This window comes from Squalius cephalus (assembly GCF_949319135.1).
Source record: "Squalius cephalus genome assembly, chromosome: 24".
Taxonomy (NCBI): Eukaryota; Metazoa; Chordata; class Actinopteri; order Cypriniformes; family Leuciscidae; genus Squalius; species Squalius cephalus.
In genome coordinates, this window is record NC_137145.1 from 6623845 (window position 1) to 6695933 (window position 72089).

The following is a 72089-nucleotide window of genomic DNA, read 5'->3' on the forward strand; positions in this document are numbered from 1 at the left end:
TCCTCATAGCCCCATGCTGGGAGAACCAAGCTTGGTTCCCGGATCTAATACAGCTGGCAGACTCAGCCCCCTGGCCGATACCGGTGAAGAGAGACCTTCTCTCTCAAGCCCGCGGCTCGATATGGCATCCCCATCCAGAGCGCTGGTCTCTGCATGCGTGGAGCCTCAACGATTACACGCTGATCTGCCAGACGGGGTCATGAACACGATCATACAATCTAGAGCCCCCTCTACGAGGCGGCTCTACATGTCGAAATGGTCAGTGTTTAACAGATGGTGCACTGCTAAGGGGCTCAATCCACAGACATGTGGGGTATCGCGAATTCTGTGTTTCCTTCAAGAGCTACTGGACGCGGGCAGGTCCCCCTCCACGCTCAAAGTCTATGTTGCGGCCATTTCAGCGCTCTCTGTTTCAGAGCGGGGCCGCGCATTAGGAAGGAACGAGTTCGTCATCCGCTTCCTTAGGGGAGCCAGGAGGATGAACCCCCCGCGACCCCCCGCGGTTCCTATGTGGGATCTTTCTCTGGTCTTGGAGGCCCTGAGAGCGCATCCCTTCGAACCCTTGGAAACTGTGGATATGAAATACCTCACGCTCAAAACCGTTTTTCTGATAGCACTGTCTTCAGTCAAACGAGTGGGAGACCTTCACGCGTTATCTATTAACGCCGCGTGCCTCGAGTTCGGACCTAATGACTCCAAGGTCATTCTCAGACCGAGGCATGGGTACGTTCCCAAAATTTTGGGCACTCCCTTCAGAGCACAGGTCATTTCCCTCTCAGCCCTGCCAACGCATGGCAGCGAGGCCGATGGTAATCTCCTCTGCCCGGTCAGGGCGTTGAGGAACTACATTTCACGGTCCGCCGCTTTCAGGCGCTCGGATCAGCTCTTTGTTTCGTTTGGTGGGCGCACCAAGGGTCTCGCCGCCTCGAAACACAGCCTGTCCAGATGGATAGTGGACGCTATTGCTGTGGCTTATGCGTCTAAAGACCTGCAGTGCCCATTGGGCATTCGAGCTCACTCCACCAGAGGCATGGCCTCGTCGTGGGCGTGGTCCAGCGGGATTCCCATTCATGACATTTGTGCAGCGGCAGGCTGGGCCTCCCCCTCTACATTTGTTAGGTTTTACAACCTGGATGTTCCCGCCTTGCAGGCGAAAGTGTTATCAGTCTAAGTCTCGCGTATGCCGGCCCACTATCTGTGCGCGGGCTACGGTGTGTGATTTAGCTCTACTGGTTGAGCTGCACTATGCAGGGAATTGTCAGTTCGGACCGGCCGTGCCGCTCCAAACCCCCTAGTGTGTGCTTATGTACGGCGCTAGCCCTCTTTAGGCCGCCCGGCTCTCCGCTATCACGTTCCCCGGGCTCTCCCTGGGACTCATTCAGTGGATGCTGGGCGCGCACGGCGTTGACAAGGGCGTTCCCGTAGCGTAGCAACTACGCAATACGAGAGAACCTCTCGTAAGAGAACGTTTCGGTTACTCACGTAACCTCTGTTCTCTCTAGAAGAGGGAACGAGTATTGCGTAGCCCGCCGTGCTCGCGCCACGAGCTCATTTCGCTTCATGCGACAGAAACCAGAGAAGCAGCCTCCGAGCCCTGTTTATATACGCTAAGCCACACCCCCCTTTTCGCGGGCTGTGACGCAGTAAGCGCGCCAAGCGCGCTCATTGGTCGTGACGTCACGCCAAGGGCTCAGCGGTAGGCTGCTGCAGTTGCCGCAGGGCAGCCAATGGGCACGCTAGTAGCTCGCCCTAGGTCTGCAGGCTGCCGCACTGCGTTGACAAGATTATAAAAATTAAGGATAATTTTTGGCTTCAGTATCTCGAGAAAGAAAGGCTTTCCCGTAGCGTAGCAACTACGCAATACTCGTTCCCTCTTCTAGAGAGAACAGAGGTTACGTGAGTAACCGAAACGTTTTCCATATATATGTAAAACTTTTTTAAAAACACTGTTTAAAGTTAAAATGCAATTGTTTAGTATTTGTACATTTTACAGCGTTATCTGAAAAAAGTTACAATGTGGTCCTTCACATACAGATTTAAAACCTGTTAAAAACTAAAAAAGTCAACGTTAAATCATTTAAAACAAGTTATAGAATGTCTTTCACGAACGACTTTTAAAGATAGCCTACCAGAAAAAATGGAAAATTATGTTTTTAAGCAATGTTTCAAATGTGAGCATTTAACATATCAGACAACAACAGTTAAAAAATACGTAAAACGAATAGTTTTTAAGCAAAACCTTTTAACATTACAAATCACACTAAACTTTTGACATTAAACATGCAAAAGTAGTTAAAATATGTCTCAAACTATTTTTAAAAACATTAATACAACTCTTGCTTTACAAAAACTGGTATTACACTAAAACAAGGCACAATATTTAATATTTCATTTACCCCTAAAGTGGGCATAGTTATTTATTTATTTTTACAGACCTAAAATCATGATGCTTCAAAGTATGGATTGGAAGTAAATTACCAAAGACACAAACGACTTAAACATTTGTGTGTTGCAAAAGCAGAAGCCTATCTTCTTTAAATAAAGATTCACCTTTATTTATACTTTAATTTCTTTAAAACAATCTGGTGACCTGCATTATTTCTGTGATTACTTGATTAGTAATATTGCGAGAGGTTTCCTAACACGTATAAAAACTCAGATGTGTTTGTGACAAACACGTCATCTTCACTTAGAAGACTTTTTTTTTAAATGTATGACTGAACCCATTTTTCTTCTGAACAACTTACATTTCATATGAATTACCTGAGCCATTTAACAACCACAGGAAATGCATGTTGATTTCTAAGTTTCAGACATAATGCAAACATCCAATGTTCGAGAAAGCTAATATTGGTGTAATCTTTGTGAGATCTCACTCACAAACGCAAAACTTTGTGTCGGGTGATCCACACATAGCTTTACTAAAAGAAAATATTATGGAAGTCATTTTCAAACTGTGAGTGGGCTATGCTTCAACATGTAATTATACCATATTTTATATATTAATATCATGGTTCCATGTTGTTTTAATGTTTGTTTGTTTGTTATTAACTAATACCTTTTTTAACTAACACTTCAACATCCTGCACAAATTAAAGAAACGTATGAGCTAAGGATGTTCTCTGACCCCAAATAAACGGGTAATGGAGTGTTCACAATCTACAATATACAGTTAGATATTCTCCTACTTCGTATGCGTGTAAATAGTTGTGCTTATGGACTAACTTTAAAACATAATCTTTATACAGAATCACACGTGTCCAAAACATCCATGTAAGATTCAAAAGACCCAAACCTCTAAGAAAAGAGGCTTCAAAAACATAGTTTATTATAAATTCACAAAAGCATGCAAATGATGACCCTGTTTTACATTTTGTATGTTGGACCGTATGTTTTAGGTGAAGACTTTTCATTGAGAGCTGTCTATAGAAATAAATGACAATTAAGAATTTAAGTGATAGTCTTTCTGTTTGACTAAATTGATACTTCATTTAGTGCAACTTTTCCCTCTATGAATTACACAAAGTGCATGCTGTTTTACACTTAAACTATTACAACAGAATCACATCTGACTATTGCACTGAGAGAGGCATATTCATCCAAGCTCGAGGCTGTTAAACAAAGTTCCACACTTTGGTAAAACCTAAATTCTAGAGGTCAACTGGGTTAAAAGTAAATGCATCATGAGTCATTTAAAACAAATACAGAAAAGCCACTATAGTGATCAGTTTTAGCGTTTGAATTGACATTTTACATATTACACTGTTTACATCTTGTTTTTGTACTGTTTTTGCAAAAAGTGTATAGTCACAGAGCGTGGTCAAACATGTTCATATAGGAATGTATGAAAAACATGAACAAATATTGCATAAAGAGAATTAAATGACGGTCCTTCTAGTATGAGAGTGTTTAAGACTAAACAAATCATATTTATTTTAGAACATCTTTCTGCTATATACAAAACATTGACGTGAAAGTTGAGTATTACACTTTAAACTTGTCTAACTATTACACTTATTTTGTTATTATTACACAGTTATTTTGTGTGTGTCACTAAACAACATGGTTAAGCTAATGAATTACAGATGATACGTGGTATTTTTACGTGAAAGGAGGGAAAGGAATATTTAACATATAAAAATAAAAATATTTTAACCTATCGTCAATTTCAATTGTTAGATAAATCATCTAACAATCAACAGTTATATGTGAAACAATTAGAGTTGGTGTAAATTTGAACATCCAAAAACTGTTGTTACTTGGATGATAAATATCTTCACTTTATGATAGGAAAGTACGGACAGCGCCTTTGACCAATCCTCTACATATGGGGCACTTGCGCAGAGAAGGTGCACATTCTTTGCACACAACTAGGTGACCACAGGGGATGAAGACAATGTTCACTTCCTTATCCATGCAAACTTTGCATGTGCGCTCCTCTTGAAGTCTTCTTAACTGTTCCTCCATAGGCAAGTCTGTAAGATCTTGACTCGGGGATGCAGCTTCACTTGTCTGGGCCATCAGTTCTCTCAGCAGGCAGACATCATTCTTCTTGATCCAGTTGCGGAAGACCTCTGCTGCTGTATTTCCTTTCGACAGGACTAACTCAATGAGCTGCCCTGTCTGCTGCTTGACTGTAGTGCAGTTACGAATAATGTCATACTCTTTCTGTGAGATGATGTTCTCCTCTAGAAGATGGTCCATTAAGCTCTGCACGCTTTTTAGCTGCTGTGACATGGCAAGATGATGTTTCTTAAGAAAAGTAAGAAACTCACTTTCTCGCTCCTCCTCTCTCTTCTCATCTTCAGCACTTAGTAAATCAGACATCAACTCTTGAGCGGTTTTGTAATTTTCTCCACTTGCGAGAATTTTGCTTTGAACGGTTTGCTTCACCAGGCCGCGCTCAAATCCCATCTCTAAACCAGACTTCACCACAGGATTGTTCATCATCACTGCATCCTCTGAACGGTCTTCTCCAGGACCCAGGTGTACAACAGGTGGATCAACAAATTCTCTTGAGTTGCTGTCTCCATTAGTCAATAGCTGTTCAAATAGTCTTGGAAATCTTGCTTGAATCTGATGAACAAACTCTTGGCCCTTTTCTTCCAACAGGTATTCACATCTTGGAAACCACTTGGCATGTTCTACCCATGGATCATCACCAGGCTCCCAACATCTGAGTCCACCATCACAACAAAAGCACTTCACGTCATCACGACGACCAACATAGTAAAAACCAGCCTTAGCCAATTGGTCTGGTCGAACAGTTATTCTTGAGGGCCAGTAGACAAATGTGTGCAACCTTTCTTCACACTGTTGCATTGCCGCGTTAGATACATTGGAAAGTTCGGATGGAGTTACTGTAGCAAGAGTCCAATTCTGAAAGGTGTCAAGGAGTTCCTGTTCCCAACGCATGTCAGGACTGTGACAAGCCGGAGGTTGCTGGTGAGACATATCCTGGTGAGACATATCCAGGTTTAAGTAACCCACCCGCTCCTCCATTTGGCCTGAAACGGATGCCGTTGTGGTCGATGTTACGGGTGTCGCAGGGCTGTAGGATGGCTACGTTGCGAAGCAGGGAAAAGGCAGAGTGAGAGGACGACAGGTTTGTGGTGCGGGGTAAACTCTGGATTAAGACATAAAAATGTGAGCACAGGGCGTGTCCACTCAAGCCCCGCTCTCTGCTGGACATCCAATGACTAGTGTCTAGTCATCCATGACAGAACACATAATCTTTAATGAACTCCTGAACAGATAGAAGGTTGACGTAGGGTGGTATGTGCTTCCTCCCTTTATGATGCAGGAACCAATGCTAAGAACAAAATCGAATTTTGTTCAACACTACAAAATGTCCTTTCTTCTGTTCTGTTCTGTACACAGCGGGCCAATTAGTTGTATCATTTGAAAAATCACCACACATTTTTCAGAGACGCGATAAGCCTCGGTGGATCGTGGCACAGCACATTCAGGCGTGGTATGGAAATGGTTAGCACCTCGGGAATACAGTAATTAAAATACAGAAAACATTCCGCAACTCTTTACAAGGATCTCTGAAATATTTAATCTTTTAAATCATGTAGTATTTTTAATTATTCTAAATATTATTATTATGTATACTATTATAATACTATTTTTGTGAGCTCAGAAATTAACAAAACAGAAATGTTTGTAATTTTTTATTTATTTATTTATATTTCAACATTATACTTTCGAGTATACATTGAAGTAGTGAAAAAATGATAGACCGGCAAACCGGGGGTGTGTGTGCGAAGTCCTGAAATATTTATCAGGACAACAGCTCACCCAGTCCCGCTGGAGGGGTTGTCATCATGATGCCGTAAACAGCTGTATAGGATTACATATAATGCCACATTGAATCAGAAGTTTCGTCATGGAGAAGTTATGCATATGCCACCGGAGAGATGTCTATTTTACACCAAAATATTTATATATACACATATATTTTAAACATATGCATGGGTGAATTGTACGTCATAAGATCTGTAACAAGCATGTAGAAAGTAGTTAGGATGTATGTTTTTAAAAAAGTTTTACATATATATGGAAAACAAAACTTTTCTTTAATTAAAAACAAGTCGCTGATCTGTTACCCAATACATTGCTTCACTTTTTAAAAAGTTTAAAGCACATCGTTTTTAACGTTTTAACATTTTACAAATGTATTTTCAACTTATACAACGTTTTAATGCCTTTAAACACTATGTAATCGTGAAAGTACAACTTTTCTTCAAATGTATGTTAGAAAATAGAACTATTTGCTTGATATAATTTTAATACATGTTGTTTTAGATGTTTTAATTCTAGAACATGTTTGCAATTCAAACTTTTTTAACATTTTACAAATGTGTGTTTACCACCCTTTGTATTTTAGTGATAAACATTGTTTTAATGTCTTTTTTGTATGTGATTGTGAAAAGTACAACTTTAAATGTGGACCATGGGAATTTTCCCACATTGGAGGGCTCAGTCCAAAAGTGAGGTGGGTGTGGGGTGGGTGTTTGAGTGTACAGAGTTGTAAATTAAATATAATTTCTCCTGTGACATAGACGAAGCAAAGCATAGCAAATTTATTTATATAACACAATTTATACACTGGCAATTCAAAGTAGAAAGGATTAAATAATCACAAAAATGTATTCAGCCAATCGATGCTTTTCTTTGGGTATCCATTCGCTGCAGCCGTTAATCCTATTGGTGCGTATATCCATCAACAGATCCAAATTTGTCGCTCCATTTAAAAAACCTACGTGATTTTAGAAAAATCTGTTCCAACACAGGTAAACCTTCCATTGAAACATGAATTTTAAATCGTAGTAGGCTATTTTAAGTGCTCATCCTCAGAAATAGACCACGAACATTCGGGTACATCCATTCCAAAAAAGTATGTAAACGTAATCCACGAGAAGTCGGTTTCGTGTGGCCGTGGTTAATCCAGCCCACTCGCCAATAAAGAGATGCATATCCATTCCGTCATCTCTCCATACTCCTGTATAAAATAAAATCCAATTCCTTTCCGTAAAAAAACCCAAATTGGCTTCTCTATTGATTTAGTCATAAACATACGTAGCCTACACGCACGTCCTCCAGACAAGTGAAAAGTATTTCACTTGCGCTCCGCCGGCTCGAGGAGAAATCGCGTTAAACAAGGTCCATGTGCATCTTTTTTTTTCGCGGCGCTATAAGGTCGAATCCTCCATAGGTTGTCTCATCGTCTGACGTAGCCATAGTGTTCTACTTGAATAAAACCACAAGTAGCCTATCTCGGGTCATGTTTGCGCTCCTTTTTAAACACCTCATGTCATGTGACTGTGACGCTGTGGGAGGGGGATTCCCGTGAGTGATGTCATTTTAGGGATGTTCTTAAATCTAAAATAACCTCTCAGCTTTGAGAGGGGTGTGTTAGGGGGTGTGGTCTCTTTGAGCCGCAACACCGGTTTTCTATGGCCATTCAAGTCCGACCAAGGAGCTGCGCGGTCGCTTTTTGTATTTGGGAGCTCGAAGGGGGGCGTGGGAAATTCCCACGGTGACTTCTGAGGAAACACTTTTATATCTTTTAAACTCTGAGTCTTTAACAATTGGTTATGTAAAAACGTAAAGCTTTTTAAACTAGTTTTATGTAAAAGTTTTACAAATAGCCTACTGTATGGAAGTTAGATCTTTTTTTTTTTTTTTTTTTTTCTTATTTCACTGTTGTTTTAACGTTTAATATGTAATGAGTGTAATTAATGCACATATGTCTTCTTTAATGAAAACACTGTGATGTCACGTCACATCTGTGTCATCCGGAGGCCTCCAATGAGACATAAGTAAAAAGATCTAATACTGAATTAAAAACTAAATTAAATAAAACGTACAAAATTTAAAACAATGTTTTGATTAAGTATTTTTTCTTCTTGGCTTCACAGACCGGATTTCTCATTCATGTTTTGCTTTCCGAGCGCATGGATTCTTTTGTGAGACAGTGAAAGATATATATTTTAGCTAAAAACTAAACAAAAGTTTATAGTGAATTGTAATGTTTAAAAGTTTTGCTTAAAAACTATTCACTTCATGTATTATTTTTTAACTGTTGTTGTTTGATATGTCTGATATAATGTTCACGTTTAAAACATAATTTACAATTTTTCTGCTTAGTGAAAGACATTCTATAACTTGTTTTAAATGATTTAACGTTGACTTTTTGTTTTTAACAGTGTTTTAAAATCTGTATATGTAAGAAGACATTGTTTACATTTTTCTGATAGGCCTAACGTTTTAAATACTACCCTATACACCTTTGTATTTTAAAGGTCTGTATCATTTTATTAAAGTTAAAGTTATTTTATTATTAAAATTGTATGTGAAAGTGTCACATGTGTGTGGAAAATGTTTGCCTAGCGCTTACGTTTCACGGTTTAAAGTTAAAAGGACATAGTTTGAACAGAATCGTTATTTTTATTCCAAATACACATTCTCAAACAATAATCAGATTTCTCCATTGGGCTGTAGTGAATAAATCAGTAAATTAGTGAATATAACTCAACTAAAGCATGAATTAACTCTAACTTAACTAATAATTTTAACTATTAATTTGAACTAAAATCTAGCTATTAATTCTAGCTTTTTCAGATAGCGTTGTAAACGTACGAATACTAAACCGTTGTATTTTAACTTTATACATACATTGTTTTAAAAAAGTTTTTAAATGATTAGGTGAAACAAAACTCTTCTTTAATTAAAACAACTCACTGATCTGTTACTAGATACATAGGTGGCTTGGGAGGGGGTCTTGGTGTGGGAGGTGTCTAGGGGTGGGAGGTGTCTAGGGTGGGAGTGGTCTACCTGTGGCTACTGGGCAGATGTCACACAGGTCAGTCTAACTTTTGGGGTGTAACTGTTCGGACATGTTTCATTGAGCTCCCGGGATATTACTTTGGTGTTGGATTATTCTTTCGTGTTTTGGATATACCTTTTGGATACACATTGGATATACCTTTGATGTGGAATACACCATTGGATATATATTTTGCCTCTCATTCAACAAACGGATTTACAATAACGTAAGGCTATTTTTTAGATACTGTGATTTTTAACATGGTGTGGTTTTAATATTATGTGTTTGAGACACTTTTTAAAGATATTTTATGTTAAATGTAGCATTTTACACATAATGTGTGGGAGTTAAATGCTAACAAATCAACATTTTTAAAAAATGTGGGGAGGGGTGAGGGTGTTTGTAGGGAAGGGGATCATGGGAAAATTCCCACGGTCCGGAGCTGAACACTGATTTTTCAATGTTTTAACATTTATGTTTTAACATAAAATGTTGTTTTAGATGTTTTAATGCTAACTCATTTTTCACAACTCTTTTAGAGAAAAATGCAATTTTAACTTATTTCATTAATGTTTTAAAAGTGATGGACACTTCATGTAATGAAATTACATCTGCCTTCTTTAATAAATAAAAAACACTGATCTCATCCCTGATCATGTCTTTATTGTACATTTCTTAAAAAAGTTTTAATATATATTGTCATAATGTTATTTGTTAAACAATATGATGTTTAAACATTATTGTAACTGAATATATCTTTGGAGATAATGAGACTTTTCTACTTCTTTCAACAAGTGAAATTGTAAAAACGTAAGTCAGTTTTTAAATGTACGTATGTGTTTACGCATTTGATATGTTTTAATATTTGTTTAATGTTGTTTTAGATGTTTTAATTCTAACACATTTTGCTATCTTTAAGAAAATGCAATTTAAACTTTTAAAGATACTTTATGTAAAATGTAACATTTTATAAATAATGTGTGAAAGTTAACATTTTTAAAAAATGTGGGGAGGGGTAGGGGTGTTTGTAGGGAAGGGGATCATGGGAAAATTCCCACGGTCCGGAGCTGAACATTGATTTTTCAATGTTTTAACATTTATGTTTTAACATAAAATGCTGTTTTAGATGTTTTAATGCTAACACATTTTTTATATATCTTTAAGAAAATATACACTTTTAAAGATACTTTATGTAAAATGTAATGTCTTTAAGCACAATGTAATTGTGAAAGTACAACTTTTTCTTGTAATTGTGAATGTACAACTTTTCTTCAAATGTATTAGAAAATAGAACTATTTGCTCGGCATAATTTTAATACATGTTGTTTTAAATGTTTTAATGTGGATCGTGGGAAAATTTCCCACGGTTTATGTTTTAACATAAAATGTTGTTTTAGATGTTTTTCATTGACATTTTAAAGTTTTTAATGTGCAACTAATGTGTTTTACAAATGTGTGAGAACACATGTGTATTTTAACTTTTATACAACGTTTTATATTATTAAATATATTATTTAATATATCATTTAATTTATAATATCTCCCTGGTTCTGTTCACGCCCATATGGGAGGAGCAAGCGTGGGAAAATTCTCACGGTCACGTGACCTGTCCGGAGGTGGGAGGGAGGGGGTAGAAAGGGGCGGGGCTAGCGTGGGAATTTCCCACGGTCAAAAAGGGGGCGGGGCTTAAGGGCAATAAATCACTCAAAGTGACATATGTTGCCCTATAACCTCTCTCTGACATTAGGGTGAGTAGGCCTAAATGCTGTCAGAATTTTTAATTTTGGGGTAAAGTTGAACAACTTCTTTCAGGCAGAGAAGCATTAAACAGTAACCACTGACACAAAACACCACCAATCCAAAAAATAAAGTAAAATTGGAAAAATGCTAAGTTGATACAAGCCCAGAGGTCAAAATAACAAGCAAACTAATGAGCTTGTATTCATTTTCTCACACTTATGTGGTTAGTTTAGTTTAGTGAGCTCTACGGCCTAAAGGCCAGAAATCTGCTATTTTGTGCTGCCAGTAACAAGCACCTGTTAGGCAAACAACTGCTCTGATGAATAATAATGACATATAAAAACACTAAAACTAAATTAAACCACCATTTAGCAGCACCGTTTCTTTTTTATTTGCTCAGCTTCTGATACTTGATTTGTCGCAAGTGGTTTTATCACACATTTTGCCATTTGGTGTGATTATTTTCAGTCGTCTATGTTTTAATCAGTTTAAAGCTGCAATCCGTAACTTTTGGTGATCTAGCGGTTAATAAACAGAACTGTGTGTATCAACTTATCTCTGTGTATGACGATACAGGTACTTTGCTACTCCGCGGTACCAGTCTAAAATAGTCCAAATATAAACAATTTAATTGATTCAGGATAAGACAAAAACACGGTTTGGAAAATGGATTCATGATGTACTCGCTTATTATATAAATTTTGTAAATTTTGAACATAAAGTTACAGACTACAGCTTTATTTAGTGCATCTTAAATTATGGATGTTCACACTCCATGCAAAGTCAGCATGGAAGATGTGATAGTCTCTTTTCTGTACTATGGCACTGTACTATGGCACTATATTCTGTACTATGGTTATGTACTAAGCAGTGGAAACTGCTTCTCGAACAAGAAAAAAATGTAGGGTGGGATGTGATTTTGGCCTCGGAAATTGATTGGATTGTTGTTGCTATTGCTGTGATGTCATGTGAGTGAGAGGTTGCCCCGCCCTTGCGCCAGTAGAGAAGAGATGTAGTTGCTAGAGGGAGGGAGAAGTAATTTTGATTAAAGATTATGCCGGCAAATGATTTGTATGGAGTAGGGCTGGGCGATAAATCGATTTTATCGATTAACTCGAATGTGTAGTTTACGTCGACTTGTTTGAATGAAAATCGGTTTTCTCTTTAACATCCGCCGACGCTCCCCTCTGGGCTCCCGTAGTTCCGAACGGGCTCAGCGTTTGAGAACACAAACAACAGGGCAAATGAACAAGACCGCGGCAGCACAAGCACACCCGCCAAAAACACTTACAAACTGAATCCGCAGGGCTGCCAAATCTCATGAATTCACCGTGAGACTCAGGCAATTGTCACTTTTTTCATGCCACACATCCATTTTCTCACGCAGAGAAAAATCGCGAAGCAAAGAGGACACTGACACCGACCGACAAGACAGAGCAGGTTCCTTTTGATATGAAACAAATTCTCAGCTCTCAGATTCTGTCAATTTAATTACAAAATTCAAACAATAAACACCGTTTCGACGCTTGTAAATGTGACGTGACAGATCGCTGACAGATCTCAGTTCAAGCGGTACGTGAACCGATCATCTGTTACTCTTTACTATTAGTTAATAGTAAATAAACATGAATATAGGTAATTTGAAAGATACAGTTCAACTTACCGAGATGTACTAAAATCGATCGATCAGTGTTTTTCAACCGCGGAAAAAGGTCCATAAAACAGCTGGACAACAATCGTCACATAACGTTACATTTACCTCAGGAAAGCCATTTAACGTTAATGACCATAGCATAGTTGGACTTAAAAAAAATGCTAAATATTTTGTAATACGTTTTTTCCAAAATATGATAACTATATTACATTTTTTTTTTTTTTACATCCCCCAATCCCAAAACCAGCCATTTTATGTTATGTTACGTTATGTTATGTTACATTTTCACTGTTTACAAAGGCAGGGCCTGCCATCTTGTCTTTTTGGCTTGTTGTTTCTGATTGCACTTTAACCCCAAGGGGGAAATCCAGATCAAATAGCCTACTAGGCCATATCTAGGCCATATTGCCCAGCCCTAGTATGGAGGAATCATTTATAATAAATACTCCAATATTCCTTTAAAAAATTATTTTTTCAATTTGATTTCATGGTGACTTTAATGTTCTACATCTTCGCTGAACAGGTTTCCGACTCATCCTTATTAACAGTAAACGACCCACTGCTGTATAACATGCTTGTAATGAAGAGACAAACAAAACACTTGAAAAGGAGCCACACAGGCCTGACATTCAGGGAAATTTTATTATTATTATTATTTTTTTGTGTGGACATTCTGTATATCACAACTTAGCTTGAGGGGAAAACATTATGTGGCGCATGACGTCATTAGTGAGTGGCGTTAGCACAAGCTGAATTAATATCAGATTGGTCTGCTGCACTTTATCATAGGACGAGCTTCTGCTCGCACAAGATAATTTTAAATTAATAGCACACCATTTATGGCCTCCATCATATTCAGAACAGATTCCCTAATGTATACGAGGTTGCATTATTCCATTATATGAGAGTCGTCTAAATGGCTTGTAATCTTCTGGTATGTTTTTGTGTCATATTGCACATATTATTTCCCATTTGATGTTACTATAATATGTTTTAGTCTACTAAGATTAGTCTACTAAGATGTCGGGCTAAACAATCTTCAACAACATGTTCTCCACACGAATGAGATTTGTTTAAAAGGCAATGCTTGTACAGCTTTCAAACATGTTCCTAGAAGAAGACCGGCAGATGCGAGTACATTGTATGTATGCAGATATATTTATAGTAATTTTAAGTTGAAAGCAGGATGCTGATCACAGAGTCCGAGTGGACTCATGATTATTCCTGCCATTTAAATGAAATATTCAGAGTATAAATCAGTTGACATTTATCATCGTTATTGAATAATTGTGACTTTGGCCTTTAATTTAGATTTATGTTCAGGTTTCAGTGGCTTCCACATGTTCAAGCCAATTACCATCCTGCTGTCTGTCTGTTTGCTTGCATGGCATCAGCAGATGTGTGTCTTTTCTGGTTGTTAATGGCTTTTATTTGTCTTGTTGTTGTATAGAAGAACATTATTTTTTATGTTTTCTTTAGAAGGCATCAAAGGGTGATAGATAAATTTGATATATAAAAAACATGGCATCAGTTCTGTTGTAAGAAAATGTTTAAAGTGCACTTTTTATCTTTCCTCACAAAACACACATCCATTTTGCTTTTAGTGACCACAGCTCCCAGCTCCCAGCTCACTCCCTCACAACATAATTCCCTTTCTCATTACTACCACATCTATTTGTTACTTCACTTCATTCCCACGTTCCTCTTCTTTTCTTCCCTCTCTTCTGTGTTTGCCAGTTCGTTGCGTCACTGTTGAGATTCCGATTAAAGGTCTCTAAAAAGCATCGAAAACATTTCTGTGGATGCTGAAATCTTAATGATATTTAATGATCAGCCTTTTTCTTGTTGCTATGGGAAATGATAACATTCTAGTATGAGCGGAGAATAAAATGCATGTCTTTATATTTGCTCTGAATGCCACATGGGTTTTATTATGTTTCATTTGCTCAGCTTGACCATCAAAACAGATTATTTGTGAAATTGTACAGAGCATTTGTTTTCTCTGTGGAAGTATAGATCTGTCATCATTTATTCACCTTCATGCCGTTCCAAACCCCCATAACCTGCAAGTCTTTTGTTTAGGTTTGGAACAGCATGAAGATGAATAGGCCTAAATGATGCCAGCATTTGCATTTTTGAGGGAACTATGCCTTTAAGGGCAGATTCCCCTTTACGGTCACTTTGTCCAATGAGCGTGAGTGAAACTCTTCACCCTGTAAGGCATGATTCTCTTCCTCTAGTCAACAATGAGCAGTACAGCATACGGTGTACGTGCTTTCTTACACATTTTCAGATGCTGTTTTGTTGAAAAGACATTTTGACATGCTGAAAGGGTTAGTCTGTTTTTCCCAGTATGACTCTCCATTTCTGCCTGTTACATTAAACACAAGGTTATTCAGATGTATTAGTGGCAAAATGTTCTATCTAGTCTCACTCTAAGCTATTTTAAGCTGTTTCTAAGAGGAAATTTAAATAGAGGGGAACATGTTGAAACTGGCTATATAAGTACTTTTTAAATGCATGTTCCTGATGTTTTATGACCAGTTCATCCGTGTGTGTTGTCTCAAATCATATAAATGGGCTCTCATGTAGAGTCCCTTTATAGTGATTCAATAAATTCCTAATGGATAAAATCAAGTCCAGCTCTCTTTCTTTCTTTCTTTCTTTCTAAAGCACATTTAAAAACAACCATGGGTTGACCAAAGTGCTGTACATACAAATTTACAAAGGAATAAATAAAATACAACTACATAACATATTCTAGACTGACAACATCTGTTCAAGAAAATAGGATCTAAGCATAGATGTAAAAACAAAAAGAGATGGTGCTGTTCAGATGGCTATAGGGAGCTTGTTCCAGAGTGTTGGTCAAGCATAGAAAAAACTCAATCACCACGGTGTTTCAGTCTGGACCCAGGGATGGACAACATTCCTAAATGTCCTGATCTGAGTGGTCGCGAAGAGTTGTGTGAATGCACCAACTCAGCAAGATAGACTGGTGCAAGATTATGATTAACCATTTCAAGGATATCAAAATAGGAGTGATGTGCTGAAAACTTACGTGAGCTAGTCAGAAGCCTGGCCGCTGTAGATGACCGATTAATCCCATAATAGAGCGAATTGCAATAGTCTAAGTGGGAAGTGATGAATGCATGAATTACTTTTTCAAGATTTTTTTGAGATAAAAACGATTTAACTTTAACTATAGGCAACGAAGATGGAAAAAACACAACTTAACTACCACATTGATCAGCTTATCAAACTTAAGACCAGAATCAAATCGAAAGCCTAGGCCTACATTTTTTGTACACGGGGTGACCCCCTTGGGTTAGATAATCAAGGTCATAAATACTGGCATTAAAAGCATCACTAGGCCCAAACAGAATCACTTTAGTTTTGTCTTCATTTAATGTTAACCATAATTTAAATTCCGAGCTCAGAGCCCTCTCCCAGACAGCACGCCAAATACGCATAAATTACTACATCTGATTTCATGTATGTGTGAATGTGCTATTATTAGGGCTAAGATGGAGTCTAGAATATCAGCAGCCCTTTAAATCAACTGTGATTGAAGAGGAAAAACATAACTTTTTACTTTAAAGGGATAGTTCACCCAAAAATTTAAATTGTGTCTTTACTTACTCACCCTCATGTTGTTCCAAACCTGTATGAGTTTCTCTCTTCTGTTGAACACAAAAGAAGATATTTTGAAGAATGTTGGTAACCAGACAGTTGACCGTACCCATTGACTTCCATAGGGGAAAAAATACTATGGAAGTCAATGGGTGCCATCAACTGTCTGGTTACCAACATTCTTCAAAATATCTTCTTTTGTATATATATATATAGAGAGAGAGAGAGAGAGAGAGAGAGAGAGAGAGAGAGGTAGCTAACAGTTGGGGTGTGGTGCTTTGCTGCTTGTGCATCATAACAATAGATGTTCCCTGGGGGCAAGAAATGCCTTCTTCCATCATTCCACATACATCATTCATCTCAGCTCCTGCTTATTCCTTTACTCCTGAGTATATGGAAGTCTGAATGGATGATCAGAAGGTTTGTGCATTGAAGGGACAGTGAGAGAAGTCTTTTACTGTGAGCGCTCTTCACTTGAACTCTTCTTACCTGTTTTCCTGATGAACCTGCACACCTTGAGCTGCATCTGTGCTTGTTATCCTGCGTCTTTGTTGTGCAGGCATGTGCTTTATTCAAAGAACACTGCATCAATGAAATAGGCACATGCATGCAAAAATAGCAGGTGAAATTATATTATTTTTGACAGACTGAATTCAGGCAGTTAATAGAGGAGAAGTTACCACCTGTGCCCTATATCAGTCTCTGCTGAAGATTTAGAAGTATTGAAGGTTTTTTTATTCTGTTGTTGTTGTTGGTTATCAATTTACAGGAATATATTACCCAATATGTCATTATATTATATTATACAATTATTTATTTTATATTATATTATACATACGCATACAGTTGTGGTCAGAATTATTGGCACCTCTGGTAATATGATCAAAGATGGCTGTAAAAATTCAATCTTCATTGTTTATTCTTTTGATCTTTCATTCCTTTCATTTGATTTCATGGACCTTTCATTAAAGTAAAATAATTTAAAGTGGGGGGAAACTCACATTATGAAATAAATGATTTTCTCCAAAACACGTTGGCCACAATTATTGGCACCCCTAGAATTTTTGATGAGTAAAATATCTCTGAAATACACTCACCTAAAGGATTATTAGGAACACCATACTAATACTGTGTTTGACCCCCTTTCGCCTTCAGAACTGCCTTAATTCTACGTGGCATTGATTCAACAAGGTGCTGAAAGCATTCTTTAGAAATGTTGGCCCATATTGATAGGATTGCATCTTGCATTTGATGGAGATTTGTGGGATGCACATCCAGGGCACGAAGCTCCCGTTCCACCACATCCCAAAGATGCTCTATTGGGTTGAGATCTGGTGACTGTGGGGGCCATTTTAGTACAGTGAACTCATTGTCATGTTCAAGAAACCAATTTAAAAATGATTCGAGCTTTGTGACATGGTGCATTATCCATGTAACCATCCTCTGATGGCTACTTCCAGCAGGATAATGCACCATGTCACAAAGCTCGAATCATTTCAAATTGGTTTCTTGAACATGATTAGGAACACCTGTTAAATTTTTCATTAATGCAATTATCTAATCAACCAATCACATGGCAGTTGCTTCAATGGTAACAAGGCATGATGGATCCATGTTCTCATTCTGTTTACGCCAAATTCTGACTCTACCATCTGAATGTCTCAACAGAAATTGAGACTCATCAGACCAGGCAACTGTCTTCAACTGTCCAATTTTGGTGAGCTTGTGCAAATTGTAGCCTCTTTTTCCTATTTGTAGTGGAGGTGAGTGGTACCCGGTGGGGTCTTCTGCTGTTGTAGCCCATCCGCCTCAAGGTTGTGCGTGTTGTGGCTTCACAAATGCTTTGCTGCATACCTCGGTTGTAACGAGTGGTTATTTCAGTCAAAGTTGCTCTTCTATCAGCTTGAATCAGTCGGCCCTTTCTCCTCTGACCTCTAGCATCAACAAGGCATTTTCGCCCACAGGACTGCCGCATACTGGATGTTTTTCCCTTTTCACACCATTCTTTGTAAACCCTAGAAATGGTTGTGCGTGAAAATCCCAGTAACTGAGCAGATTGTGAAATACTCAGACCAGCACGTCTGGCACCAACAACCATGCCACGCTCAAAATTGCTTAAATCACCTTTCTTTCCCATTCTGACATTCAGTTTGGAGTTCAGGGGCCTCATTTATAAAAGTTGCGTACGCACAAAAGAAGGCGTACGCCGCTCTCTACGCAATAATTGGTATTTATAAAAAGCAAACTTGACGGGAAAATGTGCGGTCTTTCACGCACACTCTGACCCAGGCGTTCGCACAAAAACGGGTGAAATGAGAAATGGCGACACCGTCGGAAGTTGGAAGAAACACGTGAAAGTGTGTGAAACTGTAGACCGTTGTGTAAAATAAACGGCAATACTGCCTCTCATAAATAACATGAAGACTTCACAAAGCAAGTCTTACAATTAACAGCCTACACGAACACCCGTTTGATCGATCTGCAGTGTAAAACAAACAAAATCAAACGAAGATTAGAACAGAAATGCAAATTAACACATATTTGCTAAAAGAAAAGTGAAATATGTTCTGCAATAATATTGGCATGTTATGCAATTCATCATCATAACACATCTGTAGCTTGTCAGATGCAATCAAATGGATGGTAATAAAATGCCATGATGCCATCACAATGCGTAATGACGTGAGTGAAGTTACGTTTCTTGGTTTTCCTCTCTGTTTGCCATGATTTCGCAATCGATGAATATTAACTTGTGGGCGTTTCACGGACTATTTATGGGCAACTATGGGCGTGACATGAAGCCTCAAAAGCTGCGCTACATTTAGAATTGATTGTGATTTATTAAGGGAAAACTGCGTAGGATGTGCGTGCGCACGGTTTTATAAATCCGAATATTTCTGTGCGTACGCACGTCCTATGTTTCATCCGTACGCCACTTATGACGCAAATCATACGCAAAGTTTTATAAATGAGGCCCCAGGAGATTGTCTTGACCAGGACCACACCCCTAAATGCATTGAAGCAACTGCCATGTGATTGGTTGATTAGATAATTGCATTAATGAGAAATTGAACAGGTGTTCCTAATAATCCTTTAGGTGAGTGTATATATATTCCCATTAATATAAAAAAAGAAAAATTGCACACCAGGGTGACTCTCCTACGATCACAAATGGAGAATTGCAGAGAGTCTTGGGGTCAGAAAGCCTAAAAATATATGTAATCAAACATCATCACATGTTGTTTGGGAGAGTTTCAAGAGAAATCCCCCTCGCTCATCCAAAAATAAACTCCAGCATATTCAGTTGTCAGACACGACTGGATCTTAAAAAGGGACCTGGTTCTATGGTCAGATGAAACTAAAGAAAGAGCTTTTTGGCAGCAAACCCACCAGATGGGTTTAATGCAAACAGGGATAAAAAGTACCCCATACCCACGGTTAAATACACTGCTGGACCTTTAATGTTGTGGGCCTATTTTTTTGCTGGAGGTCCTGGACATCTTGTTCAGATACATGGTATTATGGATTCAAGCAAATACCAACAGACAATAAATTAGAAACTGACGGCATCTGCTAGAAATCTCATAATGGGCCGTGGTTGGATCTTCCAGCAGGACAACGATCCATAACACACATCAAAATCAACACAAAAATGTGTCACTGAGCACAAAATGAAGCTTCTGCCATGACCGTCCCAGTCCCCAGACCTGAACCCTATAGAAAATGAGTGGGGTGAACTGAACAGAAGAAGCACCAACATGAACTTGTGAATCTGAAGGATCTGGAGAGAATCTGCATGAGGTATGATCTCTGATCTCTTGTCAGGTGCTCTCCAAACTCATCAGGCATTATGGGAGAAAACTCAGAGCTGTTATCTTGGCAAAAGGAGGTTGCAAAAAGTATTTAATAACAGGGTGCCAATAATTATGGCCAACGTGTTTAGGAAAAAAACATTTATTTCATAATGTGATTTACCCTGCACTTTCAATTCTTTTACTGCAGTGAAAGGTTGTTCGGAAATGTTCGAATGAAAGATCAAAAGGATAAACAATGCAGATTTATTTTTACAGCCATCTTTGATCATATTTACCTGGGGTGCCAATAATTCTGACCACAACTGTACACGGCTCACTGAATGTAATAAAATCAGAATCATTTTTGCATTTCGATGGTTCCCTGTAGTTATCTGGTCACTTGCCTCTTTAAAAACATGTCCCGGACATGTGTTTACATTTACATTTATTCATTTAGCTGACGTTTTTATCCAAAGCGACTTACAATTGCTATATATGTCAGAGGTCGCACGCCTCTGGAGCAACTAGGGGTTAAGTGTCTTGCTCAGGGACACATTGGTGTCTCACAGTGGATTCGAACCCGGGTCTCTCACACCAAAGGCAGGTGTCTTATCCATTGCGCCACACCACCACCATGTGTTAATGTCGAGCCCTGATATCATATAGGCTATACTATTTTAATATTTATATATTTCCTCCATTTTATATATATTTGTATGTATGTATGTATATATAAATGCATTATGAAACAACACCATGTTTTCATGAGAATTGCATAAAACACTATTTTTCATGTTATTTTGAAGAGAGGCATATGGTGTAATTATCCAAAGATTAAGGCAAGGACAAATTAACGAATACAGCTGATGAGAATTATTACAACCTGAAGGGGGCATTAATGAACCATAAATGCATTTAATTTGACATATTTTGGAAAAATCTGTCAACTACATAGCCAATCTTTACTCGTTGGATTTGTTCTAGACAGACAGACAGACAGACTGTTGACAACTTTGATGTGCTGACTGAGTGCAGTGTATTGTGCGAGTGCAGTGCTGGTGCATCAGGAGTATGAATCAGTGATGACGAGAGCAGGGCTCTACTGTGATGAGGAAGCATTGTGCTGGAACCACCTGGCTGCTTCTCAGGAGCAATCACGCCTGTGGTTTGTACAGGCTTTTATGCCTGGGCTATATACTGTATGCATTTTACAGAAAGCGAGAGTAATTTACAAGAAGCTTTTTCCTCTCTAAAGCAAACATTAGGCTGCATAGGCCTTACTAAAGTGATGAGAGAGAGAGAGAGAGAGAGAGAGAGAGAGAGAGAGAGAGAGAGAGAGAGAGAGAGAGAGAGAGAGAGAGAGAGAGAGAGAGAGGCTTCTCTTTCAATATTTTATTAAATATCATGTCAGCTCAGACTAAATGTGTCTGTGAAATTGCCTAACTTATAGGAAGCTAAAAGGGCACCATGCCTTTTTCATGTTGTGTATAATCATAATTATACAAGCTGCTTTAGAATTGTAGTTTGAAGTTTTTTTTTAGTGGCATTGGTGTCAGGAAAGTTAAAAGAATAATGACTTTTTTTGTTTTTCTTTAACATATTTTTACGTGTTTTATCTCATTTGGTTTTATCAAAAATCTGTTTTGACCTCCCTTGCCTAATATGCTTAGTGTTGTGGTTAACTGCAAATTTGAGTTTTTTTGTTGTTGTTGTTTTTATTTTTTATTTTTTTTATGCATGTAGTTGTCTTTGGTCCTGTCCTGTGATTGTACTGTTTATTTGTCTGTAAAACTGAAAATACTATAATAAATATAATTAAAAAAAGAAAAAGAATAATGACTTTTTAAAGGATGCTCTTGATCTATCGCCTGATAATCACTTCCTATACAACGATTGGTGGTTCTCTACATGTTTATCACATAAACCGATCACATTGTGATGACGCACAAAAACAATAGCCTGCATGGCTTTCATGTCATTACCGGTGTGATTTTAGAGGTGTTGAACAAGGGGTGGTCGCACTGGTCAGCCGCATACAGTATGTCATTGAGATTGCCCAATATAAGGTTTGTCTATAATCTAAATGAATATTAATTAATAAGATCTGGTTAGTTCAAATTATTTGAAATGAAATTAATATTCAAGGATTGACTTGAAAGGTAGTGAACCTACTGTATGTATTGGACCCTAGTATAGGCTACATTACAAACAATAATATAAATGTTTTTTTTAATCACCCTCATTGGGGGCTGAGCTCCCCTAATATTGAAATCCTAGAATCGCCCCTGAATCTCATTTAATTGAAAATTAATTTATCGACCTCACATTTCATGTTTATTAAAGGGATAGTTCACTTTGAAATTAAATCTTGATATGTTTTAGCTTACCTCAAGGGCATCCAAAATGTAGGTGTCTTTATTTCTGCAGTAGTTTCAATTTTGATATTTTTAGGTCAAACCGTTCTTGTCTGTCAGTCATTTAATGCAGGTCTGTGGTCACCACCTCAAAGAGCATGCACAGAGTCCAAATTAAACAATTCCCCATCGTAAGTACACATTGATGGCCTAAGACACGAAACGAGCGGTTTGTGTGAGAAAACGAACAGTATTTATATCGTTTTTACCTCTTGTACACTTTCCGGCGCTTGTGCAGACTAAGCCAGAACGCGCGCACACGCCACACACCAGGAAGCGCGCGCGCCCTCAGATCACTTGGACGTGGTTGTGTAGAGGTAAAAACGATATAAATACTGTGCATGCTCTTTGAGGTGGTGACCATAGACCTGCATTATATGACTGACAGACAAGAACGGTTTGACTTAAAAATATCAAAATTGAAACTACTGCGGAAACAAAGACACCTACATCTTGGATGCCCTTGAGGTAAGCTAAAACATACCAAAATTTAATTTCAAAGTGAACCATCCCTTTAAACCTCATATTTCATCATAGCTTTATGCACTGAAAAAAACAATGAGTAAAATGTACTTAATTTTTCTTCTTTGCAAGTTTCTGTACGCAGATTTTATAAAGTAAATTTTCACATATACGTAGAATTAAGTAAAATCTACGTAACTAAGTTTTAAAAGGTTAAAAAACTAATATACAAATTATTAAAATGTAATTAAACTACTCAAATGGAATCCAGAAAAAATGAAATGGAAAACACAGGATTTGGTCAAAATTAAATGTATTTCATAATGCCCTAAACATTTAATTTTTGATAAAGTTTTAACAAATTGCTGTTAAATTGTATAAGTTTCATGATTTCAAATAATTAGACTTGTTTTTGGATTGATACAATTTATAATAAAAAAAAAAAAAAATGGAATTTGGAAAAATAATACAATAGAATTTGGGAATATAATAAAACGGATTTCAGGGCCCTGCTTCATACACAATAACAGTAACATTCAATGGATCATTTTTGAGAAGAACATGAACTCAACCTTATTAATTATTCATACCCCCAGTGCATGATGGGAACATTTTTATACAAGCTTGAATTGAGTACTAATATTGAACTTACTTTTTTATTTTTAATTCTTGCCTGAACTAATTATTTTAGTAGAATTTTTTTTTTTTTTTTAGTTGCCTATTTACTTCACCACAGAATCATTTTAATCAGTGTGTATCAAAAAAATTGAGCTATTGTTAAATAGTGTGTTTGTAATGTAACAAATAACGGTACGGTAAGCAGGTTGGCAAAAGTGGGTTTTCTAAATTCTTGACCTTATTCACTCTGTTAAGTTGCTGCAGCTGCTCAATGCGAATCCAGAGGGACGGCTTTATGGACTCTGCAAGATTTGAAAGCTGGTGCTATTTATTATGCTGTTTATATTTTCTTGTGATTCAACCATTGGCCTATTTTAGTAGCACTCATCTCTGGGAATGTCATATGATGCTGGAAGAGTAGCATATGCTAGCTCATGATTAATGCTAAAACTATATTTTTGGCTTTCTTTGTAGAGTGCATTCGTAATAAACTATTGCTTTGAAATTTCAGGGATCTAAACTTTATTATGCATGAGCATGACACAAATTAATTCAGTTTGGATAAAGTCATGGTACGTTTTTCACATTTGCAGTTCTTCTCATGTACACTTTCAGATGCTTTCTGCATACTGAGCAGTAGCCTGTATACTACCAATAATACAAACAAAAGTATGTGAAACAGTACCTTTCTATATTGTATAGTTCTTCTAAATCCTTTTATTTGATTTTTATAAATACAGTTATTTTGCATTTTTAATCAGAATTGTAATAAAAAAAAAATAATAATCAGCAAAGAAAAATCAATTAATCAAATCAATTTAATAAGTTAAACAAAAGATGTGAAAAACATGGCTGATTTTACTTACAGTTCATTCATAACACATAAAATGAAAAGTCATATAATGCACATATTGTGGGATATGGTATTTTGTTCAGTTCTGCATAATTTGCATAAAGAAAATCCCTATAATGCAAGCAGAAATAATATGAATATTGTGCCGTTTCAAACTTGTTCCTCCGGCAGATGTTTTTTCATTGGATTAGCATACTAGCCGGCTGTGCGTAAACCTCCAGAAGGTAAAAATGATCATTCAGCAAAAAAACATTATTTTTTATATTCGGGTCCTCATATTGATTGTCAATGGGATCAAGCTTGCATTCGCCTTCAGATTGGCAGATTTTTGCATCTCATTTTGAAATAACACCTCAGGATGCTCATTTCAGATGGATGTGTCACACAGCCTTGGAAAAGACTAAAGGCAGAAGTTGCAAATGATGTTCTGACCTTTTGTGAGATTGCAGTTAATTACAATGCTTCCACCATTTGAATATTTGTGGAGTTGAGCTTTGTCAAACTAATGCATTTGATGTTTTCCACAAGACAGTGACAAGCAGAGAGAACAGACTCAATTAAAATGACTCATTTCCCTTGTGATGGCGTTGATTTGAATTGATAAAAACATGTGAAGAAACAGCTTGTTATTCGAAAATCAAATATTTCCACGTAACTCTTCAAGATTGCTCCGTGAAAAACACTCCACGTGAAGACTTTGAACATAGATACATTTTTGTAAATATATTACAAAGTGCATGCATTTATTCATTCTGCTTCAAATTTCTGTACAAGGTTTTTTTGTGAGGATAAAAGTTACAGAGTCAGGATCAAAGAAGCGAGTAAAGGCGACTCGTGGTGCTCTGATCAGAAGATGAATAGAAGTTTGTCCTCGCCACCAAACCACACTGATGATGCCAGCTTGCATTTACATTTGATCAAAACACCAATATCCCAAACCAAACACTGTTCAATTGTCATGATTTGTTTGGCCGTATTTATAAGCCAAAAGCTTTGGCACTGCATTCATCTGGGCTGTTAGCTTGATGCTGAAGTGTTGAAATCAAACAGATGTGGCACAAAACAGCCAGTGAAATGTCAATCTGATCCACTCCAGAGTGCGTGTAGCGTCCAGATTTAATGCTTTGCCACACCTGCTGATGAAAAAATCACCATAAATATTCCTTCCAGCCATGAAACTGTAATTTAGAATTTGTCTGTTTTTGGCCAGTCATTGTGGCACATGTGCATTTTGGTGATTTATAGCAAGGAATATTCCATGTACTGGAGAAAAAGTGTTATTCCAATCATCCTTTTTTTCCGCTGAGATTGGAAATGTTATAGCACCATTTTTGGAGCTATTTGAAATTAAGAAAAATATCCGAACTAACTATATGGCACTATCCGAGGGCAGCACATGCTCGTGTTCGATGTGCTCATTATGTTCCTATTTTTCCCGACCAATGGGCAAGCGGCTCTCTAATTTATGTAATCACCAATGGCAATCTTTACTCATGTTTTGGACCCTGAGCATTTGTCATTCAAATTCATCTCCGGAGGCCAATTGAACTGGAAAAACGTTGTCCACATGCACAACAAATTTGTTTTTCTGATGGTTTGTAACGTAAAGAGATGGCATTTTAGGACTTCAAAAACTCGGATTTGTTCTCAATATCATTTTTCCGAAAATTGGTCTATTTTGCCTTCGCACATGGTGTGAATGTAATACAAGTCGTGGGTCCGCTTGAACAGCATGACGTCAGAGTACAGTTGATTCCCTTGAAAATCATAGGATCTGTTTCCAATCTTCAGTGTCCCTGTGGGAGGAAAATAATTATGAAATCATTAGACATTTGATCTGGAGGAGAACAGAGAGCTAGTACGTGTGTTTCTGTGCGCCCTGGTACTTGTGCATGTTCGCTGTTTACGCACAATATGTATTTTTCTATATCAACACACGTCTTTTGTGACATCAGAGGGATTATGCTGAAATGTTTCTCAGATGTGTTTGTGTCTGTAGTGTCTCAAAGTGTACTTTTCAATCACCATAAGTACATGTGATTCACGTACACTTGTGTCTAATCCCCTGTGGCATAAGATTTATGTTGTTGATTAAAACAACCACAAACTGAACCATAATTCTGATCCAGACCAGAAATATTATATGTGTGTCTGTACTGTACTGTTCACTCAGTTCTTCGCTTATATTAATCATTTATTAGTTAGCTATTGCTCATTCCCAAACTTGAATTATTTCATTTTGGTGCACAACTCACCCATTTACTACAGACAATAATATCTATAAAATCATGCAGCTTGTTGAAGGTGTTATATTCTTTTTCTAAGTGACTGACAGGTATGACTTGTTGAAATTTGCAATTTTTTAAGTTCATTTTTTTAATTTTAGTTTTTAGTTTAAAAACTTTTAATCTTTAAGTTAAATGAAAGAAGTCTCTTCTGCTCACCAAGGCATTTATTTGATCAAAAATACAGTAAAAACATAAGAAATATTGTGAAATGTTATTTCAATTTAAAACGACTTTTCTATTTTCATATATTTTAAAATATAACGTATTCCTGTGATGTATCATTACTCCCGTCTTCAGTGTCACATGATCCTTCTAATATGCTGATTTGCTGCTCAAGAAACATTTATTATATTCTATTGAATTATTTGTATTTTTTATTTTGCTGCCTAATTCTTTAATGAATAGAAAGTTCACTTGAACAGCATTTATTTGAAATAGAAATAATTTGTAACATTTTAAATGTTTTTACTGTCACTTTGATAAAAAAAAAAAAAAAGTATTAATTACCGAGCCCAAACTTTTGCACAGTAGTGCATCACAAACCTAAATATAGCTCACAGTAACTGTTCCTGGTTTATATAAAATCGGACATTACAGAAAAATGTAAACTCACAAAGCTTTTAGGAAACTGCTGACTCACAAGCAGAGGCTGTTTCGTGAATCTTAAAAGAACCGGTTCATAAGAATCATTTGCTTGCTAATTTTTAACACCTTTACTTTTAGTCGAAGTAATAACTACTCCCTTTTTGCTCAGAAAATGTATAAATCTTGTTTAGCCTAATAAAAAAAAGAAGCTTAGATGTACAACAGATTAAAATAGTATATAATCAAATAAAACACATATGAGCTCATCACGTAAGCACTCAAGTCCTTTTCCAGCATCATGAAACAGTCACAGCACTACCTCTAGTCTCTTATTATTATCTCACATTAATGAGGTCATGAACACTTAAGATCCATGGGTTTCTCACCCTTAAGTGTTCACACACACACACACACATGCTCACAACGCACACTTCAGAATGTCTCTGCCAACTCATTTCAGCCACTTCAGAGACATCTTGAATTGTGTTGTTCAAATCAGTTTCTAATCAGATATCACCCGAGGAGTATTTTAAAGGATAAGAGGTACTTTTTACATCTATCAAGATTGGAATGAAATGCATTGTGGGACAAATCTTGAAGGCTGCTACTCTGGTTCTCTGTTGGAGAGGAAGAGGTATAGATTTATGTCCTAATTTGTGTGATCATCACCGTCGTACTGCAGACCCAGGATAATAGTACACAGAAACGATGTGGCATGCTGTGACCCATATAATTCTGAGAAGCACTGCCACCAAAAAAAAAAAAAAACTTTTTGTGTGGTTGCTTGTTTGTTTTGTCAGCAAATTGTATTTAATTTTTTTGCACGTTTTGCAATTTGAATAATACATATTCAAATTGTATTGAATATGACCATAGAATTGTATTGAATATGACCATAAAATCTTTTACAAAGATTTATTTTTGGTGTTTTTTGCCTTTATTGAGATATGCTAGAAGAGAACTGACAGGAAGTGAAGTGGTAGAGCGAGGGAAAGTTCCCCAAGCCGGGACTCATGTTGCCCACGAGGCCATCGCCTCCGACGACCATAACATTTTTGAGTTCACTTTTGAGTACACTTGTCTTATTAGCTTGAGTTAGAGGTGTTAGTTGTTTTGTTCTTCTGTGCATTCAGTTAATCAAAGAGGAAGATCAGTGAAACACTGAAATGCTTTCACATGAATGTGAAAGTGATAAGTTGACAAACCACAATCACCATCCACATGGAAATGGTACAGTATGCGTGAGAGTGTCTCATGTGGCTTTTTCAAAGATGAGCTTGATTGTTAGAGTTCATTCGGTTGCACTTTTTTTTAAGGTGCATTGCACTTACTCAAATAAGAACTGAGTAATTGTAATTAACTACTGTACATGTACTTTCTATAGAGTTACGATCAGGGTTTGGTTTAGGGTTAGTTACTTGTAACTATGCATAATTTACTGTCATTACCATAGTAAGTACATGTAGTAGCGTAACTACTATATGTTACTTTAAAATAAAGGGTTACACTTTATTTTAACGTGTTACAGTGTAATTATATATTTAAGTAGCGTACTGAATAATAATTAGCTACATGTACTTACTATAGGGTTAGGGTAGAATTAGGGTTTGGTTGAGGGTTAGTTTCATGCATATCAGGGATGGAAATTAGCACCCGCCACCAGCCAAATGCGGGTGATTTTGTGTTGTGGCGGGTAAACTCGCTTCACCTACCGGCCACCATGGCGGGTAAATAGCATACTGTTTCACACGGCCGGCGGACACTTTTAGAGGAGGCACACCTTAAAAAAAATGTGGCGTTACATCGCAGGCGTTAAGAGGTCTGCAGAGAAAACTTTGCATTGACTTAATATTGAAATCACTCGCGCCTGACGCGCTATTCGCGTCCGGTGTGAACGCACCAATGCGACGGTGGAGCGTTTTTAAGACTTCCACTCTGGAGGGTGGTTTCACTTTTTTGCGTTTTTAAGCCCCAAAAACGCCGTCGCCGTCTAAACGAAAGGCACATCTGATAAAATATTTTTACGTTTTCACCCGCGAGCGTTCTCGTGTAAACAGGGCCTAATAGTTTCATTGTTGGGACTAAAAACCTAAAACTGGAAGCCATAAAAGACCACGAATCATCCAAATGCCACATCCTGTTAAAAAAGAGAAATATATATAAGAGAGGAAGAGTGTATAAGAGAGAAAGAGAAAATGTCAGTATTTCATTGAGACTTGAGATTAAATAAACTGCTTAAGTATTGTAGATCTTGTAGTATTAATTTTCACATGCAGTTACACATTGTCGGTTAAAAACAAGAAAGTGGCTGGTAAAAACATTGAGTGGCTGGTAGATTTTGAAATCCAAAAAAAAGTTAATTTCCATCCCTGATGCATATGGTAAGTACATGTAACATATGTAACATGAACACTTACCGTTACCGTTCATTCTTTACTATTACTATTACAGTACTTAGTTTACTAAACTAAACCAAAACCATACATTTCTGCTCTATTGTGAACCAATAATTCTAATGGAAAATTATTTTGAATTATTAATAATAATAATTTATTATTAATCATAATATTTTCCAGATCATATTTTAATCATTGCTCTTGGCCTCAGTACAGTGAAAGAGTTTTTTTAATGTATCATTTTATAATTTTATTTTTAATATCACGTTTTTATATCACACTGTAAAGGAGGAATAAATAGCTGGGGGATCATATATTTGGGGGTCTTTTGCATTAGTTAATGTGTAGAATATTCAGAAGATAATAATTTGAGTGCTGCTTCAGAACTCAATGCCGTAATGCTAGGGTGTTGCGAATGCATGCCAGAGCATTGGTATAAGGTGTCCTGAGTAGTTTTAGCATGTTGTTATGCAGTTTTTAGGGATTCTTGGTGTTTTAAATGTTAATGGCATTTTTTCCCCCCAGCCATTTGATCATCCTCAAGGTGAAGATACCTTAGATAAGTATTAGCACACCCCACCTCACCAACTTGAATGGGTTGAGGCATCATTCAAATTTAATACTTTTCGTTTTTTCTCCCTTACCTTAAACGTCTCTTCTACATTGATCCGTGCCACATTTCAGTCACTGAGAGGCTGATTTGCTACCCCTTGTACTTCAAGAACTGTACACGTGTCAGAGCACATGTTCCCACCCTCTGCAGTCGGATCTTTGTGACTCAAGCAATCAATCCTTACAGAACTGTTGCTTTGGATGTATGAGGTGAAGCTCTGTAGATGTTTGTGCATGGAGTCGCGATTTAGCCTCTTAGCCAGTTTTTTGCACCCTAGGAGATTCAGGAAGGCGTTACGGTACTCGGGACTGTGGCAGTAGATGATCGGGTTCAGGCCTGAATTGGCGTAGCCGAGCCAGTTCAGCAGGAGGAGCACCCTGGGTTTAAAGACGTTGATGATGTTTAAGAGGAAGAAGGGTAGCCAACACAAAATGAAGATGCCCATAATAATCCCCAGTGTCTTGAGTGCCTTGTGTTCTCTTACACAATGCCTCGTCGACCTCCGCCTATAACCACCAGCTGTTTTGCTTGCAGAAATACTTTCACTAGAATCCTCCATGCCTGTGCTCGGAAAGCGCAGTCTGTCCTTATCGATGAGTTTCAGCTGTCTGGTCGCGATGGCAAACACCTTCCCGTACACAAACACCATAATCACGAGGGGCACATAGAAGGACACCACTGAGGAATAGATGGCATAGATCAGGTTAGTATGGAATTCACAGCACTCTTCGCTATTGTAACAGTCTTGTGCATCTTTGGATTGTGCACGAGAATAATGGTTCATGATTGGCACGAAGGAAACTAGGGACGACACCATCCACACTGTGCATACGATGTAGCCGGCTCTGCGCTTGCCCAGGAGGACCTGATGCTCGAGGGGTCTTGTGATCGCAACATAACGCTCAACGGCGATGGCGCACAACGTCTCGATGCTTGCCGTGACGCAAAGCACGTCCACGGACGTCCACAGGTCGCAAACCGTTTTGCCCAACAGCCACTTCCCGCTAACCACCATGCTGGCGCCCAAGGGCTGGACCACACAGCCCATGATGAGATCCGCAAAGGCCATGGAGATGATGAAGACGTTGGTGGTTGTGTGGAGCTGAGGGGTGCGAGCAATAGCCAGGATGACCAGCAGGTTCCCCATCACCGTGAGGAAGATGACCAGCGCCAGAGGAAGAACAAGCAAGGGTTTTGGGAATATGGGAACCAGGCTGGAGTTGTCGGCGTTCATCCTGAGAGGAAGCTTTCAGTGAAAAAGAGAAATGGACAATTTCAATCCCAAAATGCAAAAAAAAAAAAAAAAAAATCTGTCGTCCTTTCCGTGCTGAGTTTAATGTCCTGTAAGAAACAGATTCCAGGTGAGTTTACATTTAAGAACAACGACGGAACATTTCCACCATCGAGATGGAGATATCAACGGCTTACTCAGTTTCGAAAGTTCATAAGCTTTATATACATGAGAGATAATTGCGTGGAAACTCCCAGACTGTAAGTTAAGTAACTGGGCAAGACTGTTTGTCTTCATGCACTAGGAGGAGCATTCGCTGGGTAGGAGAACTGTTTGTTAACATATAGCTTTGAGAGACTTCTTGCCCCTCCTTCTAACTTATAATGCAATATTTGTGTCATAATATTTTTCATGTGCTACTTTGAAGTTTAGGCAATATAACACAGCAGCAGCTTATTTCAAAATACATATTTATGTGCTGAAATGAACAGATCGGCATGGAAAGTTTGATGCCTTTATGAAGTAATAAAGCAATTTCAGCTAGCTTACCCAGACTTCTTGTCATTCGAGATGTTCACATGACCCATAATGCAATATATGTGCCATATTTTTTACTTTTTATTGATTTTATTGTATTATTTTCTTGAAATTTACTGCGATTTTCATTATTGTTGATGTCAGTTAACTGTTAATGCACTACTCTGCATTTTATGCAGAATAAGGTCACAAAAACAAAGCTGCAAAATATTTGCTGCAATGAAACCGCCAGATGTGGCAAGTTTATGCATTATGAAGTAATAAAGCAATTTTAGACTGGTCATTTGGGATGATCACATATCCTCCTGACCCATAATGTATTATTTGTGCTAATTTCATTTTTTAATTATTCATGCACTAATCTGCATTTTATGAAAAAAAACTTCACAAAAACAAAGCTGCTGCTGTTTACTCATTTCAAAAAACGTATTTACATGCTGAAAAGACACTTATTGATGTGGAAAGTTTGGTGCCTTTATAAAGTAACAAAGCAAATTTCAGCCAGCTTATTCAGACTACCTCCTCCTGACACATAATGCATGATTTTGGCCATATTTTGATGCTTTTATTGTAAACATTTCTTGGTATTTACAGCTATTTCCATTATTGCTAATGTCATTCACTTCTTAATGCACTACTCTTCATTGTATGCATCGTATTTACACCTATTTCAAATATTTCCGTGTTGAAATGAAACCAACTGATATAAAGTAATAAAGCAATTTCAGCCAGCTTACCCAGAAAGGAAGTTCCTCTCTCAAATCATCTTGATTAATTTACGCTTGATGAGATGTTGCACTTGTAAACTCTTATCTTCTGTTATTGTACACTCTTGCTCCGCGCACCTTCCCACGCCTGTATGAACATTATGTTCCGAAGGATGCAAACGTGTGGTTTGTGGCGGGCACCGTATTGTCAACTTCCTGTGGCAGAATGGCCTTTACAGAAGTGCTTTAAGGACATGGCGAATGAGAGCATTGCTTTCAAAAATGTCATTGTTCGTTAAATAATTAGGCCAAAAAAGATAGCAATTATGCATTTCTGTTATAGTCACTGTAAAAAAAAACAATTAGCTGCCTAAAATTTTTACATTGAAAAAGTACATTGACCTTGGATGTTTAAGTCATTTCAACTTAAATTACATCAAACTGACTTTAAAAAATAAAAAAATTAGCTTAAATTTGCTTACCTTATTTTGATGAGTTAAAGCAATGTAAAAACATATGTTGTCATAACTTATTGATAATATCAGTTTTATAACTCTTGAATCAACCAACAACACATTGCTGTTACTGTCTTTACACTTTGTTAAAGAACGTTGCTTGTTTCCTGTGTTGATGCATCTTAGTTTAGGTTTTGTTTACTCTAGATTCACAGCGTATAGATGGTCATGCTACAACGCAGTTATGTTTGTCAGACAGATTACCCATCATTCATTTGCTTCTGCCCTCTGGCAGTTCTGACAGAGTTTCACAACATTTCACGATGATTTACATTTTGACAGATTGTTTATTACAGCGGGTTTATGGGAAAATATCACAAAATGGCAGATGGTTTGTGGGGATGTCCATGTTTATAAGGCTACCGAAACTTTATTTTCTGCTCAATACAGAAAACTGACTTGGGAAGATGTTAAAGGTTTTTGGGAACATCATTTGCTAAGTATTCTTTGATTCTGATGTGTATTTAATTCATATGGTGGCTGTGCAGAACACTAGCTTGACATTGATGGACTCCGGCCTCATGGGAAGTTTGCCGCTAGCAATTACACACACACACACACACACACACACACACACACACACACACACACACACACACACACACACACACACACACACACACACACACACACACACACACACACACACACATATATATACACACACACACACACACACACACACACACACACACACACACACACACACACACGGAGTGTGTTTGTTCCTCTGGGTTACTTTGGTTCTCTGATGATAACGATAAAAAAGAAAAGAAAAATCAGAAACTTTCTTGCAAATTGACTACACAATCTTGACAAAAACGCATGGCCTTAAGTGGTAGAGATTTATTTATGCTGTGGGCCATCATTAGCCCGGGAAAGAGAGAGCGCTTTCTGTCAGAGTTGCTGTGCTGCTTGGATACCGTTCGTTCATGTCAGGATGTTTGGTTTTCATAATGTCTTCCACTGCAGAATCTTTGGACAAAGCCTTACATTTGTCAATTTTGGAAGAAATTGCTTCCCATGATTGTCCATCTCTGATACTACAAAAATCTTCAAACTTGGACACATCTGCAGGGCCAGACCATCTGCTGTAGAACACAAGCTATAACTCGAGATAACACTGATCAAACACACATGGCCCAAGATTATTGACACGATTCAAAATTGAGAGTGAATTTTCCAACACACACACACACACACACACACACACACACACACACACACACACACACACACACACACACACACACACACACACACACACACACACACACACACACACACACACACACACACACACACACACACACACACACACACACACACTTGTTTGCTGGCATCATGGCTGCCATTATCTGTCTGTATCACACTTTCCATGAATGTTACAAAAAAATTGGTCTTAACATTTTATGTATAGGAATATTTAAATCATACAACAGGGCCGGTTGCATCATTTTGTCATAAATTTGAAATGAACTTGTTTCGATTACTTTTATTTATTTTAAATTACCAAACTAAAAAAATCAAGAAAAAAAGGATAAACAAACTAACAAACAAAAGTCATTGAACTGACATTATTGTTTTAGTATTTATTGCTAGAAAAATAACAAATATTCAAACAGTATTCAAATCAGTGTTATTTTAGTATCATTGAGATACTATTATGGTTTTTATTCATATTTAGGATTTATTTTAGTTAAAGGTTTAGTAATTTTGTTGTGTTTTTGTAATTCTTTATTAGTATTTTATAATGTATGTGTATATATATAATTTTTCTTAAGTTATTTTAGTGCAATACAGGTTTTTTTTATTCGGTTTGGTACTATTTTCACAAGTTAGATGTACATTTTCAAAACTCTTAGTGCTAATATCACAACAGATCATCAAAAGTGCACTTTTTTCAAACATTCCATCATGTTTTCAATTGTGTTAGTTCAATACACAAAATCACAAAGTATCCTTTTCACAACACAAAATAAGCGTTTCATCTACATAAATGTTTCATTCACAGTAACTGCCTTTCATAAAGCTCTTACTATCAAACTTTTGATTTGCATCTCTTCTTGTTCAGTTTAATACATTTGTCTATTATTTAATCCAACTGATCTTAATGGTTAATCAATGAATCATTTGGTACACCTATAGATTTCTATAGATATTGATTCAATACACAGTTTCTATAGAACTTGTTTGCAATTTCTGATATGTATAACCAAATGTAATGAGTTCTTTTTACATAAGTGATTTATAGATATAACCACCACAATGTTCAAAGTGTGTGCAACTGTAATGAAAGCATGAGATCAGGTTTTGAAAGAATGACTAGCTGTGTTACAAGTGTGATCAGTTTGGATCAAGAGTTTTGAAAATGTACACCTTACTTGTGAAAATAGTACCAAAGCGAATAAAAAAAACCCTGTAAGCTACACTAAATGAAAATGAGAAATGTTGTAGCTGAAATAAATTAAGTTTAGTTCTTTTTAATATTTTATTTGATTTCAGTTAAGGTTTATTATATTTCAAGTAACAATTTATGTTTTTAGTTTGATTTAACTCTAATTATTTCAATTGTATTATTTATTTTAAATGACCAAACTACCATGAAAAAGGATTTAAATAAATAAAAACAATACTTATTTTCAATGTCTTAGCATTTAGTGTTTATTGCTAAACTGTATTTAAATATGTCCAAAAATAATATACAGATTATGTAATATTTTGTGCACAGTGCCACTTAGTGGTAAAAGTGTAAATACACTGCTTTTTGTCAGTAATTTCCCCATAATTCTACCAAGCATCATGTGATTGATAGGCTGCACTTGATTAAATTGAGGCATGTTGTCTGTGAGACTTCTAGAATCTAGAAAAACACAGAAATAGAGTCTCATATGAGATCTCATATGCCGATGCAAGCAACCGTGAGCAATTAGTATAATTAGGCTGAGTACACACAGACGTTGTACATTAAACAAATTATACTCTGAGTAATTAAACAAATGGACCTCAATGAGTGTGCTGAGATAAAAAAATTACCAGAGAGTCAACAAAAGATCAATACAGTCAATATGGGCTGTTCTTTTCTCCTTTTATTTATCTGACAAATGTGCCAATCTATAAAGGGCTCCCATAAATTCAAAAGGCAATAAACAACAAAAATCACAAATCTCATTTGAAACGTCACTGTTTGCTTTTAATTGGCATTACAAACAAGGAATGTGTTTGAAGTGCGGAGGCCAGGTGTGAGGGAGAGCGTTTCACACTAATGAACGTGCCAGATGTGTTACTTTTCCCCTCCGCACAACTCCAACAGGATCTTCCGGTAATCGCCCGACGTGTCCCCCTAGAAAACAAACAGAACAGGGTTTCACCATGGGTTACACCAGCGGAGTGCTTGGGTCTGTAGAAAAGTTTAGAGAAAAACTATAAAAATAAATCAATAATAATGTAACATAATAATATAAAATTATTGTATAAATAAAATCATATTTTATTACATTATAATATATTGTATATTTTATTCAATTTCTCACATATATATTTCTTTACTTTTTATTATATATTATAATAATTTATACAGTAGCTTCCTTTTAATTTTTAGGATGGGGCCCTCGCATCAGCATGATCATATTTAAGGGTCTGTGGCATTGAAAAGATTGAAAACCACTGGGTTAAACGTTAGTACTTTTGATATGGGATTTTAATGTGTGTGTGTACGTGTATCTGGAAAATTCGCTTCATTCCTCATGGATTGTTGTGCAATATATGTTGTTAAAGGGACTCAAAAACTGTCATCAATTACTCACCCTCAAGTTGTTCCAAACCTGTATGAATTTCTTTCTTCTGTTGAACTCAAAAGAATATATTCTGAAGAATGTCTGTAACCAAACAGTTGACGGGCCCCGTTGACTTCCATAGTGTTTTATTTTACATACAATGGAAGTTAATGGAGGCCATCAACTGTTTGGTTACAAACATTCAAATGTCGTCTTTTGTGTTCAGCAGAACAAATAAATTTGTACAGTTTTGGAACAACTTGAGGGTGAATAAATGATGACAGAATTAAAGTTTTTGGGTGAACCGCCCCTTTAATGGCTTTTAAGGCAAATGTCCTCAGTGAAACAGCTGTGTCCCACCTTTATAAAGGAGTGAAGGGTCTTTCCATACATCTTCAGGAACTCTGCTTTAATGTCGAGCATATCGATCTCGGCGCGAGCCACCATGATCCTGATCAGCACGCTATCCGTGGTGCCTAAACCCTAAGAGAAACAAGAGAAATTACTACTTTAGCACCGGCCATATCCCTATCGTGTGCAAATATTAGATCAATTGGTGTTTTCATTTACCTTCATTGACTTGTAGAGCCTTTCAGCGAAAAATGCCGGCTTGTTTTTCATGCATTTCACTGCAAAGGTGAACAGACGCTTTTTATATCCAAGTAGGAAATTGAAACCATAAACATGACAGAAATATTGCAATACTCACAACTGACCTATTGCCAGAAATGCATCCTCTAGGGAGCCTGACATCTCTCTCTTAATGCTGTCTTCAATGTCCCGTCCGGAAACCTTCTGATACTCCTGAAACACTGGGAAAAGAACAGGGCTTGAGAAAATGTTGGATGTAATACTGCAGTGTACGTAAAGAAAGTATGTGTGAAACAATATGCAGTGATAAAGGTTTCAAACAATAGTACTGGCCGGACAATTTTGCATGTTCAATTCAATGACCTGCGTCTAGTCATCATATAAATAAACCGTTATTTTGCATTTTTAAATAATATAATGAGTTAATATAACAAATAATGTACATTTTGCTTGTCATTATTGCAAAATATGATACTTGGCAAATAAATAAATGGACACAGATTGTATACTGCATATATTATATATATATATATATATATATATATATATATATATATATATATATATATATATATATATATATATTTGTACACTACCAGTAATAAAATAACACTGTACTACACATAATTTAAATAGACAGAATGAGAAGCAGGCCTATGTCAACTATGTCACCACAAGGTGGAAGCAATGAGTTCCAGGGTTATTTCCCCATGCTGCCTTCAAAGGTTACATAAGAACGATCACATAACTGGGAAGGAAGATTGCTGTTATTATCTGGTGGCACAGATACCTCGGAGTAAGTGATTTCTGTTTCTCACACACAGCACAGTGAGGAACTTGACCTCGTCTGTTCCCCATCGAGCTTCGCCCGCCTCGTAGATGTCCTATGGGATAAACAACAGAGAACTTTACCTGAGTTATTTCCTTTTTAACTGTTAATGATTAATAAACATCAGCATGACTGTTGTGTGTCTAAGGCTGAACCACACACACACAATAAAAAGCAGCTCAGTGAATGTATACATTAACACAGCCATGAATAATAGTAAATGTGGAGAATACAGCAGCCCCATTCATTCGAAGTATTTGCACACCTCAGCCACACATAAAAAATATAACTGTGTCACTGCGTTAGATAAAATATCAAAGCAAGCGGTGTTTATTTTAAGGAATGGAAGGCAGCAGAAGAACACTTATCACAGATGCTGAATCAGCACGACCAGTGCCGTCCGAAAAAATTAATTTAATGAATCGGATCTTTTGGTGAATCAAAAACATACAGCGCGACCACCAACGTAGTCCGAATCCCGAACAAACGACTCTTATGACCCGATATTTAAGTGAACCATAGCCACCAGTGCGGTCCAAACGATTCCCAAACGCATGACTTAATGAATCTGTTATTTGTAAAAGCTAATCATCGTACAAGGCTAACTGCAGTTACTGGCTGGTTGTTCATTTCACAATGTTGAACACTATGGGTTTTATCAGTTGTATTTTATATATATATAAAGAATGAAATATGCATTTTTATTGTTTGTATATTACTTCAATTTAAATAAATTTGTTTTTTTTAAATTGTTTCTTTTCCCCCAAATAGTTTTTTTTCTGCTTAAAGAGACTAAAAATGTGTTAATGAAACAATTAAGGAACTGAAATCAGGAATTCAGGTTAATTGGGACACTTTTTCCCATCATCTCAATGGCAAAAAGTGTCCCAATTAACTTCAATTCACCCTATATACGCAAAACCCATTGCACCACAAAAACCGAACTTGCTTATTAGGCAAAAAGCTACAGCCAACCATGTCAAAATCTTCACCTTTGCATCCTGGACAGCCTGAGCCTCGTCTACCTTGGTGCTCTCGTCACGCCCAGCCTGTAAGCAAAGCAGAAAAGACAATATCTATAAATCCAGCATGGCAAACCATCAGGGGTCACACCTGCCCCGGCCGGACACTGTGGACGGCGAAGGTTTGCATGGCAAACAAAAGAGCTGATGAGTGAAGGCATCAAAGAATCTTCTTCACAAATAAGATAATACGGCGATTTGTTTATTTACCGAGAGCAAAGACACCAAGACCCTCTGGAACATTCCAGACGTGTCTCCGCAGATGTCGTCCTCGAGACTCTTGTCATGCACTGTGATAATGACGTAAGAAAAGTGATAGAAAATAGTGTAATATGGGAAGAAATATATATTTTCACAGTATAACTTTCATAATGGAAAAAATGTCAGTTTCCATCCATAAATGTTAGCACGTACCTCTCTTGTAAGTCGCGATGATTTCCTTAACCTCAGAATTGGTTCTTGAGGCCAGGATGTCAATGAGACAGGCCTCCTCTGTCCCAGCACCCTGGACACAGGGAACAAACGAAAAGAAAATGAAGAATTCACCTGAAGCATCAATACACAGGATAAGTTCATAGGGAATATTGCTGATGAAGGTAAAGGTTTGGACGATATTATGCCTATTACCATTAATAACTCTGCCACAGGTCAGGTGATCTGTGTGTAAGTGTTTCCTGTTATGTGGCCAACAACATTGGCCATAATGTTGCCCTGAGTATCATTATCTTCTGGACAGATTGCTATCAATTTAGATTTTTGTGACTTTAAATAGCTAGATATATAAAAGAAATAAAAAGCAATATATAATATATAAAGTTATTTTATGTGTTTATATATTATACATCATTTTATTTTTATTTATTAATTAATAATTTTTTTATTTTATATATAAATATTTTATTGTATTGTATTGTAGTGTATATATGTATGTATGTATGTATGTATGTATGTATGTATATATATATATATATATATATATATATATATATATATATATATATATATATGTATGAAGGTCTCCATGATTGCAATCAATTCAGATTTTTGTGACTTCATCAATATCTAAAAACAATATAAAATAAAATATTGTATGAAATGAAAATATAAAATTATATAAATTAATATAAATAAAATATAAATATGTGATATAACAAAAACAATATAAAATATATAATAGCATAGACATTTATATGATTATATTGTATTATAATATAACTCATTATATATATAATAAATATACATGCATAATATACATACAATATATATACATACATTATAGATATGGTCAACAAGATTGCGATGGATTCTGATTTTTTTGACTTGATAAATAGCTTAAAACAATATAATTTTGTAATAGAAGTTTTTTCCATTTATGTGTTTAAACTACATTGAACAAAATTGTTAATCTTGAGAAATTTCTGAGTGAAAATTGAATATGAAACTGCATATAACACATTGAATTAAAAGTGAAATTTTAAAATAGACTGACTTGAATAGTATTTTGTAGTATTCATAGTTTTCGTAACTTTTAAACGATGCCATGGTACATGTCCAAAACCCATATAACCATGCTATTTCCCAACTATTTTGGAAATAAAGCCCAGCACATTTCCCCCCTGTATCCTCACTGACCTTGATGGCGTTTCTCAGCTCATATGCGTCGTACACCGGGCCGGGCATCATCAAGCCGACCACAACCGACTCAAAGTTTCCGGTGAGCTCTGACTTCAGGCAGTCGAGCAGTTCCTGAATGAGGGTTTAAAGTATACTGTTATTTACCACAAGCTTTTAAAAATTCCAGTGCAGAAAAGCTTAAAATTAGAATATTTATTCTCAGACACATTCATTCATGCTTTACGATCCATTTCCACTTGGTTACAAATCTAACATCACTGAAGGAAAAAGAAACAAATGGATTTGGTGTTGGGAAATGGTGTTTTGTGTCAAATCTGCTGTAAGTCTCCAACAGGGAGCTGGGTGGGGAAGGCATGTCGAGTCCACGAGACCGTCCTGAACACCGTCCAGAACTTCCCCCACAATGACTCACACTTTCTTGCTCTACAGAGAGCGCTTTAATCACTCAAAGTTTCCATTAACATACGCATCAAGACCTGACTGTGACTTTCACTGACCGAGTTACTGAGGGTTTACAGATTAATAGAGGACAGCCACCAGGAAGCTCAATAAAAGCCAGTGCTGCATTCTTTATACTCCGTTACGATAACAGTCATAAAGCAGGGATGTCTCGTGAAAGACACCGTTTGTAAATTGCATGGACTCTCTGTTCCCTCAGTGTGTATATTGACATGAAGAGTTAATGATTGAAGGCGGTTGACAGCATGTGTTATCAGTGACACATACTCTGCTTTGTCTGTCTTCATTCTGGCTATAGAATCATCAAGAAATGTCAACACTGTTATCTAATCACCTCGTGAACCGTGTGTTTGATGTAAATACAGTCTGATGGCTGCTCACATCGTCCCTGCCATTAGGACCTTCCGCAAAGATAAGATAGCAACAACAAGTTTCCCTAATTTTGGCCAAGAAATGTTTTATTGGTCCACAGTGAGATCTGTTAATGCTTGGCCACTACTACTATATATTCTTACGCACAACAAACAGGTTGCATTGCTTCCGGTATAGGTCTTTAGTATATGCTTTGTTAAATATAGAGCTGTTTTAGTCAAGATGCCTTCAAAGGAGCGAGCAAAGATGAGCATAACCAACATCCATCGCATATGCGGATTGATACCTAAAAGTTTTTTTTTTTTTTCTTCTTCTCACTAACATTCAGATAGTAAAATTGAATAAATAGCCAACGATTAAAAAAACTAGCCAGGTTAGCTGCATGGTTTCCTTAAAATACCATAGATATTGCCATCAGTTCATACTGTTATCACTTTCTCTGACAAGCGGATGCGAAGAGACCCGTTTTCCTGATTGTTCATGTAACGTTTGGCATAAAGCCCTTTGCAAATGAGACAATGATGGCTGTTAATGAGGCAAATGGTAAAGTATGGACTGGAGTAAGTTACCTTTCCCACGCTCTGTTTGAAAGCTTCCTTGATTTTTTGCCTTTGTGCAATAGTGCGATGAGCGATGATCTCGATGATAGTTGCCTCGTTGGTTCCTGAAAGTAGATCATTTCAAGAAACAGTTCATGCAAAAATGAAATTTCAATACAATTATTTAACCATTTTGAGATTATCAGCATAAGGTGATAACTGCATCCTTTTCACCTTTTGTCATCTTCACCAAAACACACTGCTAATGGATAGTGTGGTTTTTAATATGCTATTAATTATATATATATATAAAAAGATTATATAACAATTATTACATATATAATAAATTATGTTGCATTTTTTGAAAGTGTCTTATGCTCATCAAAGCTGTATTTATTTGATCAAATTAAAGTGAATAATACAGTAATATTGTGAAATATTGGTATATAAAATAACTTTGAAATAAAATAAAAAAAATTCTGAATATATATATATATATATATATATATATATATAAATGTAATTTATTCCTGTGATGATACTCCAGTCTTCAGTGTCACATGATTCTTTCAGAAATCATTCTAATATGATTTGCTGCTCAAAAATAATTTATTATTATTATCAATGTTGCCATTATCTTATCAAACAGTTGTGCTGAATATATATAATGTCTTGAGCAAATAAAAATAAAAAAAGAATTATATATATATATATATATATATAATTTATTTATTATTTATATTTGCTCAAGACATTATCTTATCACTGTGTGTATATATATATATATATATATATATATATATATATATATATACATACATTCATGTGAAAAAGAAAGGATATCCTTTTGAATTCTGTGGTTTCAAATAACATATTACACCGTGTCATAAAGCCAAAATGGAGAAACCATGTGTAACAAACACATTATGATTCAATTGCTTGTAGAGCCACCTTTAGCAGCAATAACTTGAAGTAATCATTTTCTGTCTGACTTTATCAGTCTCTCACATTGTTCTGGAGAAATTTGACCACTCTTTTTTAAAACTTTGCTTGATTTCTTTGTGGTTTGTGGGCATTTGTTTATGCACAGCTCTCTTAAGTTCCCGCCACACCATTTCAATCTGGTTGAGGTCTGGACTTTGACTGGGCCAGTGCAACACCTTGATTCTTTTTATTTTTATTGTTTTATTCTGGTGTATATTTGCTAGTGTGCTTGGGATCATTGCCCTGTTGCACGACCCAACTTCGACCAATCTAGCTGTTGGACAGATGGCCTCACATTTGACTCTAGAATACTTTAGTATACATAGGAGTTCAATGACTGCAAGGTGCCCCAGGTCCTGTGGCTGCAAGCCCAAATCATCAGCTCTCCACCACCGTGCTTGGCCGTTGTATGTGGTGTTTGTGCTGAGACTGTTTGGTCTTTTGTCTCGTCTGTCCAACGGACATTGTTCCAGAAGTCTTGTGGTTTGTTCAGATGTTCAAACCTAAGCTGTGCTGCTGTGTTCTTTTTAGAGAGAAGAAGCTTTCTCCTGGCAACCCTTCCAAACAAGCCATACTTGTCCTGTCTTTTTCTAATTGTATTTTCATGAACTTTAACATTTAACATGTTAAGTGAGGCCTGTAGAGTCTGAGGTCTAATTCTTGTGTGTTTTGTGATTTCTCTGAGCATTGTACAGTCTGACCTTGGGGTGAATTTGCTGGGACGTCCACTCGTGGGAAGACTGGCAACTGTCTTCATTGTTTTCCACTTGTGAATAATCTTCCTTACTGTAGAATAATGGACTTCAAATTGTTTGGAAATGGCTGTATAACCCTTATAACCCTTACCCTTTACAGAGGTAATCACACTTGCTGATCAGTTAATAAAATGCATTACTTACCCTCTTAATTCCTATGGATCAGTAAGGGTGTATTAGTTTGTCACCTAAGGCTTCTCCATTTTGGCCTAGTTTTTGTTAAATAAATAATGACACAGTGTAATACGTCATGTGTTGTTGTTCATCTGAGGTTGTATTTACTTAATTTTAAGACCTGCCAAGGACCAGGTGATTTTTTTTATTATCTCCTGATACATAAAACCAATAGGGTGTCCTTATTATTTTTTGTTTTGTAATACATTAAATTGTTTATCCTGCAGAACTTCTACTTTTACTTTCATGTTCCATGGAAGTGATTGCACAATTTTCATTTCTGCATAAATTTGTGACACTTTTTGAATTACAAGCTTATTGGTATTTAGAGTATCGGATTACATGTTACCCTTAAGGCCTCAGGCTGGAAATCACATGCTTGATTGTAAAACTGCAAGATACTTCTTTTTTTTTTTTTTTTTGCACTGCATTTTACATTTTTGACATTTTCAGAATTATATGTTCACTGTTATTTATAGTATAAAATCGCATGTTCCTCATAACTCACTTTAGGCCAACAAGCGAGCCTCTGACTAACAGCTCCAGTGTGAGTGTGAGTTGTGTTTTGTAATGTTCCTCGCACTAAAATCAGCTGATGTCCATTAAACTAGAAAGCTGCATTCTCAACATAATGCCAAGCTCTCTAAACCGATGAGGAAACACCTTTTCGGTTACAGGACAAATGCCAGAGATCTTTCTTTTTTTTGATCAAAGCCCAGCTGAGGTGTCAGTGCTGATAACAGCTTGCAATTTTAACTGGAAATAAAGAGAGATTTAGTTCTCTGATCTGCCTGTTAAGACACTCAATGAGGAATGAATGCTTAGACATCATTTTAAATGCAACCAGGGGGTGATTCTCATTTTATTCCAATGGGAAGAAATCAGAAAATGTGATCATGTAAATATGCTCATCTCAAAGTCCGGTTCTGATTTGTCTGATCTCTTACCAGCTCCTTTCATAGCACCATAGATTTTCTGGGCATCTTCGTCTGGCTTGAAGCCTGATGCCTCAGTCACGGTTCCACGGTTGCCCAACTACAGAAAAAGAAGCGAGAACGGCACCTTTACACAGAGAAGTGTAAACTGACACCTAGAAATTTACAGTTGCTGTCACAGGGCTGCTCGACAACTCACATATTTTTAAGATCAGATTGTGTCAAAGGAAAAACATAAATGTGAAAAATTTAGAGTATCACTCAAAGTCTTGGACCGCTAAGATTTTTTAAATTCTTTTAAGTCGCTTCTGCTCACCAAGGCTTTATTTATTTGATCAAAAATACAGTAAAAACAGTAATATTATTACAATTTCAAATAACTGTTTTCTATTTTAGTATATTTCAAAATGTAATTTATTCCTGTGATGCAAAGCTGAATTTTCAGCATCATTAGTCACATGATCCTTCAAAAATCATTCTAATATGCTGATTTGCTGCTCAAGAGACATTTCTTATTACTGTCAATGTTGAAACCCGTTGTGCTGCTTAATATTTGTGGAAATCATGAGACTTTTTTTCAGGATCCTTAGATGATTAGAAATTGTTTGACATAGAAACGTTTTGTAACATTATAAATGTCTTTCCTATCACTGTTGATCAATTGAATGCATCCTTACTGAATAAAAGTATTCATTTCTTTAAAAAAATCTTACTGTCCCCAAACTTTTGAACAGTAGTGTACTCATTCTCTATTGTGATGTTTTTCCACATAACTATTTTCCATTATTTGAGAAAATTTACACAATGTCTATTTGTCTACAAAACTAATTTGACGCATTCAAGCAAAATCCTTTATATCAAAAGGTTTACAAGATCCAGAATTTTGACTGGTAAAGCAAAATGAGAAATAATGAGAGAAAGCAACTTTTATTTGACTACAAATATGTGATCAAAAAAATTGCCTTTGAATTAGCTAGAAGCGTGAATAAACGCGTTAGTGTTTCAGACGTGCTCATGCAAATGGTAAATAAATAGCAAGATGACGGTAACAGTGTATTTTTGTAACTGCCAATATGCTAAATGTAATGGTAGACGTGCAATTTAATTTTAGAAATTTTAAATCTCTCTTTACATTCAAAATACTTTTCTTACCGCTGCCATTGTGATGGAGGAAAGGTTTGATGAAGAGATGAGAACACTAAAGGCAAGAAATGCATTAAAGTCATTAGGCAACCTTGCATATAAAACACAAATACATTTTTACACTGTCAAAATGAAAAAGTGGTTGGTTATAATAGATTTTGAAATCCACAAACATTCACAAAGCAAAAAGAAAAAAAAGGTTTATTTTGACACATACCGGAAAAGTGACAAAGTCTGTAATCTTTTTGCTAGAATAATTAAAAGGAACCAAGACTGCATTTCCCATAAGCATCCTAAATCGATCGTTTGTGCCAGTGGTTTCTGCGATCTACTTAGACTTGCAAAGCTTATGGGAAACCCAGCCCAGTTTGTTTGGGTTTTGAAATTTAATAAGTGGGACTGAGCTCTTAATAACAAGGTCAATGACACTGTTAAATAAATAATAACTTTGGATGCCTCAAGCTAAATGGTTTCCACTTTACTATTCAGCTCATTAAACAGAAGAGACTCAACCGGTAATTAACAGCCTTCTGCTCTGTATCAGTTTCCCCATTCAAACAATCAACTTACAACCTTTTGTTGTAAGGTTTTGTTGCAAACCCCAAAAGACCCCATTTAAAACCCAGAAACAGCTGACAGTCTTTCAATGTTCGCCTCATTGTATTATAACATTGGCTCTATGACGATATAATGCATCATTTAATGATCTTTTAATAATTTATTCAACATGCTCTACATCCAAAGGGCCCGTTGACACATGCAGAGCAACTTTGACACTATTCAGAAACCTCTTTTGATTTTGAGTCGCACTATCAGAGATTAATTCATTGACATTCACAACATATTTCAGTATTTGAGACATCTCAGCATCTTTCTACCAGTGTAGTCTATTCTGCAAATTAGTGCCCAGAGCTCAGAAGATAGCTCAGTTGCAAGTTATGATTCATCAACTAATTATCAACTAAATAAGATTCTTCTGAAGAAGTTAAAACAGAAACTTTTGACACAAGAAGAATTAGACTATTAGATAAGAAATGTTTGAGTTCATATTGAATTCTCAGATTTTTCTTTCTTTCCTGTGAGATAGGTCATTGTCATGTATTTGTAAAACATGTGGTGTAATCTATTTGCAATGCAAAGCAATATGACTCATTGTATTTTAATGAAAGCCACATATCGGAGGATCATGAGCTGTACAGTCACGTGACAGGAATATGGGCGTTTGCTCTCGCAAAAACGTTAGGATAACACTTCATTTTACAAACTTCAATTCACGACTACTTTTTTATTTCCATAACATGATTTCTGTTCGCCTATTAAATGACAGAATGAACGTCTATAAACGTTCATTATAGAGCGGAAAGAGTCGCGGTAAACATGAAAGCGCTCAAAGTTTTCTATTCAATTCTGTAAATTCTATTGAGTGTGTCTTACCTGAAGCGCTGGATTCAACGAGATGCGCGAGACCCGTCACTCTAAATGGATGTGTGGAGATCTGCGAGAATGTTTCTGAGTTTTGTTACCAACTTTAGTGGGTGTTGGCTTGTGCGGACTGCTTGAGTCGTGTTACAGTTCCTCATTTACGGCCCCTCCCTCTTTATTTTACGTTGAGATGAATGACTGAACGGTTCATAACCCGAGCTGAAGCTAGGACTCAATTGTTGACTTATAGGATGTGCTTACTGAAGCTTTTGAACTCTGCCAAATGTCAACTCTGTCAGCTAACCAATATAGCCAATTCACTGTCTTTAATTGCTGTTTGTTCTAAACTTTGTGGTAACGTTTAAAGTCGTGTATGTTTTTAAGTTGTTTTTTTCCCAAAGTAAAATTAAAGCGGGAAACCCTAAAATGAACATTTTGTCATTACTTACCCTCATGTTGTTCCAAACCGGTATGAGTTTCTTTCTTCTGTTGAACACAAAATATAGTAGCCTATTTATAAAAATGTTGGTAACCAGACAGTTAACGGCACCAATTTCCATAGTAGAAAAAAAAAAATACTATGGAAGTCAATGGGTAACGTCAACTGTCTGGTTTCCAACATGCTTTAAAATGTCATCTTTAGTGTTCAACAGAGGAAAGAAACTCATACAGATTTGGAACAACTCCGGGGTGAGTAAATTATGCCAGAATTTACATTTTTGGGGGAAATCCCTTTTCGCATTGCACAATCCATTGTGGAGACCCAAGAAAACAGCTAGCTAGCCTATATTGCAGCAAATAAGTACTTTTGTAATTGTGTACCTGTTTGTACATAAACCCTTAACTGTTGACAAGTGTCTCTTCAATCATTTGCATAGAATTTTTAAGTTATAGGACCCCTTCTTGACAAAATTGAAAGTCTTTTGTTATTTGTCTCTGTAATAAAATTTGTACAACTTTTTATAGGCTACTTATCCTTATACTTTTTCACTTGTCTCTCCAAAATGCATGATATGCCGTGATGCAAGTCCTGGTGTCCTCTACAGAGGTCATGTATGAAATCGATGCTGTTTCGAAACAAAGTCATACTCTGGTTTGAAACCCTATAACATTTTCCTGAGATGTTGATTTCTGACAAACAATTTGAAAATTAATCAGATTTAAATGATAATTATAAATATGATCATAATTCCATAAGAGTGCTAAATTTGATCATTCAGTCATTTTAAAGACCAAGGAGAGGGAGTTGTCCTGGTGAATCCTCCAAACATTTAGTAACTCTGCAAAGCCCTGAATGTGCTCTTTATAGAACATCCAGACTTAAAACTATGACATGTACGTTGTCAGATAAATTCGCTAAAATATAATGTCCTCTACATAAGCAAAATGCCTATTCGTGGGTCTCAGGTGCGAATCAAACACTGTGATAATCATAAGAATGTTAACAGAAGAGAACAAAAATAAAGTTATAGGCTACATGTTGTGCACTGTGACTCAATCGATCAATCAATCAATAGATTTAAGGCGGACATAGATGAATAGATTTAATAGATTAAAAGAATGACAGTCTTTTTTTTTTTTTTTTTTTTTTTTTTGTTGTTGTTGCTGTTAAAGTATGAAGGTAGAGACCTATTTATATTTTAAAATTAGTAAAAGTAGGTCTTTGTGATGCCCATTTACATTTATGGATAACATTTTTTGTATGTAATATAAGTACATTTACAATATGTCATATTTGAATTCAATATCATTGTCATAAATATATATATTTATATATAATGTAATTATAGTGTAATTTATGTGTATTTTATGTGTGTTTCTGATGACTGAGTTGCAAAACTCATATCAATAAAATACAATGAGTTTTTCGAGTTTCGGACTTTTATTATAGTTATTTTAGCGGTGCCTGGCTTCACTCTTCCGGTGTGGTTTCCGGTTAGCTGGCGCATCTGCAGCATCCGAAGCCGCAGACGAGAATCGCCATGAACAACACGCTCATTTCTGCATGAATTCGATTCTGTCTGATTTAAATCAAATCGCATCCGTTCACCGTTCACCTGCAGGCCACCGACGGGAGCGCGCAGATGACATGCGAAACGCGTCTGAGTGGGTTTTGCAGGAATGCTAGCGTTAGCGCCTAGCTGATTATATGTTGAATTTAAATTATTATATTTTCATCAGTCAAGAGACGAGTTAATATGATTATAGGCGTTTAACTTAAGAAATGATCCATCATTCTGATTAATCTCCGCATGTCATCTGTTTTTCTGTGAAAAGTGGGTGCTTTTTCAGAGGTTTTAATGAACTGCACAGCTGGCTGATGATGGAGAGTTTGACTTTCATCCATCCAAACAATCATTTCTGTTGACTTTACATCTGAAGGTTCACTTTGCAACTGGGCCTGAATGTTTACATCGATATCAGCTGGATTTAAATATTTATATCGTGATATGGGCTCGTGTCACTTGTATAGACACTAGACAAACACATTAATCATATCAGGCCACCGCTGATTGATGCTGTTTATTTGGATATTCTCAACTGTGATGCTTTAATTTAATACATCTACTGTTTACAATCATTTACTTGTACGTTTTTGTGGCTATACGGTTCATTTAAGCTGTGGTCAGCACCAGAGTTGGGCAGCAAGTCCATGTTTGACAGTCTCAGCTGATCTAGACCTCTGGCACCAGAACAACCAACCCTCCCACTTCAGCTTCTTAGAGACTTGCATAAGTGTTTAAGGGATCTTTGACACATCATGAAGAAGTTCTTTGACTCCCGGAGGGAGCTGGTGGGCTCTGGACCCGGTTCTGGAGGTGGAGCTGGAGGTTCTGGATCCAGCAGTGGTGCTGGTGGGAATTTCATCGGCCGGGCTTTCACTGTCGGACGACACCAGGTCACTGTAGAAGAAACTTTGGCAGAAGGTACGTCAGGCTGATGTTTGATATTTCCTTTCAACCTACAACCTTTCACTTAACAGGACAGATCTTCGGCCAACCACACCATAATCAACATCACGGGAATCAAAATTATTTCAATGATATATATTTTTTAAGACTGGGTGAATTTAATTTGATTTAGCTCCAAACAATATCCAGATTTGACAATGACAACATAGTTATCCACAAAAACAGTGTGACTGTCATTTATAGATGATTGATGTGGACAAGTGTTATGCATTACTAAGTATTGCTGTAATGGAACTACTTTCCCCATGAAAAAGTAATGGATTACTCTTCATTTTTCTGTTATTTAATTAGTTACTCTTGATGTAATTGCATTAAATGCTGTATAGACTATAGAACAATTCTATATAAACCAATAGTGGATTTAACATCAAAATTTAACGGATAATTAAATAATGTATGTTTTTAATGTAACCTTTAAATACTTGGTCAGTTTAATTTATTTTTTTTACAATTTTGTATGTATTTAAAGGAATTAAAAGAGCAGTTTCATGTCTGTCCTTGGATTGTTGGATTGAAAGTAATAAGTAGGCTAATGTAATACTTTTTAGAGAGAGTAATTAGTACAGTAATCTAATCACACTGTTGAAGATGTAATTATTAGTAGCTAGTAATTAATTACTTTTTTAGGGTAACTTACCCATCAAGGTCATCCTATGGTCATGGTCATGGAAAAGTCATGGGAATTGTAAAAGTGTTAGCAGTTTGGTAAATTAATAGAAAAGTAATGAATATATATATATATATTAATAATGCAATTAATATTAATATTTATTTCATGCTATATTTTCTCAATTCACTCTTTAAATGTTGTAATTTGATTGCCAAAGCTGTCAGTTAATTTTGGACTTAAAGGGGCAGGTAGTAGCACTTGTGCCAATCATTGGCCAATGCTGATCATTTCAAAATCGCCAAATATTGAATAGTTATTCTCGTTGAAATATTGCTCTGTCACTGCTTAATGTTTCCTTTTCGATCCTTTCTTGATGTTCAGTATTAAAGGCCAGCTAGTTACACATAATTGAATCCACCAAACAAATGTCCTGCCGTTGAAGTGGTCAGACCTCTGCTCTTCTCGGCTCCTCTGGCGGCTTTATTTAGTGGCCTAAATCCTTTGTCTGGAAATCCCTGCTCATCTGTACTTGGGTGTTGACATGTCCGGCGGTGTGACATGCTATATTCCATCTAAGCATTTCATTGATTCTTTTATCATTATTATAATGCAGTTTTTCTGTTAATTGTGAGACTATATTGAGTATTTGTACTTTAAAACATTAATTTGCCACATTGTGTAAAAAAAAGATATACATTCCATTCAAAAGTACAGGGTCAGTAATATATTTTTTTTATAAACGATTAATTAACATTATTTTATTCACAAAGATTAATTAAATTGTTCAAGTGACAGTATAGACATTTTTATAATTTATAATGAAAATATTATTTCAAAGAAATGCTCTTTTGAACTTTCTATTTATCAAGTATTTAATCCTGAAAAAAAAAATCTATCACCATTTCTACAAAATATATTAAGCAGCACAACTGTTGTAAACATATAACAGTCATAAATGTTTCTTGAACACAGAATATTAAAATGATTTCTTAAGGATCATGTGACACTGAAGACTAGAGGAATGATGCTGAAAATCCAGCTTTGCATCAAAGGAATAAATTAGATGTTAAAATATATTCAAATAGAAAAGTAGGTATTTTAAATGGTACTATTTCACAATATTACTGTTTTTACAGTGTTTTGATCAAATAAAGCAGCCTTGGTGAGTAGAAGACACTTCTTTCAAAAATATTTAAAAAAATCTTTCTAACCCCAAACCTGTATGTGTTAATTAATTCTAACCTGATATATTAATGTTGATTCAAAGATCCATTTTTTAGCGAGAAATTTGAAGGTATAGTTCACCTAAACAATAACAATCTGTCATGATTTACTCTACCTCATGTTCTTATAAGAGAGGACATTTAGTATTGACACCATACTAAGTGAATGTTGTCCATGTGCTGTGAAAGCTTAAAAAATGTTAAAAAGCAATATGAAAATCCTGTCTAAAACCTCTTTTGTGATGTTCAGAAGAAAGCATTAAATTGCTTGAGTGAGCGCTCATTGCGTCGTCGTGAATTGCGTGTGTTATCAGTGTTGTAAAGGAAACAGTTGTTTACTCTGTTTAATTGAATTTCCAGTTCACAGATGGAACTGGTAACGAAGCGAATAGACTTTCAGGCCTGGTGCATCTCAGACTCATCTGTGCTGTTCAAACACCTCTCAGCATCTTTCAGCTCTGCAATAATAACAAAACACAGATAATCTCACTGATTGTATGAGTGTAAATTGACTGTATCTATAGAGCTAGAAATATCTGTGTCCTACTTTCCCCCAGCGGTTTCCCCTGTGCCTGCTTTGAGGAATAACACCCTGCTCCACATTATGCTAACACAGCAAAATCTGAGTGCAAACATACAGGCTCTGATGTCAGGACACATCAGCATGGACAATAACACCATGTGTAAATGCTTAGACTAAGTGTCTATATGCTGTTCACATACGCTTGTTCCCAGTGCTTCCACTAAAAATGTCTGGCTCAACGAAACACAATTTAATGCTTGCATGTAGAAATGTGAATAATGGATTTTTTAAGTGAACTTAGGTGACCAGTGTTCGATCACAAATAGTCCCCCTGTGGTGAAAATCAAGCTTTTAATGTTGTTTATATATCTATGTGGTGTTTTTAATATGGTTTAAGACAAACTAAGTGCAAATTCATAAGTCAACACCATTGCTGAGTATTTTCTCTTTTAAAACTGCAGTGAACCAAAGACAGTCTCAAAAACGCGGTTTGAAATAGTTTGTGTTCACAAACTACCTTGTAACCAATCACGTCAACGAGTGGATCTCTGAGCTGGTTGAGTGAGTGGAGGCGGGGCTAATCTGCATATTCATAGAACCCTGTATACTAAATGAGGCAAGGGTTTAGAGTTACATTCAAGCTATTCTAAGGCATGAAGAAATCTTTTCAAGGAAAAAACGTTTAAATATGTCATTTTGGTGATCAAAGATGAGTTTTAAGGGATAAAATTATTGACTGCAGGGGGACTTTAAATAATCATATTAATATCAATAATTTATTATTATTGCTGTTTTGTATTATTACAAATTAACTTTCAATTTTTTTTATATATTATAATAATTCTAACAGAAAATAAAATTCTAAGGTAAATTGAATTAAAATTCTGCTGATTTCCACATGGAGGCAGTGTTGTGTAAATATCACCTAACTCCTTTAGTCCTCAAGCTTGTTTTCTGCAAGGATTATCTACTAAATCAGTTCTTCAGTATTATCTTTCACTGGGTTCCAGGCCATGTTGGACTTTCAGGAAATGAACGAGCTGATGCAGCTGCTAAGGAAGTTCTTAATCAGGAAGTTAATGAATGTCAAATTCCTCCCTCAGATATCAGACCGATTATTAATCGATACATATTAAATAAGTGGCAAGAAGAGTGGAATATGTGCAAGAATAATAAGCTATATTAAATTAAAAACATACTTTTTATCACTCAAAACTAGACTTGATCAAGTGGTCTACACCAGATGTCGTATAGGTCATACAAGTTTGACCCATGCTTTTTTGCTTAAAGGTGAAGACCCAACTTTATGCATGTTTTGTAAGATTCCCCTTAAAATCTGTTAAACATGTTTTATTAGATTGTCCTGGACTTAATATAAGTACAATGCTCTTTTATGAAGTTACCTCACTTAAGGACTTATTTAGTAAGATTATGCCTGAAAAGGTTTTGGAAAATGTAAAAAATCTTTGTTTGTTTGGTTTTCATTGTAATTATATGATATTTGTATTTTTGTAATTGAATTTTTGCCATGAAAATAGCTTTGAATGCTGACATGGCACATCTGGATCTGAATCTGTTTTCAGCAAAAGCATTTAAACTGTGTTTGCCTTTGCAGGCGGCTTTGCAATCGTCTTCTTAGTGCGGACAAATCAGGGGGTGCGCTGCGCACTAAAGAGGATGTACGTCAACAATGAATACGACCTGCAGGTCTGCAAGCGCGAGATCCAGATCATGGTGAGCATGATGAAATGTCTTCTGTGCTTTAACACTGATAAGATCATTTATATTTGAGACATCTTATACTGTAAAAACATGACTTACACTACTGCTCAAAAGTCTGAGGTCAGTACATTTTTTTGTAATTTAGCAAGAATAGATTAAATTGATCAAAAGTGACAGTAAAGACATTTCTAATGTCCCAAAAGATTTCTAGTTTAAATAAACGCTGTTCTTTTGAACTTACAGTTCATAAAAGAATCATGTTTGCACAAAAATATTTGTGGAACCAAATCTGCATATTAGAATGATTTCTGAAAAGGATCATGTGACACTGAAGACTGGAGTAATGATGCTAAAAATTCAGCTTTGACATCACAGGAATAAATTGCATTATTACTTTTTAAAATTGTAATAGAATTTCACAATATGACTGTTTTTATGATCAAATAAATGCAGCCTTGGTGAGCAACTGAGCATAAGAGACTTTAGTTGTTTTTTAATGGCAGGTACCATACAATATTTAATTTAATATAGTATTTAAAAAATCAGAGTTTTTTTGTGACGTGTGCCTGCTTGAGCTCATTTCGTCTGATTCATTCATACACTTTCTGTTCTTTATGGATTGTATTCCAGCGGGATCTCAACGGTCACAAGAACATCGTTGGGTTCCTGGACTCCAGCATCACGGCTGTAGGAGGTGGAGACGTGTGGGAGGTGTTTATCCTCATGGACTTCTGCAGAGGTAAGCCTTTCAAACCCATAATGCCTCTGTGCACAGCTGCCTTGTGCTCTGTGTGGGAAAACAAACATACATTTGACAAAGAGTAAAATTAAATACCGATTAGTCAACTAGATAACTGTACCACCTATAAGACAAACAGAGATGCGACTAAAAGCTAAAAATGCTCCAATGTTTATGTTAAGCATCTTTCCAAAGAATAGTTAACTAATAAGCACTTCTTTTCAAATGTTTCATTAAATTTCCTTTCATTTAGTGTGTGTTCACTGCTCACACTTGTAGTTTGGTTCTTTCGGTGTCTTTAGACAGTTAGTCCTGGTTCACTTAGCGTTTCAGCTGTAATTTTTGTACGCTGAACCTAAAGATACAAAAAACAAAAACAAAAGAAAAACGCTTTTATGACTTATATTTTGCAAAGGAACTTACTGGGCATCCAAAACAATGCTGTGTTCTGGGCTAAATGTGCTCGTTGTGTATGTAGTAATGTGATTGGTTAATTCATTGCAAGATGTTATCCTTAGAATTTCGTATAGCTCAGAACAGATTATTGATTATTTTCAGTATACCAAAAGAGCTTGTTTCTTTCTTTTGAGTCTTCACAAAGCCCAACCCATTGGATGTATCGAATGCGGCTTTCACGGTGAGCTTCCATCGCGTGATATTAATATTTACAAGATATATATTGAGATAAACAAACACTTTTTGAGCTTGGTACAGTATATGTTCTGCTGCCGCATCTGCTCTCTTCTTTGGAGATATGCTGTCACATATAATAATAAAACAAACACAACACAAGTCCAGGCCTGTCCTCTCTCGTTCGCCACTGTCCTCGCTCCTCCGTGAGAGATACGAGACCGGTGCGTCGCGCAGGTGAAGATGATTTTTCAGGTTTGAAGATGAAAAACGTACCAAGCGCAATGTTCTCTCACCGTTCGTGATTTAACACACACTCAGAGTTCGGCGTGATCTTGCGGCTGTCAGAGCAGAAAAGAAAGCTGATGCTCTCCGTGTGTTTTTCTGTGTTCTTCGGTAGCGTTCATGTGTAATTTGCGTGCACTTATTTTGTCCATTAGATTGAAAAATCTGAAAGAACTCATACAATTACTCGCCCATAGACCCTCCCCTCGAAGAAATCAGGACAGAAGTGGTTGAAAACGAGATGGATTAAAACACCAGGTGTAAACGGGAATGTGTCTTCCTCGTCTACACGTGATCCGATCGACCAAAACGCATCTTAATTCGAGGTGTAAACAGGGCCTTATATACAGTGTCTCCTCTTGTACAAGGTGTTTGTGCTATTTATACAATTCATCCACCAGGAGGCGCTCTTTAGATAGATTTCAGACCTCCATCACAGCCTGACATGGCCTTATATCCTAATCTTCTTGTCCCTTGAGAAAGCTTGAGAAAGCAATTCGAAGTCTCGAATTGTGTAAGGCCGGTATGTCATCTCCTAATAGCACCTACACAAAAGACTAATCCTCATTACTGGAAAAACATTTTCCAGTGCCCTCATCTGAAAGGGTTTCCAAGTATGTCTTCTTGATTGGTTAATATACTGCAAGACGTTATCCTTAGAATTTCGTAAAGCCCAGAAAAGATTATAGATTTTTTTCATTATTCCAAAAGAGCTTGTTTCTTTCTTTTGAGTCTTCACAAAAGGCCAACCCATTGGATGTATTGAATGCTGCTTTCACAGTGAGCTTCCATCACGTGATATTGATATTTACAAGATATTGATTGAAATGTAAACATGCTCGCTAGGGAGTCAAATGAAGGCAAATTGACATTTTGCTGGCTAATTGACTTCTGAAATGCTTACAGATGGATTTAAGAGCCGACATGTGGGTTCTTGTGTTCAGATATATAATGTCTAGGGATACACTTTTAATTAATTGTTTAGATTTGAACCGTGGATTTACTGTTCTAATTTCACATAGTGTCTCTGCTTTAATTCTCCTCAAGAACCTTCTGTGTTTCTGAAGTATTGTAGTGTTTTACATCTCTATGTTTGTGTGTGTGCAGGTGGTCAGGTGGTGAACCTAATGAACCAGCGTTTGCAGACGGGCTTCAGCGAGCAGGAAGCGCTCCAGATCTTCTGTGACACGTGTGAGGCTGTGGCACGTCTGCACCAGTTCAAAACTCCCATAATCCACCGAGACCTCAAGGTTCCTTTATTTTCTGCTTAGCTTTTTCTTCCCCTCCTTTCTACTTCTCTTATGAGCAGTGCTTTTTTCCAAGAAAAAGTGTTTCAGTTTGGGCCATTGATTACATGAGTCACAGTTAACAGCTGTTTGTGACTGACTGTTACCTTGGTAAAACTACTTGATGAACACTTGATCAGGAGGTCGACTCCTCTGGGTTTTTTCTCAAAACATTATTTCATTAGTTGAAGATGTGATGTTGTACTGGAGTGTAATTTGTGTACGACTCTTTGCAGGTGGAAAACATTCTGCTTCACGACAGAGGACACTATGTACTGTGTGATTTTGGCAGCGCCACCATGAAGTTTCAGAACCCCCAGAGTGAAGGAGTGACTGTGGTGGAGGACGAAATTAAAAAGTAATTCTCTCCAATCAGCCTGTTTCTGTGAAATTCAATTTGTTTTGAAACCAGTGGAAATCGGTTTACTCGTAAAATGAACCGTTTTAATCAATTTCTTACTAATGTGCAGAACTCAGAACAGTGATGTATATAAAAATATATATTTTCAACATTTTCTCACGCACATTACTGTCGTGAGAAAATGTAAGTTGTACTGCATGATTTTACTCATTAAAGGGATAGTTCACCCAAAAGTTTTAATTCTGTCATCACTTACTCTACCTATGGGGAAAAAAATTACTATGGAATTCAATGGGGCCCATCAACTGTTTTGTTATGGACATTCTTCAAAGAATCTTGTTTTGTGTTCAACAGCAGAAAGAAATTTATACAGGTTTGGAGCAACTTTAGGGTGAGTAAATGGTGACAGAATTTCCATTTTTGGGTGAACTATCCTTTTAACATTCCTATATTGACAAGTTGTTGGGTGAGTGATCAGAAAAAGTATAAAACGTTGTTAATCAAGACTAGAGACAGATCATATCATTTTTTTTTAAAGGAATGAAAACTTTTTTTCAGTAAAGACTCATTAAATTGGTAAAAAGAGACCGTAAAGACATCTATAAATTAATGCTAGAAAAGATTTCTATTTCAAATAAATGCTGTACTTTTGAACTTTATATTCATCAAAGAAAGTGTAACACATTTTTCACAAAATATTTAGCAGCTCAACTATTTACATCATTAATAATATAAAATGTTTTTTGAGTGGCAAATCAGCATATTAGAATGATTTCTGAAGGATCATGTGACACTGAAGACTGGAGTAATTACATTTTAAATACATTAAAATAGATGGCCAATAACCATTATGATAGATAATATTCTAAGTCTGTACTGTTCATCCTTCAACCTAGAATTTTGAGGTGAAATTGGCCATTAAAAAATTGCTTGTATTTATTGCAAATTATGACAAATTTCTTTTGAGGTGATAATAATAACACTAATTATAATGCAGAGTTTTATGAAATTGTCTGTTTTGTTTAGGTACACAACCCTGTCCTATCGCGCTCCTGAAATGGTGAACCTGTACAACGGCAAAATCATCACCACTAAAGCAGATATCTGGGTAAGTAAATATATTAAAGATATCACAGCCAATCAGAAGATATTTTAAAGTCATTGGCTTTTCTTAAGCTTTTCGAATCTGTCTTTTACCAGATTAATAGCAAGTTTGCTAAATCAATAGCTGTTAGTTTATTGGCTATTTTAACGTCAGTAGATAAAGAAAGTCATTCATGAAGAGATTACAAAATGTTTGCAATAAGACCAGAATGTGTATTTAAAAAATAAGTATGGTAAATTTTAAATGTATGCTTGTTTTGTGCCAAAAAACAAAAAAGAACAGAAGTTATAAGACTGTTTAATTAACCTTATTCAAGACTTTTATACATTATATTATGACCTCAATCGAGGGTCTTTTTCCCGTACTGTACAATGACGTGGGTTCTTTGTTCTTTCAGGCAATGGGCTGTCTGCTCTATAAAATCTGTTTCTTCACATTGCCCTTTGGTGAGAGTCAGGTGGCCATTTGTGATGGCAACTTCACCATTCCAGACAATTCCCGCTACTCACAGGACATGCACCGCCTCATCCGTAAGTATCTGTCTGTCGCTGCTCGCGTCTCGCACCAGGTGTGTTTCCGTCTCACCACTGGCTCAGTATGGCTGTGGGTCTCACTTGAAAGGGCCAAAACTGAAATTTTGTCATCATTTATTCACCCTCAAGTCCTTTTTTTCTTCTGTGGAACACAAATGGAGAATATTCAAAGAAAATCCCAGTCATTAATTAAAGGTTATGGAAGTTACAAAGTCAAAATACACAAAATATCTACCCTTATTTTGTAGATATTTAAAATCAAAAACATGACAACATTGATGTCAATGTTGTTTGTTTAGGGGAAAAATAATGGTGGTGGGCTTTTTAAAGGAGAACTCCGGTCAATTTTAACATTGAGCTCATTTTTTTTGTAAATTCGGAGTGCTGTCAATACAGAGAACAACGACAAAAATCGGTGTTGCCTACACCGTGTTATCCTCTTTTTAAAATTTGCACCCTGTTGACTTCAATGGGGCAGGTTTTAAACCTGCTTTTAGCCTCTTAACATCCTTGATGTGTCATTACAAGTGCCCAGCCATGTGAGTGATTCCTTCAGAGTGAACACGGTGAATCTGACTGCAGTAGATGTGAAAGAAATGAATAAAAGTGATGTTAATTCGGCCAGCGCACATACCTGTATTTACTTCCTGTTTTCGGTCGAAGTCCACAGTAGTCGATTGTCGAGTTCTCCACTGTTGCTTAGTTACCTATGATCACACTCGTGAACTCGACAATCGACTACTGTGGACTTCGACCGTAAACAGGAAATAAATACAGGTATGTGCGCTGGCCGAATTAACATCACTTTTATTCATATCTTTCACATCTACTGCAGTCAGATTCACCCGTGTTCACTCTGAAGGAATCATTCACAATGGCTGGGCACTTGTAATGACTCGTTGTTCTCTGTACTGACAGCACTCCAAATTTACAAAAAAATGAAATTAAAATTGACCGGAGTTCTCCTTTAATGGTCTCAACACACCATGTTATTGTCTATATGGCTATGTTCAGACTGTCAGTCCAAATCTGATCAGATTTAGCATGTGTGAACGGCAAAAAATGCAATTTTTACAAATCCATTTCGAGCTACATGCATATGTGGTTTGAAATCCTATTCAAATCGCATATCTGGAAATCCGTTTCAGTCTGACTGATCTTATCGGATTTCGCGTAGTTTATGTGACTGTCTCACGCCGCGTAAAACGGAAACATGCTGAAAGTTGCTACAGAAACAAGGTTATGTTGTTTCTGCCTCTGCCTCATGTTGTAAATAAGACAACATCTGTATTGCAAAGCCCTCTATGTTTCGGGAGTCGGGACAGAATTTCAGATAGAATTAAACATTTTGGGTGAACTATTCATATAAATTTCAGTCTGTTGCTCACACAAATCCATCACTTTTGTGGCACTTTTTGTCATTTAGGATCTTGACAGCCCATTACATGGAAAAGATTGGCATGGAGTTTTTAAAAAAAAAAACTTCTCCTTTTGTGTTTCATGGATGTATAAATGGGTTTTGAACAACTTGATAGTGAGTAAATGATGAAGACTTTTTGGATGTACTTTTCCTTCAACTTATGAGCGCTTAAACCGATCATCCACTCTCCTCTTTTTTTTTTCCTTTGTCACGTTGTGACACTCTCTCTCTTCCTCCCACTCTCCCTCCTCTTTACCTCTCTTTGTGGTGGTGATTTTATCAGGGTACATGCTGGAACCAGACCCTGATAAGAGGCCTGACATTTATCAGGTGTCCTATTTTGCTTTCAATCTGGGCCGGCGGGACTGCCCTGTCCATAACGTCAAGGTTAGTCTCTTTCCTTCCTCTCCTCCAGGGTCACTCTCGGCCTGTTGTTGGGTCAGCACTTTTACCTCTGGGATCAGTTGTTGGATTGGGGTGCATGTGTGCGTCAGCCTGCAGGAATGCTTGAAATCATAAAAAACAAAACTAATCTGAAATATGTCCCCCTAGAATTCTCCCATTCCTGCCAAACTTCCTGAGCCAATCAGAGCGAGCGAAGCAGCCGCGAAGAAGAGCCAAACGCAGACTAAGGCGAGGTACGTGTCCAGAGGCTCCATAGTGCTTTATGGTCGGTGAATTTGACCTGGACTCATTTGTCTCTGTTTTTGTCCCGTAGACTTACAGACCCCATTCCCACAACTGAAACTTCCATCACCCCACGCCAGCGGCCCAAAGCAGCACAATCCCAGTCTCAGGCACTAGGAGGCATCCTGCCCATCCAGCCTGCTGCCCTGACCCCACGCAAGAGAGCCAACTTACCCGCCGGAGCCGCCCAGCCAATAGGTACAAATATGATGAAATATTCATCACAGTTCTCTGTGTATTAGCACAAAATGTAATGTAAAGGTAAACAGTAGTTTTAACATGAACATAAAATCCCATTCATAAAATACTTACTATTCAGAACATGGAGAATTTTGAGCTGGGTGATGTTGAGAAGTGCTATTGTCGTGCAGTGTTTAGGTATAGCCAACAGAAGCAGAGAAAATAATTACATTTAGAGGATTTTATAAAAATAAGTTCTTTGACAACATTAGTATTTATTATATATATTTTTGTTATAAACAAATTTATAATAAACATACATTAAATACGTATAAATATTAAATGTATAACTTTTTAAATATATAGCTTAAAGTAAAAAAAAAAAAAAAAAAAATATATATATATATCTTTAATAAAATATTTTGTTTATTGTACTTTTTATTAGTGTCATTATTAATTTAATAATGTTTAATGTAAATTTGAATAATGTTCAAATTTAATTTAATTATTAATTTGATCATATTATAATTATATCACATTTTATCCTTATCTTTATAAAAATATATCAAAATACATATATTGACATATATCAAAATGCACCACATCTATCCACTAACTCCACACCATTGTTCTCTTTGTTTCCCAGCTGTCAGTGTGAACTTGGCTCAGCCAGCTGCAGCTCTTCAGTCTCAAAAAGCCCTGGCATCTCCTGCCCCTCAGCATAAAACGGTCTGTATTTCACTTCACTAATCCAATCCCACAATACACAGCTCTTTTTAATTGCATAGTATATTATAAAAGAATGTCATTGTTAAAAATAACAAGAATGAGATATGGAGGATAACTGAGATATTGGAGGAAAAATAGCTATGTAATGCTATTCTATTTTAACTTTATTACATTTAACTCCATGGAAGAATGTGTAATTTCTGTGCATCTAATGTCACCAAGTGTGACTGCAAAATTTCCAAAAGGCTTTGTGAACATAACGTTGATAGGACAAACATATAGCCCTGCCTCAAACTCACACTATTGTTTGTGAGAGATGGCAGAGATGCCAATCTTATTGCATGTGTTTTCTAATCTATACATTGGTTTGAAGTCCTACGAAAGCAGTAGAAAGTAGTGAAGTCTGGATAAAAAGAAATCAGAGTCCGATCTATATGACGTCACATCATTTAATTGATTTCAATGACTATTCCAGCCGGTAGATTGCATTTATTAAATGAAACCTACAGTCTGGGGTGTGAAGGTCACATTTACAGTTTGCATCATGGTATAGTTGTCTGGTGCGTGTCTGTGTGCCAGCCTGTGCAGCCGGTCTCCATCACAGCAGCGGCTGCAGCAGGAGGAGGGGGCGTTCCAGTAGCAGCGGGAAACCCTGCGCCTCAGAAAGCGGTAGCCACTCCTCCTCCATCCAGCCCTGCACCGCCCACCGCACCGGCACGGAGCGCCCGTCGTAAGCAGGCGCCAGCGGCTCAGCAGCAGCCCATGCCCGTCCAGCCCACTACCACTCAGCCAGCTGGTGCCCCGCTTCCAGCACAGGCAGAGCCCACTGTCCAGCAGCCAGCGCCTCAATCCCAGATCAGCCCAGAGAACGCAGAGGAGAGGGTAATCACCTCCATCCTGTGCATGCTGCTCTGTCCTGTCCTGTCCTGTCAAAGAGCTGTCAGACTCACTCTCACTGTTGAAGCCCCTCATGCAGGGGCTGTGCCTCATCATCCATTGTTTTGCATCCATTCATCCCCGGTTTATTTTGGATCAGCGTAGATGGTTTTGATTGTTTGTGTGACGTATGTTTGCCCATTTTGGTTTATTTGCTCTGAAGAGTGTCTGAAGACTGACGGACAATGTTTTTGTTAAAACGATACGTTCTGATGAAGTTAAAACCAAATGGTGTTTATGCTTCATTTACACTGCATTCAAATCTGATTTGTTTGTAAGGAAAATGAATGATGAAATCAGAGCCATTTGTTTAGAAACAGTGTAGTAAATATCCTGTGTAATTAGATGCTGATTTAGAAATGACTTAAGTATCAGTGTCATGATGCAAAGAGGGACAAAAGAAGTCATTTACTACACACTATTTTTCACATTTACTTTTTACTATATAAACTTCAAAATGTCAAAAAATGTGTATTTAAAATGTAAATCTTTTGTAACTTTAAAAATGTCTTTACTGTCACTTTTGGTCAATCTAGTAGTGGATCCTCGCTGAAGAAAAGTATTAATTTCGTAAAAAAAATTAATAAATACTGACACCAACCTTTTGAATGGTAGTATAGCTCTAATGGTACATGTAAATGTTTCAATTTCAAACCACAAAGAGATGTGATTTCAGATTGGGTTTATAAAATATATATTTTTTCTACTATTACAAATGATTTTGAGTCTGATACGCCAAATTTTACCCCAAAAATCCGATTTTTACTACCTGTCTGAATTTTATTTATCTTTCATAGATAAGTCATTTTGGAAGTCATCTGTTTATATTTTTATTTTATATCTGTATTCACTTATGCTTGATCAATCACCTTTTGTTTTCATTTTGTTTTTAACTCATGCCATTTCGCTGCCTTTAAATTTCATTTGCATGTCACACTCTTATTTCTGAGTTCTTATTTCTGAGTTATGAGTTCTTAGTTGCTTCATCCTCCTGTCTTTTCATCTTCTCCTCAGCCTGTGGTCCCTGGCCTGTCTCAGACTCCTCCATCGTCCCCGAGGACGGCCCAGAAGGCGGGGCATAGGCGCATCCAGAGTGATGTCACACACAGTGCTATGTTCGGAGTGCCGGTCAGCCAGTCCACTCAGCAGCTGCAGGCGGCCACCGCAGAAGCCAGCCTTAATAAGTCAAAGTGAGAAATCAAACCTATAAATATAGATTTTAAGCCCTTCGCAATGTGACACTGCCATTATACAGCCTACATAATCAAGAAGAAGTGTTCTGTCACCTTCAAACCTACTTAAACTAATATATGAACACTTCTTTCAATGTTCGGGCACAATTAGGTCGGCCAGTGCCACCCCTTCCAACTCTCCCCAGTCCTCCCAGCAGAGTGTGTACCAGCCTGCCCAGCAAGGCAGCGTTTCTGTCCCCCAAGCTCCTGTTCCAGCCGCTACCCTGACAAGCCCCCCGGTCCAGCCTACCTGGAATCCCTTTGGAGACGACAATTTCTCCAAACTCACGGCTGAGGACCTGCTCAACAAAGACTTCACCAAACTAGCTGATGGTAACTTTGCATGCTGACACACTCTGCAGAATGCAGATATCAGTGTTTCAAAGGCTACATCTAAATTAATCCAGATTCATCCAAAAATGCTCTCCATCCACGCTTGCGTCTCCAAAAGTTTTTTGTACACACTGAAATGTAAAAAAAAAATCAAAATCATGCTACTGTGCATGCGTAAAACGTAAGAAAAACTCACTGAGATGATACCAAGAGACCAAACATGATACATTTCTTATGGTGTTCTTTTGGCACTATCATTTTATTAGCAAAATATCCCACCATTTACTGGTGCATCCAGTTTGCACTCAGTCGCCATTCTGTGGTCTAAAATGCAATTGCTCTTATGTTTTGCATAGTACATTTTCTGTCATCTTTGCAAGAATGTAATGAAGATTGTACAACGTAACATTTATCTTTAACAACACTGTGAAAGTGAATAGCTCATAGCAGGCACAAACCAGTCTAAACAGAGATATCTATCGGTGCAATATGCATGACTAAACATGCTTCATCGGTTTCAAATACCGTTTTCAGATTGATCCACTTGGGAGAGTTTCTTTAAAAAAAGAAGTGTTTTGAAATGGAGCCAGATTTAGTGTGGATTTAGCCAAAGTGTTTTTGCTGTTTGCAGAACCTGTTGAACCTCTGATTGCTGCTACTGAGAGTCTTATTCCCGACCTGGAGGCTGCAGAACCTGCTCCTCCACCTCCCGGTAGGTGTACCATCAGCCCTAATCTGATGTTCTACTCTTAAAGATATTTGAGTGAAATGAACTGGCATTGCAAATGTGAATCACTGCAAATCCCCCCAAGTCCCAAATCTACTGCAAATCCCCCTAATTGTGACATCCTTGCTTCTTGTTCCTTACGCATTAGAGTGCCAGTCCCTCTCTTTATTTCGATACCATTCCTAGCCTCCTTCTCTAAATGGCAGCACATGCTCAGTATATCTAGAGGTAGTCAAACTGGTCTCCAGAATCAGCAGGAGACTCCTATTAAGACGAAACACTCCAGTACGATGTGCCCTTTGAATCACATCCCACCACTTACCTCAGCATTCCTGCTGAGCTGCTTGTCAGTGTCTGTGTGTTTCTTCTATTCACGGAGGCTTAGCATTTAATGACTCCCGTTAATGTCCAGCTCTTCTTGACTACCTTATGTCCATCTTCTTTCTCTGCTCTCATACAGCTGAAAGACCTACTGACATTCTGGGCTTGGAACCGGGAGCTGGTTTTCTAGCTGTGCCAGGTAATGCCAGCTGTGCTCACCTTAGTACTCATCACACACATGCAGTTGTCACAATACCAAATACCTATTCTGTTGAAATTTTGTGATGCACAATAAAACATTTTATACCAAAGCGAACACTACTGTACTATTGAACAATATTTTTATTAAAAAATAATAATATTAACAAATTAGTCCTGACTCACAGTCTTTATGCTTTTCTAGTCATTTTTTAAATAAACTCTCAATAATACATTTAAAAACAAAGAAATGAAAAGCAATAGAATAAATGTGGAACAAAGAAATAAATTATAATTATATAAAGCTGCTTGAGCTTTATCAGATATCTTTAAAAAATATTAAGTATTCAAGTAGACATTTAGAAATTAGATTCTTTTTTAAATCAAATATAAAAGGAAAATACTGAAATAATTGCTGTAGTCTTCACGGCAAGATTATTTGATATTTAATACTGATTGGATGCTGTTAATTGGAAAACTGCTGTAGTTTCTTTTGGTTTATTTTTATACCAAACTTTGTGTTGTTGTTTGATTATTTTTATTTTTTTTGTCCTGCTTTTTTGCATTTACTTAAGGCAAGCCAAATACGCTTACATTAATACCTTGCCAAAATGGTCATTTTAACAAAAGAAGGTAATTTGAGCACAAATGCATGCAAACAGAGGCATCATGCCCAGTATGGAGACGAAGCTGGTCATAGATCTGTGCAGAGGACTTATCTAGTTCTGGTTCTTGTGGTCTTTGCTGAGGATCTGTGCCGATGGCTGTCGTGTCGACGAGGCCTTCACAGGGGATTGTCTAGTTGACAGAAACTCTGCTTGACCTTCAGGGCTGCGTTTTGGTCGTGTCTAGGTGCAGGTCCAACATCTGATCTGGATACGGACCGGATACGGCTGACTACGGTAATCTCGGGATAAACAGAGAGACTAATATTAGCATAGATCATTCTTATGATGAAACGAGTACATCGGGTGTTATTGGAAGTGCTCCCTGTTTGGCCTAATTTATCCAGCCTAACAATCCTTTAACAGGTGTGAATTATAGAAATGTGAAAATGTGTTATGTGTATGCCAGGCTAAAGAGAGTATATGGGTGCTAAATAGGAAAAGGATCTACCGCCTGCAGTTGATTTTAATATTCTAGCTATTATCAACTGGCCAGAATTTTGAGATTGCATTAGACACTCAATTACTGAGGAGAGAAACCATTTAGTGCTTTAAGTAATTAGCAAGAATTAAGTTAAAATGGATGCAATGTTTAATAGGGAGCTAATGCAGTGTTGACAGAACCGCCCTAATATGGTCATACTCCTGGTTCTGGTAAGAACTCGAGTTGCTGCGTTTTGAACCAGCTGGAGTTTGTTTGTTAAGCGTGCTGGGCAGCCACCCAGTAGAGCATTACAATAATCTAGCCTTGAGGTCATGAATGCATGAACTAACTTTTCTGCATTTGTCATTGAGAGCATATGTTGAAATTTAGATATATTTTTAAGATGGAAAAGATGCTAGAAATGTGGCTTTCAAATTACAAATCCTCAAAAATACAAAAACATGCTGACTATTTTCCTTAAAATTCTTTAAGTACAAAGGAGCTACCTTGTCTAAAGTGCTGGAAAAGAGAGATTCAATAGTTTCTGTTGCAACATCGTGTTCTTCTAAGCTATCTGGTATGCTGAGGAGTTGAAACCGATCAGGAAGATTATTTATAAAGCAATCTTTAGTGGTAGAAGTGATAGTTCTACCATATTTGTAACAGGAACTTGGTTTTGCAGCCTTGGCTAAATATAATATACACGAGAATAGATAATGATCTGAGATGTCATTGCTCTGCTGCAGAATTTCAACGCCCTCAACATCGATTCCATATGACAATATTAGATCTGAAGTTTGATTGACTATGAGTGGGTCTTTTACAAGAGTGGGTAAAATAGTGTGTCTTTTACGTTGTGCACTTGGCCTAAATTGTGCAATGTATAATTTAGACCCATCAATAATTCTTCTGCGGTTTATTTCCTTCTGTGCAAGTTACTTTTTTCTAATCACCAGTCTTGCTTTCAAACCCTCCATTGTCCTTTCCCTTTCCTCTTTGTTTATGCATTGGCTACATTTCGGTGTTTATTCTGGCTAACGCTCACTGTTTCCACTGGCTGACTTACAGAGAAGCTGATAGAGGGCCTGAAGTCTCCAGATACCTCTCTCATGCTGCCTGATCTGCTGTCCATGGCCGACCCCTTCGGCAGCTCCATGGACGACACCAGAGGTGGTAAGCTCTCAGCTCGATGGTGTTTTAAGCCCCCAATGGCTCCTTAGAGGCAACTAACCCTACCCTCAACCTTAAACCTACCCATCCCCTCGCTGCCTGGAAGGCGCCTTTGGGGGCTTAAAACACCAAACACCAAGCTCTCACTGATTGTCTTTCTGTGTGCTTGCTCCTTTTACAAAAGCTATACTAAGCACTTTCCTATTCTCTGAGACAAAGGATATTTTCTATATTCATCCAGTCCCTGTATTTGTGATAGCTTGCAATTTTCTCCTCTTGCCACATACAATTAAACTTGAGGCAAAAATGGATTTGTATAGGCATTGTGAAATCAACACAAAAGGCTGAAACAATAGTTGTAGCTGTGTGTTATGGAATTGCATTGAAAGAAAAAGCTGAGTGATTTATCATTTAGTGATGGGTCCCCGAAATATTGTGTATTTAAAAAAGATGAGGGGGCTAAGCACCGAACTCGGTACACCTGTAGTTAGTTTATATGACTTGCACATACAAGATACCTTGAAGAATCTACTCATCATTTAGGGCTCAAAGTAGCGAAAGAAAGTTCTTACGATGTCCATTGTTGAGAGAATAGACAGGGTCCAGTGAGTCACTGTGATCAAAGTCAGGCAGAAAAATGGTTTGAATGTGATATAAAAGATACCAGTGATGTGTTTGATGATGTTCTAAAAAATTTAGTTTGTGGTATCATCTGTTTTCTTTGACTTTCCTCTCTCTCTCTTACTCCCAGTCAAAACAGACGTGTGTTTGGACTCTCTGATTCCTGGCTTGGAGCCCCCTCAGTCTCACCTGCATCCCGTGGAGGCTGAACCAGTATTATCGGCACTGGCAGGTAAAAATAAGCATCAGAGATTGGCAGAAGAGCCTCTGCCTAGCATTATAACACCCTGTCAGATATTCGGAAGTGACAGAATGTTTTCTTTGTGCGGAGAGAGTGCCTGAGGCTATGACTGATTTCACACATTAAAAATCCTGCTACCCTAATCCTTTTCCCCGCCACATTATTAAGGATGCAGAATGTTGTACCTTAAGCAGTTAATTTCAGATGTGCTCAAAGGGGTCATATCATGAGGAAACTTCCTGCAACTTGAGATATAAATTACTTCAATGTACTTAAAAAAAACTGTAATGGTGCAGTCATATCGAAGGCAAAATTCAGCTATTTAAAAAGAAATTGTGCCACAGGTTCAAGTTGGCCACGCAGAACAGAAAACTGCATGGTTTGAAAGTGACTTCTGTGTGAGTTGTGCTTCATACATCGCTACGCTATTGACAATAAACAATGGACCTTTTTTTGGACTACAAAATTGTATATATTGAAACTAAGTTGCAAAAAGTAAGTTGCCACATCTTGCTGACAGATGTTGAACACATTTATGCATTAAATTTCCACATACACCTGTTTGGTGTGTATATGGGGAAGCAAAAACTTGAAAATTCATCAAAAGGATTATTTCATTAAATTCTGAGGGTCAGAAAAATAGTAGGAAATGGTTATGATGATAAACTATATTGACTTTTTAGCACAAAATACTTTGATATTATAAGTGGACCTCCAAAAACATAAAATAGCATGATATGATCTGATTTTTTTATGTAGTTTGCATCTTTGTGATTTAATGTTTTTGTGTGTTTCCCTGGTGTTTCTCTCCACTGCACTACAGACCCTTTGATTGGTGAGGACTCCCTGCTTGGCTGTTCACTCCCCTCTGGCTCCGCCTCCTGTCTGGATGACTTTGCAGCTGTCTCAGGAGGCATCTCCCAGAACATACCAGGTACAACCAATCAGTTTTTGTTTTTCTGGCATTTATAGCTTATGTGCCTTGGTGCAGCATATAACATGGGGACAACACTGAACATTTTACTGGAATAAAAAATGAAAAGTAATTATTATTTACAAACCATATGGTCTTTCTTGACATTCATTTAGCTTTTGTAAAGAGTCAGCCACGAACATTAATGTTAAAGTTTCAGGGTTTATGTCATGCTAACAGTGCTGTATTTTTCGCACCCATCTGTTTTTCTCCCTACCACCCGCCCTCTTAAATCTTTTACCCATAAACTGTCATTTGCCCCAACCTTCATCACTTCTTAGCTGCAGACTCCTGTTTGATCTCAGGCTTTGAGCCTCCGGGCGCTGAGACAGCCAATGAAGATGAATTTGACCCCATACCAGTATTGGTCTCCAAGAACTCCCAAGGTAAAAGCTTTGAGGAATCAAATCCTCTTTTTGAGAATGAGTGAGCAATTTGCTTCTGGGTCATTCCGTGTCAACTGAACCAGAGGTCCCCGGCTCAAATATTTGATTTTGTTCATATTTTTTTCTGTAGAAAGACAAACCTAAATAGTGATGAAAGTCAACATATTAAATGTCACAGATGTAAATTTACTGAGTAATCCACTATTTTGTAGAGGAGGGTCAAAATGACAATTTTCACCTGAGATTTGGAGCCAAATTAGAGGGGTGCAAAATGACTTTAGAAAGATGGCAGCAGCATTTATTTTTTAAACAGAGATTTGCAAGTCTATTAGTGAAATCTGCTGGCTTAAGCAATCTTTGTTTAGCAATTTTTTTTTTTTTTTTTTGCATGCCTGCAAAATAACACAAAAAGTGCTTTTTGCAAATTTTTTAAACGCCATTGGCATTTAATGATATAAAGATTGCTAAAGTCAACATATTTTACTAATAAACCTACCAATCTCTGTAAAAATAAATATTGATGGTGTCATCCTGTAAATTGGCTCCAAATCTCAGGTAAAAATTGTCGTTTTGACCCCCCTCTACAAAATAGTGGATTACTTAGTAAATATACATCTGTAACATTTATATTATGTTTGTCTTTGTACAGAAAGCCAGGAAAGTGTCCGAAATTTGTTTGATTTGACACGGAATGACCCTTCTCACTCTCACTGTAATGAAAGCCAGCAGCTAGTACATATGTGTTAACTGTATATTTTGCACAAGTTTTTTATTTTTGGCAGTTGCGAAAATTCCGAATTGAGATGTTTTGTTCAAGGCAAATGAGCCATTTTGCACTCATATGGCT

At 36.9% G+C, this 72089-nt stretch overlaps 3 protein-coding genes and 1 pseudogene across 8 annotated transcripts in view; 1 reads left to right on the forward strand and 3 right to left on the reverse strand.

Annotated features, from left to right (window-relative positions):
• Positions 1–4281: 4281 nt before the first annotated feature.
• LOC307152054 (baculoviral IAP repeat-containing protein 2-like) lies at positions 4282–5692 on the reverse strand (annotated as a pseudogene). The gene has a single exon. The product of its transcript is annotated as a baculoviral IAP repeat-containing protein 2-like (transcript).
• Positions 5693–25125: 19433 nt separating this feature from the next.
• adrb3b (adrenoceptor beta 3b) lies at positions 25126–33036 on the reverse strand. 2 transcript variants are annotated; one of them, XM_079861769.1, is made up of 3 exons: positions 32890–33036; positions 30416–31725; positions 25126–26298 (listed from the first exon to the last, which is right to left on the reverse strand). In XM_079861769.1, exon 2 carries the CDS (start codon positions 31616–31618, stop codon positions 30452–30454), a length of 1167 nt encoding a protein of 388 aa, XP_079717895.1. In that variant the 5' UTR covers positions 31619–31725; positions 32890–33036; the 3' UTR covers positions 25126–26298; positions 30416–30451. The 2 variants fall into 2 exon arrangements, with proteins under 2 accessions (XP_079717895.1, XP_079717896.1); XM_079861770.1 differs by having other exon boundaries at positions 30416–31630; positions 32890–33011.
• A 2981-nt stretch (positions 33037–36017) lies between these two features.
• On the reverse strand, positions 36018–48291 carry anxa4 (annexin A4). The gene is made up of 13 exons (XM_079860869.1): positions 48023–48291; positions 46598–46643; positions 45458–45545; positions 42628–42722; positions 41225–41338; positions 40007–40097; positions 39803–39882; positions 39563–39619; positions 38532–38625; positions 37867–37962; positions 37721–37779; positions 37511–37633; positions 36018–36717 (listed from the first exon to the last, which is right to left on the reverse strand). Exons 2-13 carry the CDS (start codon positions 46604–46606, stop codon positions 36658–36660), a joined length of 966 nt encoding a protein of 321 aa, XP_079716995.1. The 5' UTR covers positions 46607–46643; positions 48023–48291; the 3' UTR covers positions 36018–36657.
• A 1641-nt stretch (positions 48292–49932) lies between these two features.
• The window catches only part of aak1b (AP2 associated kinase 1b), a 31594-nt gene continuing 9437 nt past the window's right edge, over positions 49933–72089 (forward strand). For 2 of the 4 annotated variants that reach the window (XM_079861069.1, XM_079861072.1), the window contains exons 1-20: positions 49933–50937; positions 54954–55072; positions 55691–55799; positions 57822–57964; positions 58237–58358; positions 59388–59469; positions 59864–59996; positions 61703–61806; positions 61972–62057; positions 62138–62304; positions 62933–63015; positions 63595–63897; positions 64966–65141; positions 65296–65516; positions 66148–66228; positions 66704–66763; positions 68920–69024; positions 69773–69874; positions 70707–70817; positions 71138–71242. In XM_079861069.1, the coding sequence (XP_079717195.1) occupies positions 50772–50937; positions 54954–55072; positions 55691–55799; positions 57822–57964; positions 58237–58358; positions 59388–59469; positions 59864–59996; positions 61703–61806; positions 61972–62057; positions 62138–62304; positions 62933–63015; positions 63595–63897; positions 64966–65141; positions 65296–65516; positions 66148–66228; positions 66704–66763; positions 68920–69024; positions 69773–69874; positions 70707–70817; positions 71138–71242 (2578 nt within the window). In that variant the 5' untranslated portion in view covers positions 49933–50771. The remainder of the gene's footprint in view (positions 50938–54953; positions 55073–55690; positions 55800–57821; positions 57965–58236; positions 58359–59387; positions 59470–59863; positions 59997–61702; positions 61807–61971; positions 62058–62137; positions 62305–62932; positions 63016–63594; positions 63898–64965; positions 65142–65295; positions 65517–66147; positions 66229–66703; positions 66764–68919; positions 69025–69772; positions 69875–70706; positions 70818–71137; positions 71243–72089) is intronic. The other 2 variants (XM_079861070.1, XM_079861071.1) reach the window with 2 other exon arrangements.

Coding starts and splice junctions, on each gene's coding strand:
- adrb3b (XM_079861769.1), bottom strand. CDS start 31,618: ATGAACGCCGACAACTCCAGCCTGGTTCCCATATTCCCAAAACCCTTG.
- anxa4 (XM_079860869.1), bottom strand. Junction 40,098..41,224: donor AGCTGAGAAACGCCATCAAG/GTCAGTGAGGAT, acceptor CCCTGTGTCCAG/GGTGCTGGGACAGAGGAGGC. Junction 39,620..39,802: donor TCTTGGTGTCTTTGCTCTCG/GTAAATAAACAA, acceptor CTTTGCTTACAG/GCTGGGCGTGACGAGAGCAC.